The following is a 60948-nucleotide window of genomic DNA, read 5'->3' as shown; positions in this document are numbered from 1 at the left end:
ACTGGTCATCCACTGAGTGAGTATGTCTCACTGGGGAGGGCAGAAGCTGTATATTTGAATTCAGCGGTGCCCTCAGCACTTATCAATCCGAATGGCAATGTTTCCTGCTGTCCTGCAGTCCTGCTTGTCCTGGTACCTTGTAAGCTATGGAAGCTCTTTGTGTCTCCATGCCACCTGCTTTCCTGAAATGCCCCTGCTCTCAGCTCTGCAGGCTGGCTTTTGAGACGGCAGTAAAATCCCCACGTTTGCTGAGATTCAGTGAACTAGTCATTCCTTTGCACTAGTCATCATTTAATCATCATTCTGCAAAGCGGCACGGTTTGTTTTTGAGGTCCACTTAGCCCAGGCCAAGCCCTTTTCCGAATGTCCCGCAGAAGCCCAAAAGGAAGTGCAGTACACAGAAAAGTGCCGAGAATTTGAACCAAATCCCCTCGCTGAAGCTCTTTTTCACACGTTCAACACCGGGCAGACAGGTGTGCTCGGAGGGGACTGTGACCCTTACAAGTCTTTACTGGTGGCAGTCCTTACGAAGTGTGTACGTATGCAGTGCTAAATCTTCCACAGGGCAGTACCTGCGGCTCTGCAGGCGAGAAAAGGCAATCCGCACCCTGCCGGCAGCGGGCTGCTGCTCTCTTCCCTGCTGGGAGCGCTGTAGCAGCTATCGATTTTCACGTGGATTTTTCTTCGTTACACAGAAACGCGAGCTTTTGTGCCTTCCCAAACTACACGCTGCAGGCTTTTCCTCTGCCTGCTGGGGCAGAGATGCCTGCAGAAACAAGTTCCTGCCTTCACCCCAGGGAGTCGAGAAGGGAACTTCTCCCGAGGGACATCCTGCCGCAAACCACCGCACGGCAGCTGCTCGTCAGCCTCGGGGCTGTCTGGAGAGTCTTTTTCTCTGTAGTCTTGCGCTGTTTTCTAATTTCTGCGACTTCAAAGGTGTCTTTAGCGAGGGCAAACTCCTCTACCATACACACCCAAAGGGCATTTTACGTCAGCGGGGTAATTCAGGGCCACGCGCGGGTTTGCTGCAGTTTTGGGGACAGTGCTTCCATCTCCCCCCGAGGACTGTGCTGCAGCGAGTAACTTTGAGCGCCCACTGTCCTGCAAGAGGGACCAAACCGCCCCTCAGACAACGACGCGGCGCGTTCTCAGGGAACGGGAGCGGCAGCAGGGGCACGGCTCCGCCATTTTAAGCCTCCCCGCGGAACGCCGCCGCCGCGGCCGTGTTGCGCCGCCGGAGGGAGCGGCTGTGGCGGCCCGGAACCGCCGGGCACGGAGGGGAGGAGGGAGGGAAGCGCTGCCGGGGCCCATGGAGCGGCTCCGGCGGCTGTGGCGGGGCCGCACCATGACCTACGGCGTCCCCCTGTTGGTGAGCGGGGCGGGGGGCGGCGGGGAGGCGCCTGGCGGCGGGCTGCGGCCAGGCCGGGGGTGCGGGGAGGGAGGGGGCCAGGCAGGCACTGGGCGCCCTGCGCGCAGCCCCCCGCTCCGTGTCCGCATATGCGATTCTTGAAGGGTAAGCGGCGTTCAGGGTGGAAGAACATGCTGGCACGGATCTGCCAGTCCCGTCTCTGGTACTGCAGACAACTTGGTGGTACGGCACTAACGCTGCCCGGCCGCCCCGCTGCGCGCACGTGTAGCTGGAGGGCTGCCCGGAGCTGCGCTCCTTGGTGCGTAGGCTGAAATGAGTCCCCTCGTGTTTGGGTGTTCCGGTGGTGGTCTTGAGTTTAGTAACACCTTCCTGAGATGTCTCAGGTTGGATGTATTTTTAGGTCTCAGTGCTATTCTTTACCTGGTTATTACTATTTTTTTGCTACTTACCTTTCAAAATGAGGAGAACTAAGTCTGCTTAATATTCTTAATATTCTGCAGATCAATATTAACTGGGAAAAATGCTAAATGATTAAATTACAGATACTTAGAAGTGGTGCAGAAAAAAGTCACCGTAGCTTTTCAGTAAGAATACCTCTGGCTTGGTAGGTTAACAGGCGCAGTCAGCGAGGCGATGCAGCTGACGGGCGAGATCTAGGCTGACAGAACTGTCAGCATTACCTTCCCCGCGAGAAAAGGGAGAGGTACGGCAAAGATACGCTTGTTATCGTTTGTGTTCTCAAAGGATTGAAAAAAATAATTACAAAATGTAGTTATTAGTTCTCGTCCAAAGTGGGAAAGTATCCTGGGTGGGGCGGGACCCGCAGAACAAATACGGGTTGTGGAAGAAACAGAAATCTTATTAGAAGACACAGAAACAAGAGTAAAGTAAAACACTTGTTTAAAGGAAAAAAAACAGGTAGAAGAGCTTCAACAGCCACCTGTCAGCAACATCATATTTTCAGTTCTGCTCCAGTGCTGGAGCTAGGGCTTTGGCTTCCTGGGCCAAGGCAGCCCTCTGGTTGCCCTTCTGGGCCTTCTGGTGTTCCTGCGTGGTTTGCCATCAGTCATAGCAGACATTTTAGAATCTTTTTTTTTTTTTTTTGGTATTTGTACTGTTTAATTTCATTCCCCTTTCCTTACCGCAGTGATCTTTCCTCAGCAACAATGTAATATTGAGAAATATTCTGTCATATCTCTTTCCAGGGTTTCATGTCTCCATGCCTTAAAAAATTAGTCTCCCCTGTGAATATTTCAGAATGTTTCTGTGTTGCTGCCCAAAGCCTTCCCAAGGAGTAAGAAAAAGGAGAATTTTGTGCAGTTCTTTTCAGTTCCTCGGCTATCTATTGAACTCTGAAGCTGAGCAGAATATTCCTAAAAGATCAGTGACAGCAGAAAAGGTGCTGAATCTGTGCACAGTCAGAGAAGGAGCGTGCCTTGGTAACCTTTTAAATTCTGCAGAATTTGTTGATGGTACTGAAATGGAAGTTCTCCGTTAGATTCTCACATCCTGTACGTAATTTTTCACTATACAAAGATGAGACTTTATTCTTCAGTACTGCTGGGGCACACGAGCTGGACTTTTAATCAATACTATGTTGGCTTTTTTAAAATTAAAATCGATTTCATATCTTGCTTTCTTATACTGCATATTTGAATGAGAAGTCCCTGCATTACTCTTTAAAAAGGATCCAAGGTTGAAGAGATCATAATTCAAAAACAGATGAGGGTCTCACTATATACACTCATGCTTTAGTACATATTAAAAATATTTCTTTCTTTTTAGTGTTATCTTGACCCTTTTTTTTGTGTGTGTGTGTGTGTGTTCATTTGGGCTTGGGGCTGTTAGAGTATTTCTATGCAGAAGGAATTTTCTTGTTTCATCTTTAAAACATCAAAATGACAACAGCTTTCAGAGTAAGATGTGTAAATCACAGTTTTCAGTCATGCTTTTTCAGAAGATAAGACTGTTTCTTTGTGAGCACCAGGGAGACGGTAGGGGGCGGGAATTAATCTGCAGGAAACCTTGAGTTGTCAACGTTTTCTTTAACTCTTTTTTTCTGTAAACTTCTCAGGTTCTGCATGGTGTAAAACTGTATGCATGCAGGAGAGAGCAATGTAACCTGGCATGGAATATCTTAACAGCTTGAGTGCTGCAGGGTGCATAGTCATAAAGCACTGGTGAAGATAGCAACATCTGTGTAGATGTTGGGATGAGCTCAGTGACCTTACAGCTGTAGCTCTAAAATTTGCTGTTATGACAGGAGGGCCTTACTGTGGTAATTTAAACATCTTTGTCAGCTGTACTGATGTCTCTTTCCTATTGTGGTGAGTAAGTCAGGCTTCACATTAAAAGGAAAGAGCCTGCAAGTCTTTGGGATGCTTGGCTCTGTTCCACAATCAACTCTACCAGCCCCAAAGGGATGTGTCCGTCAGCGTACTGCAGCTGCTGGGATGATTCTGTAAGATGTTGAGAGAGCGAGGCTCATTGGTACGACATCAGGTGGATCCATTGTCACACCTTTCTTACAAGACACAGAACATGTTAGGGTACCTCTGGTGCAGTTTGAACATTTGAAGGTTGCTGGAAGTAATTTTTTTTTAAACAAGTGTAAGTGGTGATTCCAAATCATTGAGGTAGTGTTTGGGCTTCAAAATAGCAAAGCAGTTGCAGGTTTTAAACACATGTTAAAAAATGATATTTTGTATGCTCACAACACTTGCCAAAACTTGCATTTCTGTTTCTGTCTTTGGCTGATTCTAGACAAGGATCTTTTGTACTCTAAGCTGCAAAAGGAATGTACAGATCCAGTTCCAGTTCTGCTGTCAACATGTTACAAGGGAAAAATTAAATGCTCAGGATCTAAAGCAGCATCTTGGCAGACAGGAAATATGGTCTGTGCCTCACTTGGTGATTTTCATTGCACACCTAAAATAAATGTAATGCTCTATATATGCAGCATCACAGGTTTCAAACATTTAGCATGTAGTGACATTCTTCATATCTACAGCTGTGGATTTTGGCATCTTTTCATTTTTTTTTTTTTTTTTTTTTATCTCCTCATCCTGTAATGACCATGCTTTTACAAGTACTTTCCTTGTGTATCTCCTCTTTCCAGATCTTGTCTTTGGTATGCGTAGTGTTGCCAGAAGAGAAGATGAAGGTAGCCTGAAACTGTGAAAGTTTTTCTCTGTGAATAAACATGTTCCTAAAATATATCTCCATCAGTGTTTACGCACACAGACTGTACTACATTGCCATCTACGTTGCTGCCTTGAACAGTGCAAGTTTACTTTGATAAGCACTTCATTAAGAGACAGCGAGAGGGCCTGTCACGTACAGGAGGAGAAGAAAGGTCAGATTAGAGAGAGCTGCTACCAGAGCTGCAGCGGCGCGGTCAGCGCTCCCAGGCACCATTAGAGAATGTCAGGGGTGTCTCAGGCCTTGTTAATGAACCCATTTTCTCTCAACTTTATTGACCTCCTCTGGCAAAGAAAAGGAAAAAAAGAGGACATCAGGATATGAATTCATGTGTATGCGGATTACTTTTGTTCGCTGGTGAAGTCAGGGTCATCTAGAAGCCAAGACTGATGCTCAGAAATATTTTGTGAATTCTGAGAAGTGCCATCTTGTGCTGTGACTCACCAATATTGGAAGTTGTACTGGGCTAATGGGTAGGGAAAGGACATTTTTATCATTTAAATGTATTTAAATAACCAAATGTCCAAAGATTCCTTTAAATACAACATGCCTAATGCATTGCATAAAAAGCTGCTAAATTCTGAATCCTGGTGTAAGCTCTACACTAGGCATACTTTTCCCTGCTGATTTTGGAAGATCTAGCCATTAAAGATAATATGAACATTTCAAAAAGTGAAACATTCTTCTTGGGAGTAATCATGTTTTTGAGATCTATTGCTGCCATCAGTGTTTCTGTATAAAAACTGTTATTAAATTATCTTTTGGTATTGTATGAAAAAGAATGACTACAATTAGCATTTTTTACTTCTGGATATGTCAGTGTTATTGTTAACATCATCTACATTATCACCTTGAACAATTCATAATACTGAGTTGCAAGAGTTTTATTAGTATATATTACTTCATGCAACTTTACAATAAAATGTGACATATACAGAACAGTTCATTTAAATGTTAATATGCTTTGAGAGATGGATAGGAGTTTACATTTATCCATGATAAAAGAGTTCTGACTTCTAATTTTGTAGATAAATTGTTGTTGCCTGTAAAAGCCCACAAGTATTAAATCTGTAGCCTAGAAAAGCAATAAACACAAAACAGTTTTTAGAGTTTTAAATTGGTAGCTCCAAATCATTGAGTAGGATAGTGTCATTTTTATGCGTTAATCATTTGTATTATAAGTATTGGCTTTCTGAGATTATGGTGGGATACGTCCCTGACTTGTGCTGCACTTCTTTGCATCTCCTGTTCATCTGAGTGTGTGTTTGAATCCACAGCAGAGTGTGGAGCTGTTCCAGATAAAACCACCCCCAGAACCGTTTGTGTCGGAATGGAAGCCAGCATGTTCAAGCTGAATGGGCTTTTGCGGACTCCAGTTTGTGCAGTCTGAAATCGCTGACATCCATCTTTCACTTGACTGGCAGGTCTCAAAGTTTCTGAGCTCATCTTCTGAATCAATGCCTTAAACTTTTATTTTTGATTCTAAATCTCTGAGTAGTGTTTTCCAGATAAATGTTAGGTACGCTCTTGTACTCCAGGTTTGCCGTCTATTTCATTTTAAAACAGAGGAAGTGTGCTTACATTGTTCAATGCCATTAGGTGGACTAATCTGGCACTCAGGGATCTTCAGATCCGTGCTGAGCCTTGGAACAGCAGCACAAGTAGAGATTTGCCTGTTCTCACACTGTGTGGGTAGTCCTGCTTTAAGATTCACCTTCTTCAAGGGGTGGTGAATGTAAGTGGGTAAAATTAACTCTACTCCATTGAACTTTCAGTCCCTGTCCAGCACTGTCAGCCAGGGAAGTGTTTCCTGACTAGTAGTGCTTTGTTTTTATCTTTAATGTAGATTTCAGTTTATTTTTCATAGAGTGAACAGGTGACAAGAACCCCAGGTTGCACTAAGGTGTAAACAGTTTCTCATTATAGTGTGCTTTGGCTAGATTTGAACCTGTGAGTAATTTTAGATTTAAATTAGATTAAATTTAGATTTTAATTTTAGAATAATTTTAGTAATTTTAGCTGTAATAACAGCTGCAGCTGCTGAACTAAATTCCTGTGTCATCTGCCCAGTCCAAGCAGAGGGTGTAAAGCAAAGTGGCAATGCAGGAGCTGAAAATGCCCCTTTTTTGCTAATGCTCACATTGAGGAATGTGTGGGTTGCTGTCTGCCCTGCATTGTTTTTAGGTTGGTTTCTACTAAATACATTTTCCATGCTTTCCAACCTGCTATGAAATGGACGATTTAATGAACCATTTTTTTTTTCTTCCTAAGACACAAAATAGTAGCATTGAAAGTTTGCAGACCATTTTTATTGTGCTCTGCCTGTAGCCATTCATATTCGCAGTCTTTAAAGTCATTGCTTTGAACACACTCTATATTGAGCCAGTTCACCTGATGCAGCGGGTCCAGTTTAATGCTCTGCACGAAGTTCCACATTCTGTGAAAGCTGCACCGTGCTGCTTCGTCAGTCAGTTGAGGCTGGTCCAGCTGATACCAGTTGCTGTCCAGGTTGCCAGCATGGTATTGATATGGGCAGCTATTGGCATGTTTCATCCATGTCTGGTTGTAATGCACTTCAGACTGTGAATCCTAGTATACACGTAGGGTCGGTGCATGCTCTTACTTGGCCGTGCTTCTGAATGAAATTAAGGAACTTGATAGTTTTGTGTTTCCCCCAGAGGATGCCTCTGATCCAAACTGAAAATAATTTCCATTTGTTGCAGATGAGAAGAAAAGGCAGACCCTATTCTGCTCCCATTGAGTGAGGAGAGGTTTCAGTTTCTGAGAAGGTTCTGCACTGTTTTCATCTCTTCTCAACAATTTCTGCATTAGAGCAAAGTGCTGGAGGTGCTCTGGAAAATAAAATACTTTCGAGAGCTGGCAGAGGGGGGCGCTTCAGGTTCAGCTGAACTGCCTGGCTCTGCTGTGGGACTGGCAGCTTGAGCGCTGCTTTATTTAGGAACAAATAAGAGACTTCAGTCTTCTGCGCTGCCAAGTTGCTGTCTTTCACCAGTTCTGCACCGCATATATGACAGTTCTTTAAAAAGGAAACCCCCAAAACCTTTTGACTGTGATCACTGCAAACTAAAATAAAACTATTCACGACTGTTCTAGTTTTGAAGCTCATGATGAATAGCTGGAGGGGTTTGCTGCGGTGTTCTTAAAGAAGAGCCTAGAAAATTAGCACATTCATTCTTCAGTGATATTTATGATAACATTTCCTTCTTACTTTACGCTAGTGTGTAATATGTGTTGCCAGCACTAAATATAGTGATTTGATTAATTTAGGGGCCTACAACAACTGTGAAGTAGTTTAGTAATCTGGCTTTCACAACTGGTGCTATAGCAGGAGTGAGGTTCTCGAGCAACAGGGATGCTTAGGATGCTGCAAATTGCTGGTGCTGCCAGAGAAATTGTTTCCTGTTAGTTTGTTAACTCAGGGGACCGAAGGTTATGCAGGAGATGGTGGGATCTGCTCTTAAGTCCTAACGTCTTGTGCTGTTAGGAGTCCTCGGCGAACATCTCGCTGTTGGTGGTGACAAAAGCGAGTATTACCCATCCGTTAAGTGATCAGTCTGATGCCATCCATAACTAATTGCATAACATACTTCCCAATGGAGAAGTGAGCAAAGAGATTTTTTAAAAGAATTAGAGAGAATTTTATGTCATTTTTTTACATAAGACATGTATTGAGGTTGCTGAGTGTATGTGACAGATGGTGCTCTTATGTCACATCCTATCTTTCATTTTGTTTTGCAACATGCACGTCTTCCATGCATGCATAATTGCATTACAACATCATAGTTTGTGTACTCACTGAAACATAAAGGAATAATCCAGTGCGTAATCTTTAATGGCGGGATCGTGCTAGCTGTGCTGCTAAGCTGCTTGCACCAACATGCCTTAAGTGCTGGCTCACTGGGATGTCTCCTGATTTTGCCTTCTTAAGAGCAAACTTCAGGTGTAAAGGAAATTGTAGCATTGTTTCATTGATCTGCTGAAGGCATTCAGGTAACTAGACATGATGTTTACTGTGTAGTAAAGTTCTTGCTCCACGTTCTGATGTATTTGAAACTAATAGTTGCCTCACAATGAAGGAATGCAGGACTGCAGGTGGAACACGTGGGACTTTGCTTCTGCCCTTGGCTTGCCCTGAGCATGTTCATCCATTGTACTGCTTTTTTAACATGCAAGGAATGTGGAGATTATCTCCATCACAATTTGCAGAGCTAGAATAGTATGTGAGACATACAGAATATGCAAGGCCAATAAGCTAATGACATTGCTGGAATTTTTAACATCAATCTTGCCCCACGTCTCATTATTTTGATTGCTGAATCTTGATGTTTCATTGTTGTTTGTATGTCTGTTTTTTCCCCTTTAAATACAATTAACTTAAGGTGGTGAGGGCATCTTCCCTCATAATGCAAAAGAGAAAGGAAACACTTAAACCGAAGCTAATATTTCCATTCAACATAATGCCAGTCACCGAGTCCTTTATTACCTCTACTGCTGTTATAATTGTGTAAACTCATTGATACTTTCTCTATCCTGGCTTTTATTGGCTTTTGAACATGGTTTTAAAAATATAATTGACTGAAAAGCTGTCTGTTGCTGCTGTGGCATGTGTAGATAAAGAGAATTCATGCTCAGTGCTGTTGGCTGACTGTATTTACATGCTGTTGGCTGGTTAAATAAGTGCTGAATGTGGCTGATTTGGGTCTGTTTTTGCGATGAAGACAGCATGTTTGGTTCTTTAAAACATTGATCAAATAGAATTGTAAATATCTTCTTCATATTTTATGTATATTCAGTGCTTTTATATAACCTGAATCCTAACCTTCCGGCCTTACGCTGTGTAGTATTTCAGTGTCAGTTATAGTTCCTGACAGCATCGATGGGCTTTAACTCTGACACAGCTGAATTGATGTTTCATTGTAAGATCAATTCACCATTGCAGTATTGGAAATGTAAAGGCAACTGTGTTGGTAAGGTCTGACAGGCAAAATGTCCAACTGGCCAGGCTGGCTATACTGCTTATGCTGTATGAAGAGCAAAAGTAGATCAGAATCCAAGTGTTTTCTTTCTCTTCTTTTCCTTCCCTTTAGCAATGTAAAGGAGTTCTGAGTAAAATTACAGTTTCAAGCCAAAACTTGTCTTAAGGAGGAGAGGTGTGAGTATCAAATTTTTAACACGTATGCTGCAAACATAAAATGCAGTGTATAATGGATGTTTGCTGTCAAACAAGTGATAGAATGTGATGAGACAAAATGAGTAGCATGACTTATTTGATGCAACAGCCATCTACCTGATTTCCCCTAGCTATGACGTACATTACATAGTTTTAAATTACCAAAGCTAAAAAAAAAATATTTATTTTAGTTGGAGCATGGTTTTGTTCCTGTTGAATCTCATAACAACATACTTTATGGAAGCCTGTTGTTGGACAAATTAATTTTGAAGTGATATCATAATTTCTACTTTCTACCTACTTTAACAACTGTGCACTGAACCAGTTCTAGTGCAGCTGCTTTTGCTCCACCACAGCCCCTCACTGACAAGACAAACAGAAGCTGTCGTTTGTAACAGCCATAATCTTGTCCATACTACCACAGATTTCTGTTTGTTAGGACATGAAATTTAAATTAACTCATAGGCTGTTAATTAACAGAATACTCACTAGGACTTAAAGAATCAGCATAGGTTTTCATTAGCTGATAGGTGTCACCCATAGTAACATTCCATTAGTGTCTGATCCTCAAGACTTCCAGCATATGGTATGAAGATACCATACCTTCAGCTGACAAACCTGCTTCAACTGAATAGATCTTAATATTCACATCCTTTTTAACCAATTTGAATACTTTTATTTTTTGTTTCTTGTTATTCTTTCTTGCCAAAGTAGTTATACATGAGAAAGACATTCTTTTCCCTTTATTTTAATACTATCTTCTCTATTGTGTCTATTAATGATTCAGTATCTGCAAGAGTAACATTAATTCCTCAAACAGTGGAGGTTTGAGGTCACTCAAAGTTGCTTGCTACCGTGTGATGATTTTCTTATCATCTTTCTGAAACTAGCTTTGTAGCCTAGATGCTCATATCACAAAACTTTGGTCCATTTGTTTGTACTCATCAGCTACATTTGTAAGGCTGTCAAAAGGGCCAGGCCAGGAGGCTGGAGCCTTTACCTCCTGGCTGTTGGCGAAGCATTCATTCCCCGCACAGAGCACCTCTGCTCCCAGGAGCCCAGTCTGTAACCCATCTCTCTTCCGGAGGCATGGAGAGTACATTCACGTGCTTGTTTCTGAGTAGCTTTATCTGCCTGATGGAAAATCCCATAGTCATGCACCTTTTAGAAAGAATAAATGGAAAGAATAAACGTAGAAGGCTTTTTGGTTTGTTTTAATTGAATGCGTATGGCTTTGTGGCTTCACTGGCCTGAACTTGGGATAGCATACTCTCTGGAAAGCACATACATTTTCAACTACCTGTGCAGCATAATTATAACAATTACTGGACACAAGCCATTGCAGCAAACCTAATGTGTATCAAGAAATCAACCATCATTGTGCAGAGGATGGCTACCAGCAGCCTGTAATGAAGGACTATAACAGTTAAAAGAGTTAAAATAGGTTGGTCCTCTCCCCTTCCTTTGCTTCTGCAGCCTTCCTTAAGATGCTCATCTATAGATGCGAATGAAGCCTTTCAGCCTGAGCAGAGAACAGCAGAAAAAGTCTCAGGTCAGAGCAGCAGTGAAAAACCTGATTCTTCCACAAAGTAGAGAGATTTCTAAGCTACTTTTTAAGTCCTTCATGGTATTTGTTAACAATATTTGATCTTTTGGTTGATCTGTCCATTTTCAACGATAAAAATACATGGGCAATTTTAATGATATCCCTCTGCCGTAAGAAAGAATAATATTTTTTTTTAATGCTGCTATGATGCACTCCCCCCACTTAATTCCTGTATTACTCTATTTCATAAGCTTTGCAGGTGTGGAGGGAATTGCAAGACAACTAAGGAGGCAATAATAACGGTGCAGGTGTGCTGGATATGATTTCTTAGCTTAGTTGATAATGTATCAGTGAACCACAGTTCCAGTGAGCCGGTCTGTTTGGAAGCTTAATTAGATCTGGAACACACAGACATCAGAGCCAGTCAACGCAGTATTGTTACTTCCCCACAGAGTTTGAAAATGATGGGAACAAATGCTGTTGCGGTAACAAAACGTTCCTGTGTTGCAATTATGTCAGGAAGCCATATGGGGAGGTAAAAAAGGGGTAACAGGAGACGAAGTTCCTAGAGAATGGGAGTTGTGATGCACCTGTTTGTATATGAAGGAAGAAATTTGTGAAATCCTGGCCCAAAGAGTGGAAGAAAAATCTCTGACGTGCCACATACACCTCCTTCCCCTATACGTATGTTTCAGTTGTTTGTTTTCTTCAGTTCCTGGTGTTTCTGCTGGAAGAATAGCAGAGCGCCTTGGTAAATGAAGTGGGTCAGTACCTGAATGTGCTTTTTTTGCGTTAGTCCTAACTTGTATTTTCATTTTGTTGTTTTTCAGCTGTATCTTGTTGGGGGATCTTTTGGACTCCGTGAATTTGCTCAGATAAGATACGATGTCCACAAACTACGTGGCACGGTACTTGAAATGGTTTTCTTCTTTACTCTTCATTTCATTTTGTGTATGTGCTGACTTATAAATGATAGTTTGCTAAGACAAGTGTTAGTACTGGGACACGTTAATGCCTTTCACCATTGGGTCTTGTGCTGCGCCTGGGGTGCTTAGGCAGCGAGGCAGTGTAGATAACGAAAGAGGCTGAAATAATGACAAATCTTTTTGCTGTCTCTGGAAACTGATCAAAATAAGTAATTTGCTTCCTTATATTGATTATAAATGGCAATTCTGAGTCTGGAGAAATGAAGTATAGCACATCTTCCTATTTCTTCTCTTCTGGGGCTGTTCAGCCTGAAGAAGAGAAGGCTCAAGGGTGACATTATTGCAGCTTTTCAGTACTTAAGGGGGGCTTATGAAAAAGATGGAGAGCAACTTTTGCTTGGGCAGATAATGAAAGGACAAGGGGGAATGGTTTTAAACTAAGAGGGGAGATTTAGATTCGAGGTTAGGTTAGGAAGTTTTTATTCCTAATCTAGACTAAGAAAACTTGATATTTTAGAAGGTGCACAATAATCTTTTGGTTCTGCTTTCAAACTATTTGATGTTGAGTAAATAGTGCTAAGTTTTTGGGGAATGCTTGGCTTCAAGTTTACTGAGATAAGCAGGTATCTTTAACATTATGCTACATCCTATTCTTTAAACGGGAGCTAATCTTTACTCCCTATGGCAAAATGTACTATGTGGAAGAAGCCTTTCTTTAAACGTGCTGGAAACCTTCTGAATGAGAGAAGTGGCTTGTTTAGCAGTGCTACTTATGTCCCCAAGTGTACCATTAGTTCCAAATTATGTGTGAAATGATCTGAAAGGAGCATGCCAGTTAAGTAGGAGTAGTACTGATTTGCTGTATCTAACTTTGGAGTATGCAAGCCTGCTGTTGCGATGCGGAGAGGCTTTGTGATCTCAGTGCTGCTGACTTGCAGGTGACCTGAGGCTTTTTTAAAGACTGTGTAGCACTTTGTGTAAGAAGTGTTTGTGTAAGCTGTCCATGACAGAGTTTGTAACCTAGGAAAGAATGGGTTTACAGCGGCTTTTTACTGTGACCAAAGCTTTCAGATCTTCACCTGTTCAGGGTTTGGAGACGCCCTCGTTTTGTCTTAGACCTTGTTGTGAGCCATCTAAATTACTTCAGTTGCTCTCCATTGTTCCTTGTGTTGCATACCTGACTACGGCCTTTGAAGCACCACGCGGCCCACTTCTACTCAGTCCCGTATTGGAGGTAGCCCTTAAAACACGGGTGATCTTACAACTCTTTTCTACAGAGCTGTGTGCTGGGTAGTTATTTTCTCTCAGGCCTGGGCTTTCAGGACCAGCTGTAGCTAAGTTTTTCTCTATCCAGATGGGGATCACAGCAGAGGCAAGAATTTGCCTGTTGTTTCTGTCAGTTTCGTGGTCAGATTCATACTCGGTGATTATGGTTGGCCTCCATGATCTGGGCAATGACCACTGCCCAGAGAAAAAACAGGGTAATAGATGTGTTTGTTTGCATCTATGGGGCTCTGTGTGCCAGCATGTATAATCAGGGGAAGCATCACTGAATTAGGCAGTACATGAAAGCTCTGAGGGGAAGCTACTGCACCCTGGAGTTCCCTGAAAAGTTAAAAGAGGCCATCTGGATTCTGCTCCAGCCTGTACTAGTTAAGGCTGCAGCATCTCTTTTGCATTTTTTTCTTCCTTTCATTATGTTTTTATTTAGGAATGTGTGCAATTTAGATAAAGAACAATGCAGTATTGGCTGAGAACTACCAAGACCAACTTTGGGCTAGTTGTAGACAGACAAATTAAAGCAATGTGTTTCATTAGTTTTTGTCCATGAAGAGTTAATGCCCAGCCTATGCCCATGAAGAGTTAAGAACCATTCTAATTCACTAAGACAGCATAAGAGAGTAGAATGTAGGCTTGTTTAGAATGTCGGCTTGTTTTTCGTTTTTAGTTAAAATACTTTAAAATCTACATGAAACTCAGGAAAGGAACCTTCATCTGATTAATTTAAAAATGCTATTAAAAATTCTGACAATCATAATATGTTTGTCACTGGTGAAAAGCATGGTTTTTATGGTAGAGTAGAATGTATTTTCGTAAGTAATACACTTTTAACTAGTGTAAGCCCTTATCAGAAAGGGGACAAGTGCTCCTTTTGGGCGGTTGGGCAGTTGTATGAAAATCGCAATAGACGATAACAGAAATAGGATTATTTTTTTTTGGTTACAGTTGCTCCTTTAGAATAATAATGGTGCTTAATTAAATAACGTTTTTCCTATAAGGAGCTCAAAACACTTTCACTGAATTTAAATGAGTAAAGCTTCACAGCCTTACTGTCAGAAAAGGCAGGCTTATTATTTCCATTTTACTGCTGGAAAAAAAACTGAGGTTGCAAAAAGTTAAGCAACCATCCAGATGTAGGCTAGGATTTGTAATACCTGAGTGCCTATCTTTTTTGATTGTATATTAAGGATGTTGAAAGTACACCTCCTTTTGTGAGCATGACTGCTAAACTTGTTTCCTTGCCAATTACATTGCTAGATAGACAGGACTTAGATGCTCCTTTTGTGGTATATCTAGTACATTTAAAATGCTAAACTGTGATTCCCTTCACTTTAAAACTATTTGTCCTTTTCCCTTTTCAGTTGAATTAGTTTCTGTGTTTTAGTGGCTGAAGGGTTAACGGCTACTCTCTCTTTGTATTCCTGTAATTCAGTGAGCAAAAGCTGCATTAGTAGTATCGCCTATGTTACTAATGTCAAACTGGCTTATTGTATAAAACAATGTTTTGAAGAGCATTCCTTGATAAAGAAATTAAAATTCGAGAGAAAATGGTGGTTCGGATTTAGGGGAGAATATGGTTTGGTGATGATGCAGTGGGTTGGGAGTAGGATTAGGGTTGAGAGAGAAGCAGAGTTTAGAGCTGTAGCAGGAATGGGGCTGGAAAGGAGCTGCCAAAGGGTATGTTGCAAAAGGAGCTCTGTCCTTTTGGTCGTCTGGGCCATGCCTTGCTATCTGGGGCTAAGGCTCAGCTGATTAGAGGTTTGAGGGTTGGTACAGAGACAGACGGAGCTGCAGTTGGAGAGGGGCTGGTAGCAAGAATGGATGTTTTATCCAGTTAGAATAGCATCTCTGGATATCAGGGCATTGTTCGAATGCATCTCTTTCAAAAGCCAAAAAAAAAACAACAACAACATTTTGGGTATACCTTAATTTACTTGGGATGCCTAGATCAGCTGTATTCCCTCAGGACACTGGGTATCCTGCATTTAAAGCAAACTTGTGCTGAGGCATTATTGATGTAAATGCCTGTTTATGCCAGTCAGAATTCTCCTGAAGCTAATCAAGGACTTCTACATTATCTATTGTTGCCAAAATGTCCATTAATGGAGAAATCATTAGGTTAGGTAATTGTTTCTTTTCTGGGAAGAATTTATGCAAATTGAAATTGGGTATAGAAAACCAGGTATGCTTACGGGAAAATCACATTGGATTAATGGAGGAGAAATGAGTAGTTTTGTGTAGGCATCTTTCCAAACACCTTTATTCTCAAACAGAAAACCAGGCCCTTTCTTTGTCTTAATGTTGTGTATGTAATTGACTAGTGATTAAAGAAGTGTTTTAAAACAGAAAATGTCACTTCCATTTAATATACAGAAAATATTTCCTTTCAAGTATATAATATTTTTATTTGTTTACTGTGTGCCCACTGTTGTCATTCATGGCATGGTAGAGACTTGCTGTTTCAGATCTATTTTGGATATAAGAATCCTGGACAAGAGTAATGACTTCATGGTTTGTACCACTAGCTAATGGTTACTTTGAAGGGCCGAAAAGACACACCATTTTAACTACCTGGGGAAATGCAGGCTTTCTTCAGTCCCTCAGCAAACCCTTTTGACTAAATAATACGGAATTTTTATTTTTAAGTTGGTATGGCTTTGTTGAAGAAGGGTTATCGTGAGTCAGGTTCTCAGAGTACGAGAAGGAGGTAGGACCAAGCAAGTTCCTTCAGGGCACATCCAGCAGGAGCACTTCCAGGAAACCTAGAGTCTCTAGATCATTTTGTCAGGAAGCAAAACATCAATGGGCCTTTGAAGTCCGCAAATAGTTCCTATTGTGGAATATATAAGAGCATTACAGTACTGACTGACCTCTTCAGTGATTATAAGCTATGTAGATTCTGACTCACTTTTCCTTTTATTTTGTCCTAAACAAAGTGAGTGCACCCCTGCAGTAGAATGCTAAGAAATCCTGATGTTTTCTGTCTTATTGAGGTATTAAATGACTGTAGAAAGCAGTCACTGAATTTTACTGGGTCTCACTTTCTCTGTAAAAGGAAGATAATTAATGCTGATGTAATTTACCTAGAGAATAGGGTAGTTAATAAATTCAAATAGAATTTTTTAAATTCAAATGAGTATTTTTTTTTTTTTAAAGTACTTCCTCAGGTGAGATCCATTTGTTCAAGTGTTTTGGGTCAGGGTGAAATATTTCAGGTGGAAATGGGAGCAGAGAAATGACCTGTTTCCATGAGACCTTTATGTCAGGTGAGGTCATAACTGACGTTTGCCTCAGGAATGTCCACGAAATCAGTCCAGCATTTTCTTCTTATTTTAAGTGGATATTCAAGAAGGGGGATATGCTGATTTGAATGCATGTGTGTACGTGGTTTTTTTTTTTTCCTTTTAAATAATATATTTTATGTGAGGGGAAGATTTAAAAATAAAATTGCTTAAGACCCTGAATGGGTCTGTAGCATTTAAAATTCCAAAAGCAATGCCATTTTTTTTTTTCAAACTTACAGTTGTAGGCTGTCAACAGAATGTCCCCATCATTGAATGTATTGCTATATCTACCTGAGCTAGATAGAGCTGCTTTACCACAGCTGTATTCTTCGTCTTATTTGAGGACCTGCAGCTGTGTTAGAAAATACTATTTGCAAAGCTATCAAATATAGTAAGGATTTACTGGGATAGCAAACAGTATTGTAGCAGGATGTAAAGGTGTGATTTTCACATTTTTATCCCAAATTAGCCAGTTGACTGAAGATTGCGAGGTGTTTTTATTGCAGTTCTTAATGGATAAATATCAGTGCTTGAAATTGTATTATACCTTGGTGTTCGCAAAGATCATAAACTCTTGCCAAAACCTGACTGACTTAATGATTTCAAGGAATAATCTGGATAGGTGAAGACCTTTCTGGACTGGAGAAGCACATGGTATTGTAGTTCTAATGGTAACTAATGTGCATAACTCTATTGCTGCCAGCTCAGGTCATACCATATGCTCACTTGTCTTCTATTTTCTGCAGACTTTCTGCTTAATTTTGTTCCAAAATCATCCTATAGACATCCAGGTGTGTCAACACCCCCTTCCGGTGTTAAGGTCACAATAAGTGCTAACAGCATTCATTTAAAATAGTCTAAATGGATTATTTGTATTATTAGAGTTAAGTAAGTGAAACTAAAACATTCCGTGTCTGCTCAGCTAACTCTAAATGTGTGTTTGTGATGCAGTGCGCTGTCTGGGACTCATCTTGCTCATGTTTCCATTGTCTTGAATGAAACGCCTAGTTTGAAATAGCTATCCAGACAGCTATTTCAGATAGCTAGGTGGTTTGAGACAGAAATGCCTCCGCAATATGCTTAATTCCATTTTCAGGTAGATGCTTGAGGGAGACGTTCTGTTTTGACTGCAGGAAAAGTAGAGGGATTGAGCTCAACACTTTATTATTGCCACATTTCAGTGAGGTGAGTTGCCATCCTTTGCATGTGAATATATTTAATTTGACCAGCAAATGGTAGGTGATATAAACCTTTGCACGATTTCAGATGCAGAAGAGTTAGTTCAGTTTTTGGATGCGTATCTTAAAAGTAGCATTTATTGCCTCTAGAAATACCTATCTATCTCTATTCAGTCGACTGTAGGAGGAGTTTAAACAGAATCTTCATGCTTCAGATCAAAAGTTTAGATAGTTAGAACTAGGCTTGCCCTAAATGTTCTTTCCCTGGAGCTCCATTGGCAAACCAGTAGAGATGGGTTGAAGGTGAAGGAACTCTTGTTTCATCTGCTGATTGTCTTTGAGGTATAATGTGATTCTAGAGAGTGTCCTGCCTCTCCCATAATGCTGCTGTAGGAGGTAGCGTTAAAGAGATCCTGTTTGATGCAGTGTGAAAAAAAAAGACATAATCTCTTTAATTGATGGCTGGTGGATTTTTTTTGGATGGGGAAGGTATCTTTTCTTAACTTGTCAGCAAGGAAATACGGAATCATTTTAGCGTCCGTGTCTGTCACTGAACTTGGAGGAATAATTAAGTCTTCTCAACTAGCATTTATCTAGCATTTATTTGTTTCTAATGCACCTTCATGCATTTAATTGGTTTTGGTAAGCTAATTACACAACCACAGGGATTGATATTGGCTTTTTTTTTTTTTAATACTTAAGCAGGTCAGGGTGGCCTGAGTCACAAGTTTAATGAAGACAAACTAATTTGGCTAATTTCCTTGTGTAAGTTGATTTAGGTGATTTTCAGAGACTAAATTAATTAAAGAGCTTGGCCCTAGGTCCTCTAAAAATTAAGAAAATAAAACACTGAAGTGTTGCTTGGTTCTTCAGAGAATGCAAGGAGGCATACGTTTATGATTGCTTATAGCAGAAAAGAATCTTTGCCTGTCATTTGTCTTTATGTAATAAAGAACATTTTGCTAAATTAAAGCAGACCTTGCTTTCAAGCATGGCCTGCTGAGTGGAAGGTTTTAGAATTGGATGTTAAGTGAAGCAGCCTGGCTCCTGTTGGCAAGGGGAAATTTGGAAATTGCTACATCTTTTGACCGTGGTTCAGAATTATCCAAGGTAGTAATTTCAGTCCTACAATATGGCACAGAAATGAAGGGGTAGCAGAGCTTTTCATGCTCTGTATTGTGGTGTTACCAGATGTTCAGACATCAGTTTTCTGCTGTTTCAGTTCAGTCCAGAGGGACTGTATGGAAATAAGCTCTCTATCCATGCTGTTCTTCAAGATTTTGAGGTTCAGCTGCTAATGTTGGGCTTCATGTATTTTTCATTGATTTCAGGAAAAACTAATCCATTTTGCTTGAGCTAAGATTACTTTCCCACTTCATCTATAAACAGGTGCTTGCTGAATTTGCTGTACCAGACAGGCACGTATACTTTCATTTTTCAGACATCCTTTTGGTTTAGCATATTAACAATCCACAAGCCAAATATGTAGTCAGCCTGATGCTCAATAGCAGTTTTGTTGCTCCATTCTGAGGCTGATATTTGTGTATATGCTTTAAAATGGCTTCCAGTGATTGGATTCACCTAGTCCCACTGATTATTGTCACCACAAACAGATTAAGCACTGTAGGACAGCCTGGTGATAATGTATTGCCCACACCTGCCGTTTTCACATCACCATGGATCAAGTTGAAGAAAAATGAGAGCCAGCCCATCTAGCCTGACAAAACCAGGAGATCTGTCAATACCAGAAGACTTCTACTAATAACACAAAATAGCTATGGGTGCACAGAACCTCACAATGGTTGTTAAAAGTTGGGGAAATCTCATTACATCAGGATGTGATGATGATGATAATACAGTATTATTTGGTAATATGTGTTCACTGAGGAAGAATTAAAATGGTACTAATTTTTACATTTGAGATAACTTTTTTATTTCAATGAATATTTAGTTTCAGTCTGGTAATACTGTGCCAGCATATTTTTTGGCAATGAATGTGAAAATGTGTAGTTAATGATACTGAGTTTGGCCACAGACCCAAAATAATAATCTTCGGAGTTTCCATGATAAATTATTTCACCGAACCCTTGTCAAGCTTTTTTCATAGGTTTCTTCTGTGAAGGAAAGCCATTACCTATTAGTGTCTGTGTATGCAATGAGTACTACTAGTGTAGAAATGACAGGTTTTTTTCTACCTAGGACGCTAGGATGTCACGCTGTGTCTCATTTGTAAGGATACATTAACAGACATTATTTGAATGAGGTGGAGAGGTGTTGTGTCTTTAAATCAATTTTCCCCCTGTGCATAAAAGGTTCAAGGGCTTAGTATCTGTCTAGATCTAAAGGTTTTTTCCCTAAAACTTCCATTCCATAGCTGCCTGCGTATCACTGTTGGACTGAAGATCCATTATATCCCTAGTACTCTGCTTTTGGCCAAGCGCTCTAGTACCAGGGCTTTCACGGTGCTGGATAGCTTGGCATCTATTAAGTCTTTTAGGTTCCATTAAATATATATTCCTCAGTCTGCGTCAGTGAGATGTTATCTCCACAAAACGAGCTGGTGATTACAACCTGTGAGGCTTCATGCAAAATGACTGTAGAAGTACGGATGCTTTCTGGTACGTTCTCATTCAGTCAGAAGGCCCTTGCCCAGGATGCGGATGAGAGTTTAAAGGCACATTTCATTTCTCTGGGAAACTCTTCAGCCTTTCCTGTTGTTTGTCTGTAGTTACTGCTGCTCCAGTTGCTGCCTAGCGTGTATCCCCCTTCTAGGCATCTCAATCTCGCTGCCTTTTTATTTTATTTTATTTTATTTTTAATTTTCAAGTTTAATTCATGCTGCGGATTTTGCTGTGCAACTGGGTGCTAGGTCCCTGTAAGTCTAGTTCTGAATCGTGAGATGTGTGTAGCAGCAGTGTGCCCATTGCTGTGTTCCCTGTCTTAAACTAGTAAATACCCTGGTGGCCCCATGTGCTGTTCCAAATCTCTTGTATGTATGTGTGTGGGTGCACTTACAAGATTGCTGTAGGGTGAATGCTTCATGTGAGGGCTTGCTCATTTTTTTTGTCCAGGAAACTGAAGACAGAACTAGGATCTTATCGGGCATATCTTACTCAGGAGTACTCAGTAAACGCAGCATGCTAGGTGTGTTCTGCACAGCTGCACACAAGGTAACTCTATTTATTTGGAAGTGTGACAGTCCCAGCACAGGCACATATTCTGCAGGATTTCCAAGCATCTAGCAAACGCGTCAGAGCTACTGCATGGCTATGCTGCCCAGCATCTGGAAATTCCAGGCAAATGGCCAAATTTCTTTTTTTCTGTCTGGACAGAATTTCTGGGTGGAAAAAAAAAGGCTGCGTCTGGAGAAAGCTGGACATCTGGCAGTTTTACCTCAGATTACAGAGCTTCTCTGTGACAAAATATGAAATAGAGTGCAAGTATTCTGAGTTCCTCATTTTTAAACAGAAGCCATTTTTCCATTTCATAATTCTTTATGGTGTTTCTTTTCTGTTGTCAAGATTAGATTCAGATGAAGAGAAGGCTATTAACTGGAGAAACTCATTCTGCTGCCATTGTAAGTGGAACTAATTTCAGTTTATAAAATGTTGATAGATTTCAGATTTTTACATTTTATACAGTACCAAGAATTCTGTTTGGTTGTTTTAAATCCTGTCACATTGACAGAATTAATTACTAGTATTTCTGCCTTGCAATTGAAGTGATTACAAGTGTGTAATTTAGCTTCAGGCAGCTTTTAGCCAAAACATATTTAATATCCAGCTGTTTTTCCCCCTAACCTCCCTCAAGCACCAGAGGACAACTAGCTTTCCAGACTCCTGTTGTGAACCTGATGGCACTGGTCTCAGCAGATCAGAGCTCAAGTACCGAGGTCCCAGTCCCTAGACCAGGATTTTCTGCTGCTTTTGACTTGAAGATCTCTACGTTTTTTTACAAAGAAAGTGTTGAAAGCACTTTGCATGGGAATGAATGTTTCCATTTTAAGCGTGATCTCTGTTTGAGTACACCTTTCCTTTCTTCTCCGTTGTGTTTTGAGGCTGGAAAGTCTCAAGTCAATGGGTTCTGTTCCAAGCTACGGTTACGTGGCGGTCTGAAACAGCAGAACCCAAACTCTTGTCTGGAGTGCAATCACTAATGAGAAGGGAAAACACATAATCTGTCTCTCTTCAAGTATCTGCCACTGCACAAGGCATTTATAGTTGTGCTTGTGATTCAATGGGCGATATATTTTCCGTGGAGTCAGCGCTGAGTCTCCTGTAAGTTGTGTCAGGCAGTTCTTAACTGCCTTCTTTTGATGGGGCATAAAAATGAGACTTTGCTTTTAGAACCTTAATAAGTGCTGAAATTAATGTGGTAGCTGGTGTAAGAGTGTGTCTTGCCTCCCTGGAGGACAGCTTCACAAGGGTGGAAGGCATTTGAGTTTGTATGTTGACCCTGTGTGGGTAGATACGGCCAAGAAATTCTTGAGCTCTCTTTAACAGTCTGTCCACTTTTAAACCCTCAAATAATAGGTATGCTTTTCATACAGCCTTCCATCCTCTGTGATGATTCAGAGCAGGAGGCTAATTCAGGTATTCCCAAAGGACTCTTTCTTTCTTCATTGATTATGGAGGGAATGTAGGAATGAATACAAGCTTTGCAGATACTGCATAGAGAAGAGAGAGAATTTGCCTTATTAATATCTTAAGTGTATGAATTAAAATGTTTTTCATTCATAATTCACACTGAACTTAGGAAAAGTGTGGGTGGTTTCTTTTTTTGGGGTTGGATGTTTAGCCCTTAAAAGTACAATAATAGCCAGAGAGCTTAGGGATCTGCTTTCTGATAGCTGTTGTTGAGTCTTACAGGTTTTTTTTTTTTTTTTTTTTTTTTTTTAATACTGGAAGTATGACATGTTTCTTTTATGGTGTTTTTGTTTGTTTTCTACAAATAGATATGTTACATTTGAAACAATACCTTAAGCAACAAGATCCAATTGATCAGAACACATACTGGGAAACTGGAACTGCAGATTTTCACCTGGCATAATGAAAAAACAGTAACTTTGGTAGACACGTTTTAAGTTTAATTACCCCAGATCTTATCTTTATAACTTCCTCTAATATACCCCAGATCTTATAATGATAACATCCTCTAATATACTCATCAGAATTTCTGGGACTCTGGCAGGTAAATGTGTTATTTAAAAATAGTGGCAAAATATCTTTTTAAATAAAAGAGTACATAATGTACAAATGTGCTACAAATTCTAGTGATTTTATACATAAGTTAGTAATTGAAATATGGCTAATTTGGAAGATGAAAAGCTTTCCGTGGGTGCAAAATAGAAGAACAGGATTTTTCTTTTTACTGTAAAACTTCACTAGATGTCAGTGTGGAAAGTATTTTTACTTAAGTGCTAAGCTGTAGAGTGAGAAGCTTTCTTAAAGGCAGTAATTCCTTTAGAACATGGAGATTTAGGATGGTAGTTATTAAAACTTTTTTTTCCAAAACATAATTTATTTGCAGAGATGCAGTTTCAGGATGACCAAAGCAAATTTGCTAAGTTCACAATGAATTCTCAAAATTGTTTCTGTTAAAATTGTCATTAAAAAAAAAAAAAAAAAGTCAACATTGTTTCAGTACTTACAGCAAGTTTTGAGACTTGTATTGTCTGTGAAAGAGGCCTAAAACATAACAAAAAACAATTTTTCTGGTTAAAACCCAGCAATATATATACATATATTTATTAATATTGCTGAATGTTTTGAGTCAGCAAAAGAAAATGTGTATTTTCTTGCAATTGGTTTGTGAAAGCTTGGACTTGTTTGTATGAGGGTATCAAGTATATTTTCTCTTACATATGTTTGATTAAGGCAACCAATCTGTAAGTGTGCTTGTGCATGTGCTTAACTGTAGTATGTGTTTATATGGTTTTTGAAAGTCAACCCGCCTGTTTCCACATGGGAAAGTTTATTTATTAGTTTGTTGGGTTTTGTTTGTTTTTACTGAAACTTTGGTGCCTTTAAAGTTTCTTCTATGAGATGGTTACACTTTTTTTCTATAAATGAGCTTCTTTGCTACACAGTGCAGAAGAGGGCAGTTTGGGTATTGTGCAGTGCCTTTGGTTTGGCTATATTACTGATGAAACTGCTACCAGAACTGGGTTACCAGGACACATATACTTGAGCAGTAAGTGAAAGAAACGTACGTACGTGCATATGGGTATTTCTCCTGAAGTACTGAACTGAGGAGGACACCCTCTTCCATCCGGAAGAGCATCCGGACTGCAAGTAGATTGATTAAAAGGTTGAGACAAGAGGAACATAGACTGCTTGCATTCTGCCTTCAACTACCAGTTCACAAATTCTCTCTTGAAGTTGCTTGCTTTTAACAGAAACTTAAGGGATCTTCCTGTTTTTTAGAGTTACCACAAAGAGGCTGATTCTGTCCAAAGCTAGCATATGAGTAAGGGAGTGGGAAGGAAGATCTTAAACTGCATGTGTGTTATTTTCCCAGTTCCTTTCATATTTGTGCATTTTTTATTCAGTATGAAAGCTTTTGCTTTTGTCAGTAAAGGTACAACTCTGAATGCAAGAAAGAGATCAATGTTTTCAGGTTAGAATGGGACGTGCCTTTTGCATATGCTAGTTAATTCTCTATTATTAATAACTAACACGGTGATGAACTAACCAAAATATGCAGAAGACACACTTTAAAAAGTAAATGTCAAATTATATATTAACAGCAGAAGCATTGTAAGGAATTTTGTCAGGTTTGTTAGGATGTTGCAATGTGCCCACAGGCAAGTTAAGGTATGATGAAACCTATATTTAATGAGCTGAATTTTTTTAGTAGATTTTATGCATTTTTCATAAATTATACTCACTCTGAGGAAAATTTTTAAGTACTTTTTTTGTAGCATTTCCTTTTTCTGGACTGATACCTTAAGGGCATTTAGTTTGTGTCTTGTATTTCACAGTGTTTAAGTGGCTGTAACAGGGCAGGTATAGCATACTAAAGAGGCTTCACAAAGGCACCTTGAGAAATTATTTTAATATTTTTTGAAATAGATGCCTTACTCCTCTTACTGTTTTCCCTGACAATGCTTTGTGATAGCCGATTCAACACATTCTGCAATTCCATTCTTCCAGGTTAAAAATCTCGTGTTAGTGACCACTGGTCTGCATTTTGGCCCAGAGGCAAGGAAATGCCATTGCCTTACTTTACACCTATTTCTTTGTTAATAGATTAAAGCGTTAAATCCTTGGACAGTAAACACAGGCTGAGCCATTTTTGTCTTTCTTGCATAGTATAGTTTATGTTGGGGTCTTAAACACGGTTTTCCAATTGACCTGGAAGATTTCACACTTTTTTTTCTTGTTCTGAAGGAGCTAAAAGGGAGATTTGGGAAAAACTGCACACAATACTTGGCGAGTTCCTCCTCCTGTATTCTGGCTACAGGGGAACCAAGCCACAGCAAAGCTCAGGAGTGCCAGCCTTGAGATCCTGTACCAGAGAGATCTGTCATTCTGACCTCAGGGTGATGGCAGAGGTGGTTGGGTCTATGCCTAGGACTGATTCATCTTCACACACACAGCAAGAGGCCTGTTGTCTTGCAGGGACCTTTCACACACACACACAAAAAAAAAAAAAAAAAAAAAAATCTTGCTGTTACTTCTAGAGTTCTGGCCTTGTTTGTTTGATGAATTTCCTGTATTGGAATACTCTGTTTTATACCAGAAAGAGCGTTTTTTGCACTGAATTTTGGTGTGAAAAGAAATTTATGGTAGCATATACAGAGCCAGAGTTTAAGGCACTAATTTACATTTTATAAATCAAATAAATAAATGTGCACCTGCAAAATCAAGCAGGATGTGAAAGCATACAAGTCATTGATTAAGTGCTTGAGTACTTTTTTCTCGGAAATGAGAGCTAGAGAACCCTTGTTAATTTGATGATCTTATATGAAGAAATCTAGATATACTTAAGTGCTTGCTGATGAAGGGGATGGTTTCATCTTTGTATTAGCCTTTAACATAATAGCTTGCATTTCCCTTGGCATTATTATGTGAAGATGTGTGGTCTGGAGTTTGGGATTGTAGGTTTTTTTTAAATCCATCTGGAAGCAAGTAGAAGATTTGGATTTTGAGAGATCACTGGCACATCATGTACTATAACTGTGGGAACTGCTGCTGTAATAAGATTTTATATTGCTCCTTTGGAAATGTCTGCATCGATTCCTGTCAGAGGCTGGATGAAATATTTTTTTGTTTAACTGTCTGTGTTCTATGCAGATCTTAGGGAAGAGTCAAAGGACACAAACCTGAGTTGTAGATTTGGTCCCAGATGTCTCCCCAGTATTCAGATGTATTCCTGTCCAAGCTCATGCAGTAGCCTTATGTAAGTGTTTTTCATGTATTAAATATTAGGAATAACGTAGTTAAAGAATGCTGGCCATGAAGTTACATGTAATAGTATGTTTTGTCTTGTACTTCCCTCTTACTTATGCTTTGACCTTTGTTTTCTTAATTCATTCAGCAGAATGACACTTAGTTTAGCTTTTACGTGGCACTGCCTGAGTTGTGGGATTTATGCCTTGTCTACAGCTTCTCAGTCTGCTCATAAACCACAAGTTGGAATATTTATGACATAGACTTCTGTAACAACTTATGGGGCTCTCTTCTCAAAAAGAAGATTTAAGTTGATCCACGCAAGATTGTTGATTTTCCATTCAGAGGAGCAGCCATGTGATAAGTGTATTCAAATAAGATGTTTTATTGGGACGGCCCAAAGTGGTGGTGCTGGTTCGTGCTCAATTTAAAAATGGGTGGGGAGAACAAAATGCAGAATTTCACGTAAACAGTCATTCTGTGGACTGTCTGTGTTGTGGATACTGCAGGAGAATTGTGTCCCATCTGTTTGTGCTGGTGCGAGCAGATGGGGGGGGGAAGGGGGAGGAGGCTTAATTCACATTCATTAAAACCCATCAATTGTCCTTCCCCATTTCCCAAGTAAAAGCTGAAATCTTTTAGTGGGATATTATTTTGTGGGGGGTTAGGGTGTAAGAAAGGATACTCGCATTTTTGTAAAAATAACTTATTTGTTTTAGTGTAGAAACATCTCTACTGTCTTATGGAAATGTTTGTTAGAGGGACAGTTTTGTAAGACTTTGGTGTACAAATGTTTGGTCAGAACATGCCAGTCTCTGGACATCAGTATACAACGTACTGCACAGACTGATGTGAGAGGAGGCTGCTAAAAGCACTCCTGTCCTCATGACACAGTTGCCTCCTGACAGTTTCGTTGTGTAGCATGAGGGAACCTGTAATTTTAGGGCATGTAATATACTCATGGCTTGGTTTGTACTAAAGCCCATGGCTACAAATAGTAAGTACATACAGACAAATAAAGCATAATGGTTGTAACTGAAAGAGTGGCTGCTTGTGAAAGTGGGCTACTGAAGTTGCACACCAAAATGTACTGTGGTCACTGAAGACCAGTGCAAAATTGTTAGGCAGAGAATTTTTAGTAGCAGCACATTCAGGTTTGTAAATATACCAGAAATATTTGTGTCACAAATAAAAATTTCTCTTTACCCGAAAGAGTGAAGGGAGGCTAACAGTTCTTCGCAGCATGCTGGTCAGGGCTGCAAGCCCAAGGTATTCCTGCTTCATTCTGCAGTGATGCTCCTCTTCTGCACCCAGAGGTCTGGCTTGGAGGGAAATATGTCAGCTGGTTCTAATGGAAAAACCAGAACGTCAGCCTTAAAATGAGAAGCAATGGCCACGTTTTAAAAGGATTTAAGGTGCTTACAGCTTCAAATAGCTGCCTACTAAGATTTCTGAGAATATTTTTGGGCTTAACCCATATAACCTTTAGCTACCTAAGAATATTTTTAAAGTCATTCTGAGAATTTTGAGAACCTTTTGAAGTTTAGCAGGGGTAAGTCTGAAAGAACAGGAGACAAAAATGGGACAAAATTCTAATTTGATAACTTTTAAACTTTTTTTGAGGTTTGTGTGTGTACTTGCCCTTGCACTTCCCATTGATGTAATGTGAAGTAAGCCTGTATAGAGGAAAATATTCTGAGAACGTTTCACTCACTTTTTCTACAAGTGCTACACAACTGAAGTAGGGAGGGGACAGCCTGCCTTGGAAAATGGTATTTTCAGTATTGGTGTCCAGACCTTGCTGATGGCTTCTCATGAAAGCTGTCCAAATACTTTCATCAAGTATTCCAATAGATTTTCAGTAAGAATTTAAAGTTATGCTTAATTAAAAGAACAACATGGGTCTTTGAATTCCTTATTTAGTGACAGAGCTTGAATTTAAATGGATCTTAAAGGAGCATCTGAGATTCTGCCTGACAAGCAGTAGTCCGCTCGTGTGAAGGGACGTTTTCTTGTGCTCCTCCTGCGTCCTAAATAGTGGTGCAGGGGACAATGCTAGGCTGTGATGGCATTTGGGCTTTGTGTGCTTCCCTCATCAGCTCTCATAACAGGGATTTGTATTCACAGAATCACAGAATAGTCTAGGTTGGAAGAGACCTCCAAGATCACCGAGTCCAACCTCCTACCTAACGCTAACAAATCTTCCACTAAACCATATCCCTAAGCTCTACATCTAAACGTCTTTTAAAGACCTCCAGGGATGGTGACTCAACCACTTCCCTGGGCAGCCTATTCCAGTGACTAACAACCCGTTCAGTAAAGAAGTTCTTCCTAATATCCAACCTAAACCTCCCCTGGCGCAACTTAAGCCCATTCCCCCTCGTCCTGTCACCAGGCACGTGGGAGAACAGACCAACCCCCACCTCGCTACAGCCTCCCTTCAGGTACCTGTAGAGTGCAATAAGGTCGCCCTTGAGCCTCCTCTTCTCCAGGCTAAACAGTCCCAGCTCCCTCAGCCGCTCCTCGTAAGACTTGTTCTCCAGACCCCTCACCAGCTTCGTAGCCCTTCTCTGGACTTGCTCGAGCACCTCCATGTCCTTCTTGTAGCGAGGGGCCCAAAACTGAACGCAGTACTCGAGGTGCGGCCTCACCAGAGCCGAGTACAGGGGGAATTCATAATGTAGCTGACGATTCATTTGCCAGCACACAGCTGAATACTTTTAGCTCATTTGGCAGTCTGTGTGTTGGTGCAGCAGTCCTAGTGGAAGCAATCTGGATGTGCTTGGGTTGGGGTCTTGTGGCAGGTATGTAATATAGAGAAGTTACCCCTTTGGGACAGGCACTTCCCTGGCTCAGCCCACACTGTAAGTGTTCCCTGGTTATGATCTGGGATCATGGCTCTTAGTGATGTTCGTCTGCCTAGTCAGAATTAAGATAGGACTGTTCTCCTTTCCATTTTTTGTTCTTGTAATGTCGCAAGGATAGTGCAGCATAGCACAAACACTGTGAGAACAGAGCTTTATAACATACTTTTCATCAACTGCCGTGTTGGTTCTAAAAATGATTTGTAACCTAGATTTGTCTAGATTTGGCAACTGAAAAGCGGGGGTTTGCAACCAAGGCTTTGGAACATGCACATGACTCAGTTTCTGCACAGAGTCAAGTATGCTCAAATTATTTTCCATGGTTAAGTATGTACAGAACAGAAAAGGTAAAGACAAGAGGAAATACATATTTGCTCCATGATATTTTCGTGCAACTTGAAGCAAAATAACATGTTCTGCAGATTGGACTTAAGTCTTTTGTGTGCTTGTATAGTAAATATTAAGAGCTTGCCAACATGTGTGCATAGTTTCCCCTCAAGATAGGGTTTAACTGCTATTTTTTCAGTAAGTTAATTGTCTAGATAAAATTTGTGCTTCTAAGAAAGTACTTTATTTTCATATCTCATTTATGAGGTAACTTTTTTTTTTTTTTTTGAGAAATATAAACTAACCTCCTTCATTTCTGCATTTTTGTCAATATTACAGCTACAGCATGAAACCGCTATGAGTCCCAGGATGCTGGGTCTCAGTTTTAGCTAGTCTTCTCCCTGTATATAGTCAGGGGAGAATAGATACACGAGGACAAAAGGACTTGGAGGAGAAGTGGCAATAACTTCACTGCTTGTTTCCTTTTACCTTATACAAATGTGGCCGTGCAAATGCCACACACTAAAAATTGCTAAAATAAACCTTCATAAGGGGAATATTGAGGTGCCTTTGTAAGCTAAATTATAGCCATAGTTAATTAAGTAAAAATGGTGCTCCAACAGTGTTATCTTGGGCACTATCTTAAATGGAGAACATAGGAGGAAGTAAAACTCCCTCTCTCTTGCTTCTTTACTTGCTGGAGCATTTATTTCCCCTTCCCCACGTGTGTGTTGTGACAACACTAAGCATAACAAATAGTGCTTGCATTTAGTTCTGAATACACTGAGGTCTGTCATCACTCTTATCTTTGTGAAAGCAAGCTCCAAAGCGTGTCTGCCTGCCCGAAGAGGTCTCGTTTCTGCACGTGTGATGGATGGGTTCATTGATCTAATGAGGCATGGCTGTTGTTGGAGGTCGTGGTCACAGAAAGGGGGAGGCAACTGTCTTTAATGAAGGGCACTTCTGTGGAGCCCTTGAATACCAAGGCAGAGATGAGGCATCTCATTTTTTATTTGATGCAGGGGGCCAATATCCTGTTTTACAGTTGTTATTACAGAGGATGTGAGAGCTGCATCCTGTACAAACTTTGAATGTTTTAGATGTTTTGGCTTAGTGCCCGACTATAATGGGTTTGTAGGTTGCAGATGCATGCGTTGCTGTGGCCAGATCTCTGGTTGGATAGGGAAACTCACCCTCTGGCCATGCACGGGTGATGCAAGACTGGGCTGTCTGAGCAAGCTTGGGAACAGAGGTCTCACATGCTGCATGCCACCTAGCATCAGCAAGGGGGGCATTATGGCTCAGGGAAATTTCTCAGAGCAATACCCCTCATTGTAGATGGTACGTATGTATTTTAAGTACCACTAAGGGTCACGAGCTAAGTGACTTTTTACGTGCTTTTGTTGGGGCAGGATCTGAAGGTGGATTCTTTCGTAGCCCAGGTGAGTTCTATAATTTGTGTTCCCTCCTTTTTTCTTTTCTAAACTGCTTATAGACATTCAAAGTTGACAGTGGTGAGGACAACTGAGCACTTGTCACTCAGATCAAGAAGCAGCAAATTAAGAATAACCACTTTTGTTCACTGAGCTAGTCACAGTTGGACTAGTGAACCATAGATGTAGAACTAAATACATCACCAGTCCCCTTATATATCTGATTCATTTAGCACTGCTTGCGTTTTAAGGCCTAAAAATGAGAATGGTTTGTCATGGTAGATTTATTTGATATTTTAATTGATTAGCTTAAAGACTGTGTCTGAATACTGCATATTTGGCTGATTTCTCTTTGAGGAGAAGATGAAACACTTTCTGTGAGGATGGAGAATGCTAGTTTTTTCTCCTTTGCTTCTGCTCTAAGGCCTGTGTGAGACAGAATTAGCAAGGGGAGGGATGGCTACAGCTTCCTCCGGGCTCAATTATGTAAGATTCATCCACTGTGGTTCATTCAAATTTCCGTTCTTAGGTTTGTTCTTAGACCACCTGAAAGGTGGCAGGAATCACCAATGTTGTTGGTACAGAATCAAAACTAGGAAAGAACAGTGTGTTCACCTGAAATTTGGAAGTGTGACTTAGGTATAGACTTTGTAAAGCAAAGTGTATTGTGTGCCTACTCACTGAACATACCATTCAGGAGTAAAATATGTAATGTGATGGCAATTTTCTCTTTACTGGTTCTCTTTTGTTTGTTAGGGCTTTGACTGGTTTGAAATCGCCAAACCAAACACAGGTTTAGATATTAAATGTAATGCAAGTACAGGGCTAATTACAAATGTGTTTCCTTTTTGATTTGTTGACATGTCTCTTTTGAGCCCAATTCTTACACTGTGTTCATCATACTGGTATCTGAACAGACAGGTATATTCTTTTAGAGTAGAGGAGGATTTACATATACTGATACTTTGTTTATCTGAGGTTAAGGTTTCTTTTAGAAGTTCTTAAAAGCAAACATTTCTTGCTATATTTTTGTTTGTTTTACAGGTTGATCCTGCTTTGAAAGAAAAATTAAAACAGAACAATGTGACGCTGGAATCAGAATATGAGGTAAAATAAATCTATTGCTGGGGGCTCATAACCTTGGCTACCCTTGATTACTCTGGCCGCTGGTGGGGTGGATCTGTCCCTATCTAAAATTAGATCAGCCATCTGCCTTTGACTCACTGAAGTCCAATAAAAACAAGGTTTTATGTAAAGAAAGGTTTTTGAACATGCAGTGCTTCTTTCTGAACACAGCTTTACTTTGATGTCCAAGTGTCAAGTACAGTGGTACAAATAAATTCCACTATGTCTGTGGTTTACCTAGTCTATAAAAGTAGAGCTGATGTTGGACTTAGATGGAATATGTATATGTATGTATCAACACTTCTACCACATAGATTTTGATGATCTTTAGCTTGAAGTACAGAACAACGTACTTGATGTGCTGCCTGCTACTATTTCTCGCTTCTTAAAACTTCTGTGTAACTTTCAAACAATTGCCCTTACTTTTTCATAATTTCAGCATAAATAAATATTTCCTTTTCAACAACTTTCTTCAAAGATTACTGAGCTCTACAACAGCAATTTTGGCCAGTTTAATATCCAGAGTTTCATAAAACTTCAGGCCTGCAAAAAGCCTTGTTAGGAAAATGGAAAAAAACTCCCTATATCCAAAAAGAAAGAATTAGAGATAGTTCTGATAATTTTTAATGTTTTTAAATTACATGGATCAAATATCCAGGGAACACGTTATCTATCCTCATGGTCTTTATGTTGATCACAGATTTTTCTTTGTCTTCCCATACAACATTCCTGTCACAGGCCTTTCAAGATCTTGATTGTGATTGCATCTGTAGCTCTCATACTTAAGTGTCTAAATGGTAGTACATGGTCTTGCTGATAAAACTTTTCTTTTACGTTCCTCCTTTGTGATTTGTATGTGAAATAAAAATAAATTTTATCTCTTGCACTTTTATGTATGTAATTTTGCAGAACATCTACCTACCTACCTACCAGGTTTATGATAATGTTCTACCACTATTGCAAATAATTTTGGGCCATGCTCGCTCTGCAAAGAACTGTGTTGTATGGTGTTGGAAATACAAATATTTGATCTCTGAGTGCATGTGCGAAGCTCAACTGGAAACACATAACATACACATCCATCAAGTTCTGATTGCCTCTGCAGTTACTCTGTATCACTTTCTATATATAATGAACTATAAGGCTATTCTGATTTATTTATACGGAAGAACCACAAGCTGGAAAAAAACACAGCCCTCTGTTTAACTCTCTACCTAACCACAAAATCAACTGATCTGTATTCAGATATGGTTAGCTTTCTTTCCAGCAAGATAAGTAAATAGTTGAAGGATAATATTTAAATGACCATAATTGGATCCGCTTTATGGAGAAATCAATGGTAATAAAATACAAGTGGCATAACAACATATTACAACCCTACTTGGGTAATGAGGCTCCTTCCTGATGGACAGAAGTGACAGAAGCAATCTTACTTTTTCTTAATCTAAACCACAGAGATTTGCCAGGCTGCAACTCTTCCAAAGTAGTGCTTGGGTGTTACAGAGGGCAGACCAGTTCAAGAAAACAGATGGATTTGAATTTCCACACAACTAGAAGAGATTCAGATTATTGTTTGGACTCTAATCTCAGTGTGTACTTTACTGTGGGCACCAACTTGCAAGCACTAGGCATACTCATTTCTTGCTTTAGTGAAACTGATGGAATCAGGAGCAATTCAGCGGTCAGGCATGTACTCCACAGGCCCTGTGTGAGTCTTTGACAGGTTTAATCAATATTACCTCTCTATTCTGGTAGACAAAATCTAACCAGTCACTGCTGATATTAGGAGAGCAGTTTTCTGTGGACCTCATGTGTACCAGTATAGCAATTTTTTTTTTCCTGCCTCATCTTTATTCCTTTACTTGTCAAAAATGCAGCTCTTAAGAACATCTTATAATTCTATATTTAGGTCACAGTGGAGGATTACACTAGTGGCTGTTACTAAATATAGCATAGTAAGAGATCAAGGGCAGTTAAAAAAAAAAAAAGTTGCTGTTTTGATATGTGAAGCATTATTTTACAATATTATTAGCATTATATCTGCAGCTGTTACTGAGGATACCACGCCAGCTGCTTGGAAGCATGATTGCGTGACGCATGCAGATGTCCATTGCCTGTGCCCCCCAACTCAAGACTTTTAAAATTATCTTATTGTCCTTACAGAAATGTTTATGTTGAATAAATACTGGATTCTTTTAGAATGTCATAATTTCTGCCAGATCTTTATGGTTTATTACAAAAGCCAAAACCATTTCTCATATTTCAAACTTTAAAGTCTGTACTTGGTCTTCAGCATGATGGTGATGAACAAAGATGTAATCACAGGTATCATCAATTTACTGAGAGGAAATTAACATTAAGACATTTATACCTTCTGCTTTACTAAATACTGTTCTCTCAAATTATACAAAATTTACCTTTTTCATAGAGGTCTGTTTCCAGAAAGTATACTTGTTTTGAGCAAGAGTGAATTTGCATGTATAATACATACTGCTTTTCTTATATCTCAGATCTGTTAATAATGCTATTTATCTTGTGTCTTAGGATGTGCCAAAGGAGCAAGCTACCTTTGCATGTGTTCTGTGTTGTTTATGTATTCCTCTCACACGTTTGTGTGTCCTCATACGGCCAATTAGTCCTTGCTGCTCCCCTTTGCCTAATAAATCTCGGCTCTGTCCACTAGTGACACGGGTACTAATGGGAATGTGGTTCTGCTGCTGAGCTGTGCCTTGTAGAACACATGGTAAAAAATGTCAGGTGCTTGACCTGTGACAAAAGCCTAGAGTATTTCATCTGAAAGCACAAAAATATTGTTTGAAAGAGGGAGATAAAGGACTGATTCTTGTGGTGAGTAACAGATTTTCTCGTGGATGTCTAACAATCACAATACATTTGTTTGCATTGGTTTAAATGTGCTGTCAAATGAACATTCCCTATTCTAGCACTTCATTTCTGTACTTTTGTGAAAATAATGGTCTAGTACACTAAAAATGTGGCCTCAATCAGTTACAGCAGACCCTAAGACAAAAAATTGTTTAGGGTTTTTCAAGCAAATAAAAACAATTTCAAAAAGAATGTATTAGTAATCTACAGAATTAACATTTTACGATGGAGAGATCAGTTAGGTTTGAATCTGATATGTTTTTAACCAATGGGAATTGAAGGCAGAGGGGTAAAAAATGTAAATTATAAATGTAAAATGATTTCTATGGAAATCACAAATGAGAAGTTATAAAGTAGAGAAGATTGATAAAAGGACATCAGAGAGTTTTCTTTCAAGTAAGCTGACAAGTTGACATATCTAGGCAATATCAAGTACTTTTTTAGTGATCTGGAAGAAACTGTGAAATCATTACTAATGCACAAGTGACACAAAAGTATTGAAGTAGTTAAAAGTACAGCCAGGCAGGTGCAGAGACCTTTTAGTAGTACTTGTTAAGTAGGGCGCATTAGGTGGGCAAAGTACCTGTTAAAATAGCCAGTTATATTTATTAAAAAAATGGGAAATGTTAAAAAATTAAAAATTGAAAGATGCCAGAATGTTAAAAAAAATATGTATCTTTCCATTTTTGTTGATTTGTGTATATATACATTGTGTATATATTTTGTATATATATACATTGTGTATATATACACACCTTCATAAGAAGAAAGCACTAGCTTTTGAGGAGTTCTCTAATGCAACAAAGATATTAAAATTAGAAGTGAAGTCCATTATTAACAGAGAGGAACATCATTTGAACATAACAGCAAGAAAAAATGGGTTCTCTCTCTTACGGAATATCAGATCTGCAAAGCTTTAAAAAGTTTTCTTCAGGTGGTTGTGAGCTGTTGACCTCGGCATTGGAGAAGTGAATGAATCTGATGCTCTGTGTGTAGCCAGGCTAGAGAACCCTTCTCTTGACTTACAGTGTATGAATATGTAGCAGGTTTTGTTCCTCATCATTTGATAGATCACAAAAGGTCAACATGAGCTCTGGACAAACATGTAAATGTTTGTCCTGAGAATTACAGCAAAAGTGTTGTAATTTCAGTGTTAAAATGTTTATCCAGGACAGTTCAAAAAGTAAAAGCAGGTGTATGGAGAGGTGGTTTGGGAACATTACTCTCTTAAGAGTAAAAGAAAATAGCATTTGAATAAGCTCTACTAAAATGATTCAAAATGCTTAGTGCTTATGTGACTTGACTTGGGGGATTGCAGTCACAGCAGAACGGATGAAACATTTTTTTCATGAAGTGACAGTGTAGCGATGTAGTAATTTATAGTAATCAACAGATAGAGTATGTGGACACGAGCTAGGTATTCCGGTAGGTATTTCCTGAATACCAGTGGCTGAAATCTGCAAGCACCTTGTTACTGCCATTATCAGTACCAGAGGGTTACTGACTTTGTTGTTTTGGCATTAACAGATCGGCCTGTTGGACTGATTCACTTCTGTGTTTGAGCTAGATACTGGTGGCTAACTACCCTGAGCTGTTTGAGAGAGGTCCAGAGATGTTGGGGAATAAAATCTACCCAAAGTTGTGACACTGAATAAGGATGAGATGCTGTTCTTTCTTCCTTCAGTCACTCCGACCCTCCCCATGCTCTCTTTTTTTGTCAGCCTGTTGTTAAGAAAAGCTGTTTCCAGTCAGCCATGGGTTCTGACTGCCCTCTGGGTTGTGTCTGGGACAAGCCCAGGGTGAAGTTGTTTGCACTTTGCTTTATTCACGTATAAAATGGTCTTGAGAAGTTTTATGTCACCATAAGTCTTCATCATTTCTGTTTTTGTAGAGAGGAACAAAATGGCGTTACTTTGTCATAAACGGGGACTGCCATGGGCAAGAGAGGGAGAGGATTTTAGTTAAAATAGTTTGTGCTACTTGTTTTATTCTGGGTGGGTATATGGCGTAGGATCTTGGGAAGAGTTGTTGTGGAAGTTTCCAGGAAGCACGATGCGTAGCCTCCTGAGGGAAATTCACAGGACATCACTTCTTACCAGTCTTATTTCTGGAATTCATCTCTATTAAACAGACCTGTAAATTCTTTTCTAGTCGTGTTTCTAGCATATCTCTTTGCACAGGATTTTCTGTAGCCGTGAGCTGTTTCTTTCATGTGTGTTGCACCTGCACTTTTCTTATCCTCATAAGAAGACACCGATTTCCCATAGGTAAAAGCCAAAGCGAGGCAGCTAGGAGTGCTGGCAGGCAGCAAACATGACCGAGACAAGCAAATGCCTGTAACAAAAAATCTCTGCTCCTCACCTTCTCTCCAAAATAGACATCTTTGCAGCTGTTGCACTCATTGGATGGTTTTTTAATCCCAGAGGAACTGAGCAGCTCTTAGCATGTTAGAGCCAACCCTGTATGTTGTCTGTCTCTCTCTCTCTCTCTCTCTCTCTCTCTCTCTCTCTCACACACACACACACACACAAAGGGTTTGACTATGGAAAGTGTCATCCACACAGCACGACTGAATTCTTGCAGTTATTGTCCTGGGGATGCTGCTAGCTCCTACCAGGCAGTATTGGGAGCGTTTCCCTCTGCAGCTGACTACGTAGATGTAGATGTTAAGCACACCTGTCATGTTAATGGGCCCCTAGCGGTGAATTGTAAGATCTTTGGTATAAAATATCTGAAATACCTTTTCAGTGTATGGGAATTTAGCTGCACAGTTGAGGCTGTGTACATTCCTTGCACTGCCTGTCTCTAAAGAGGATGCAGCAAAACAAATAGTTTCTGAGGAAGCTCTTGTCTCAGCAATGAGGCAAAGCAGCTTTTAATTAGCCACTTCATATTTGTTTTGCTTAGTCCTTTTTTTTGTCCATTCTGTAAACACTATGTGAAATATTCTGTGACAGCCAGCATACTTTCTGTGATGCCCACGTAGGGACACAAGCTATATTTTGAAATACTTCAGAAGATTGTTACGCAATTCTCACATGTTCTTTACTTGCTCTCAAGTTATTGTTATCCATCTTTATTTAATGCTCAAACAGTGCTGTACAAGTGTATTCTGCAGTAGCAAGTTACTGTCAGAGAGTGGGACACTGTCTTAAGAACTGACAGGTCTTCTCCAACGAAAGACAGACCCCAGACCTTACCTTCTAAAATTTCCTCTTTGTTCTTGTAAAAATGTAGTTAGGTGCCTTGATCCTTCGCAGTACAGCACTCTTGATGATTTAATTTTGAGGACCTGTTGGTTCAGATAGAATGAAGGTAGATTTGTAGAATGAAGGTAGATTTATTTGCAAGTTACTTGTTTACTGTGCACTCAGCAGTATTGCTGAGAAGAAGCTTTACTGTCCTTGGCAATACAGTGGGGGACTAACACCTGCATTCCTGTCCTCATCAAATAGACAGGGGATGTTAGTCACAGAGAAAAAGGGAAGATTTTTTTTTTTTTCCAAAATAAATTTTCCCAGTAATAAAAATCAAAGTCACCATTGATGTCACTGAAAAAACTCTGCGGCTGAAAGGATTGAGGTGCTCTGTTAACAGCTAGCCAAAACCATAGTTTCTGCAAAGAAAAAAGGCATTCTGCTTCAGCATATAAATTGACAAGCAAGTTCTGGAAGACAGATGAGCTGAAAATCAGCAGGAAAGTCTAGATGAGAAAAAAAGTCCTAAACTACAATACCTCTGTGTGTTACCTGAGCTAATGGAGGCCAGGACAGAGGCAGCAGCGTGTGAGAGACAGAATATTTAACTCAGCTTTTCAGAAATATAGACTAGTTAATATGGTTTGCTGCTGATTTGAAGGAGTATGGTTACTTTGAAGTAGTCCTTGTGTGGCCTGGATTTAAGTTTAATTTGACATTATTATTGTAAACCTGCTCTAGTTGTTTCTTTTCTTGTGCCCACACACTTCTGTTAGGTGTTTCACAGTGGCAACTGATCATTTCTTGTTGTGGTAGTCTCTTTCCTCTGATATTCATCACAGCTTTTTTTTCCTCTCACATAAGAAACCTGTAAAAGCTTATTTTTCAGATCTTTTCAGAGGGAAAAAACACCATGCGTGACTCACAAGTCTGATATATTTTGATCCTTGTACACCTCTCTTTTTTGATTACTTGTTCAAGAGTGTATTTTTTAAATTATTTAGAAGGATGTATTGTGCCAAACTATATACACACCGTGAAAAAAACCATCCTTGCTTAAAAGCATTCAGGGAAGATGTTTGAAATAAACCTTGTGGGCTCCAGACAGGGAGCTGTAGACATCATTTCAACAAACGTTCTGTAGAAATCCATATGCTCTTCCTCCTAGCCACAGCACTGGAGGTTTCAGGTGGTGTTTGTTGCTTCTACTGTGCTCCTGCAGTGCAAAAGATCTCGCATCTCCTTCAGCCAAGCTCAGCTTTATGTAGCTAAAAAGGAACCTGCGCACATCCCAGATGTCCATCCCCGGCTGCTCCTCTACCAGATGGATCTGCTGCAGAAATGAGGACAGACCTTGGATAGCTCTTCTCATCCTGAGGGACATTAACCGTAGCTTAGTAAAACTTCCAGGTACAGGAAGCTCTGCTACGTGTATTTCATTGCTTAAAATTAAAAGTGGAATTTGCTGAATTTTGGGTGTTTGATCTTGAGGGTGTCATATTGCACTCACGCTATTCTTTCTAGGTTGAATGTTTCAGAATTTAATTTTTGCAAAGAAGATAAGCTAAAAGTAACTGACCAGTGCAATTTGAGTTTTCTTGACATTACCCATCGAGCTTGTGAATCCTTTGAATCCAGAAGTTCACCTTGGACGGTATGCAGGTGTAATGCATAAATGGTATTGGGTCACCCGCTGAGATTTAGTGCAGTTTTTAAGACTTTATCCATTTTAAGAAGGGAGGAGATAATGGAAAACCCCAATTTCTAGATAAAAATCTGTCTAATGCTGTTTTCCCTTACTTTAAAAATCCAAGGCTGTGTAACCATATGGTTATTAAGTACCTTAATTGTTTAGTTTATTAAGTAATTTGTATCACTGTAGCACCATAACACAAGGTTATGATGGCACTCTACAAACATTAATTAAACTCTATGACACCTCTGAGATGGAGGCAAGTACTGTTTTCATTCTTCAGATCGGGAAAATGATGCACAGAGAAATTGGTGGTGCAGTTCTGTGATACAAATCTTTGCAACATAGCCAGCAAAAGATGTTTGCTGTCTGTCCAGTGATTCATTCCTTCAGCTGTGCCAGTTCAGGTGTTTGCAGTCTTGCACTTAAATAGAGTTAATTCATAAGCAGTATGTATTTGTTTTCCTAATCTAGTTCACTTTCTCTGATTTGGAACATGGCCCTGCACAGTGCAGAATTGGTCTAAGGGGAAAGTAATCTAAGGAAAAAGAGTCTCTTAACTGAGTTCACCATCAATTAATTAGTTGTGCCATCGGTGAGTGGCACTGAGTCCCACTGAAGGCAGCAACAAGGACTCTGTTGGTTTCATTTAGTTTCTTTGCCAGTCTTCAGCAAAGCCAAAAAGAGAATCAAGCCTGTGGATGCTTATATGCAAAAAAAATCCTATATTTCTTCCCTTGCTGAACAAAACTAATTTATTCTGGCCACAGCATTCTATTTTGTAACTTGCTTATGTATTAATTACATAAAAACTAAGCATTCTCTAGTTGGAAAAAAATACATATTTTTAATTTGAGGAGCACTAATCACAGATAATTAAATATACAATTATGTCACATCCTATGGAAAGTGAGTGACATTAGGTTTTTATTAAGAAAATGATAGAGACATGGTCTGGGAAAGAGCTGTAAGAAGAGAATAGTGACAAGGCCAGATCATAAATGATGATAAAGTTGTGATTTGCAGTCCCTCACAAGATAGCAAATACATTGTTAGCCTTCATCCTGCACCTCTACATTCTGTGTGTCAGAACAATTTCTCGATCTATCTTTTATGGTCTTCAGGCTGTTTTGACACTCCAGCAAGAACAGCCAGCTTTAATGCACTTCTTTCATTGCCTCTCTCAGCCATGAGGATGTTCCTCCCTGACTCAGCTTTTATCTACAAATGGGGTTGCTTACTACAATAATGGGAAATAATTGTCTCTTTGAATTGGAGTCATTTCTGTCTGCGGTGCTCATTGCACAATTTATTGCATCAAGCCAGGCAGTAAACAGGATTTTCTTATTCCCTGTTTCATACGCAGGAAACAGACGAAAGCCAAACAGTTCTTGCAGGTGGGAACCTTGAATTAACTCCACCTAAGCATCAGTAGCTCAGAGAATTTCTGCAGATTTCAGTTTGTTTCTTGTGGCACGATGACTATCCTGCAAAAGTGGAAGTAAAACTCTTTCTTAAAAAAAGCATATTTTATTGTAATGCTGACAGAGGATTATGGCTTTTACTTACTAACCAGCAGGGCGTTTGAACCAGCAGTTCAGCAATGAACTTTCTCTCCTTGTTGGTGCATTTGTGCCAGGCAAGCTGTTTAACACAAGTTTTAAAAGCCAAGTGTGTGGCAAGCAGTTGAACATTCTTTTTTGTTCACTCTGCCTGCCTGCGTAGCTGCATTTTTTCCTTGAATTTACAGCTTCTGTCAGTCCTGTACTTTTAAAAGGCAGTTTAGCTGATTTAGGAAGTGAATCAGTAGATTTAATGGACTACACTGATCTTACTTTAAACAGCTAATTTTCAATATCCCTTGGGCTATTTGAGACAAGTAGAGAAAATTGTGCTGTTCTCATCTGATTGCATTTCATTGTAGTCTCCAATGATTGACTATGTAGTACATTTGAACTGGGAGGAAAAGGTTTTCACTTTTAAGATTGCCAGTTCATATGGATTTCAATTTAGTAGAAGCTGAAGTAGTTTTACCGTGTTTAAGTGATGTCTCTGTGAAACTAGGTGGGCAGAGTCCAGATGGTTAAAATAAAAAAATTAAAACAAACAAAAAATGTCCAGTCCGGTTGACTTCATTTGGAAAAAAAACCATGAAATTCTTGCCTGAATTCTCACTATACAGCATAGTTCAGTCAATATAAAGGAGCTCTGTAACTTTGCAGCATGTGCCGCACCTGATCAGTAAAGAAGATACCTTCATGATATAAATATAAGAACAAAAAGGAAAAAAATAGTTTCTTCCTGTATTCTTTAGACTCTTTAATTCTTTATATTTTAATTGACAAAAATTAGCTCTGTAAATAGATTCATCTGTTGATAGTTTGAGGCAATTCCATTTACTGTGCATAACCATGGTTGTTTTATTCTGTCATTATATCACACACAGTGTGTTTTCCAGGTACCTTTATTCTTTCAGTTGGAAGCTGCCAAAATGCTTTCTTGTCTTTGTTTAGATTGTGCAGTTTTGATTGTGCAGTTTCTGTTTTGAACAAACCTCCTCTCTGCCTCCTCTACGCCTTTGCGAAGTTTCAGGGGCAGATTAATACAAACTTTTGATAAAGACCTCCAGTATACATACCTGTTCTCGTAGACTTCTTTATGTAGTCTATCTTTGGATACTACAAGTTTTGTTATATATATTTTAAATGTTGTTTCTTGTTCAGACTTTGTGAGCTGAACACCTTTGGGAATAGTTTAGATCTTCACAGCTGCGTGGTACCTTTGTGTTTAATAAAACCAGCATGCCTTCCTTCTCTTAAAGCACAAGGTTATTTTCAGTGTGGTTTTTTTGAAGCTTCCATTTGAATCAGGTTTTAAATTCTGAATTTGCACAGTGGATATTTGCTGATGCAGGGGATGATGTGTACCTTCCCTAAACACCCTCCTTCTCCCTCCTTCTGTATCAGCTCAGATCCTTTCTAGTTGAAATCAAATACCAGCTAATCATAATATGTATAAAGTAATGAAGGCAATTCTTCAGAAAGATCTGTGCCAACTCCACTGTATGAAAAATTCAGTTGTTCCTACCTTGTGAAAGTCTCCTGTGTTTGTGCATGTGTTCTCATATATCTTCTGTAGAATGGTGCCTAATTTCTTCTGATATCTGACTAACCTCGTTGCAATTTCCGCAAGTTGTAGAAGTGACAGAAAACTTTTACATAACATGAACTAATAGTAGCGGGTCTGTTATAGCTGCTGAATTATTCTGTGGCTATTATTCAAGTCCCTCGGTATTTGCCATTTGTTTGGGTGACTGATAGCAGGCAAATTAGATCACAAGTTCAGGCCAGGGTTAGGTATTTTCTGGTGTTTTTTTACAGCACTTGCTGAGATGAAACCCTAATGACAAATCAGAGGTTTAAAGCCCACTGCAGTATGTCTTATTACTGGTACGCAATATTGCCCCATTCACTAGCATGCGGAATAGCCCCGGTTCCCGCAGAGGTGTACAACCCCTCCTCGTTCTCCTGTCTGATGCAGCATCCCATGCTGCAGGCTGGTACGCAAGATTTGAGGTCTCTGCCTGCTGGGAAGAGGTTTTAGCCTCTCTGCTGGTAGGACTGTGGAGGTGAAGCGTAAATTTGTCTTCCTCAACAGCAGCACTTGGTAGGTGAAGTCAGGATGGCTCCTGTTCCTCCTTTTTGTGCAACTCTAAGGCTAGATAAAGACTCCAGTCACTGCCCCTGCTGATCAAGGATGGTAGGAATAGGCAAGGATTTAATTTAAAATCTAGCGAGTTTTTAAGTATCAGACAGCTTGGCCAGTTAGCATATCCCATGTATGACCTATCTCTGACAGTTGCTTCCCACATTAAACTAGACAGCAGAAAGCATCCCATACCTGTCTCAATGTAAAACCATATGGGTTGGAGGGGACTGCACTGTTACCGCCCTCGTGGTACTAGATGATTCCTCTTTTCCGGTGTGCTTTGTATCTGTGCTGACGGAAACTTCAGGTCACTAATAATAATCTTCTGTTTGAGCTGTGCCAATGCTTTTCAATCCTACCTCAGTAGTAGGCAGACTTGCAGATGAATAACTGATCTGGAAAACAAGGTGAGAGTCAAAAGAAAGAATGAATAAAAATACCTCCTTCAGTCAAGTTCAGATGCTGTACTTATTCCTGTTCTATGTGTTCCATGTCTGTTGATAAGCAGTAATGCCTACCTTAGTCATTTATGTCGCTGTGTGGATATTTCATGATTTTTTTCCTTGTTGAAGAACTTTTGGAGGGTGGATGAAAGTTTATCAGCCCTATGGTGATGCTGTTTCTTGTGCAAAAAGAACACAATGTAGAATAATACATATTTTAAATCATGGGGCTGTCAAGGAGACACTTATTTTTTATGTTTACCTGCAGAAACTGGAAAAATCTGACTTGGATAACTGGGAGAACATCAGAGGACCCCAGCTGTGGGAAGATTCCAGGGCTGTTCAGCAGCAACGGCGGGAGGCTGCCCATCTCAAGACAGAGTGACTGAGCAAGCCTACTTTGCTGCCCGCAGAAAAAACGTCTCAGGCTGGACTATCTTATTTTTTATTCCGCTGTCAGGAGCAGACATGGGAGGACAGTATTGCTCTGAGCAATTCATGCCAGTGTGTGTAACTGTGAGAGCAACCCGAAAGGCACCATGTTGTACGAAGCTCTTTGTTTGCATCTGTTTGCACAGTTCCACAGGCTGTACGTGAGAGTTCTCAATAAAAACACACAAAAAAAGCCATCTGATCATTTTACTGAGTATATCAGAGTTTTGTTTTTCCATTTCAACAATTATTGTTTAAAACTGAGGTGCTTCAGCAAGAGATATCATTTCAAGAGTCACTTCTCAGTACCACGAGAACAGCACTGCTGTCATCTGGATGTGTGTGACCAGACAAATGTCGCTTCAGAGAGCCCCTGCATGACTTCAAGCTCTTAAGCTTGGAAGGGACTCCGCAGGCATATCAACTGTTCAGGAACAGCGAGCCCATTCGGGCTAAATAATATTCTTGTGTTTCATTTCCAGGAGCTCGTTTGTGCAGAGGTATGTGCAGAGTGTCAGCTGGAAATTGGTCAAATAATATTTTTTAAGCTATGGGCAGGATTTTTGACTGGTTTATTGATGCTTTTGTGCAGGCAGGACGTTTGCATTGGAGCTTCTCAGCCTAACTTGCAAAACTCCTTTTCAGGGGAGCAGAGCAGTAGAGCACAGATGAACAGATTGTAGTTTCAGAGCATTCAGTGACACCTCTGTAAATCCCTTGGGAATTCACAGAGGTATGGTCTTATTTGTCTCTGCAAGATATATGTCACCTGCAGTCTAAATGCTATAAAGAAATGGTTAAAAATCTAGAATATAGGGGCATTAAGCTCTGCTAGAACTAGAAAAGAAGGAAATTAATTTCATCGTTTTGTTACTCTTTTTTTACCTAAAAGGTAAAATAACATTCTTGGGCAAATAAGATATAAAATAGGACAGGTAAGGAGCAGCTGAAACTACCTGCCTTGTTAAGCAACGTTACAACTCTTAAATTCAAATTCTGATGCAGTTCTACTGGCAGCAGCGAGATTGATTGCTCAAAGGACGTGAGTGCATTAAGTACAGTGACAGAGTCTTTTCTGAGCTAGGGCTCCTGCTGATGCTAGCATCACGGCTGCTGTTCAGGTACTAACTGGACCACTGGAAACATTTCTTCATGTTCCTGGGCATAGATCTTATGATGATTCTGCAAATTCGTTAACTGTTTCCCAGAGGATACACATCTTCCTTTTCCCAGCCTCGACCGAAGTTGCCATTGTTAGGCATATGGAGAGGCATGATTAGCTCCCAGTCTTGCAATACTGGCTCACAGGGTGGACCAACACTACCCTGAAATAGGCATATGGCTTTCTAGGAACGGTGTGTAGGAGAAGTTACCCCTTCCCCAGGGGAAGAAGAAAAGATATTTCTCTCTCATGAAGCCCTTAAACTTACCACTTTTCTTGATGGACAAAACACTTGCTGTCAATACACAAATCCGGTGTATTTTTACAAATTTGATACCCCACAAAGAGTATTTGGGGGACAGTAGACTTATTTCAACAGTTTTGGAATGTGGTTGCAAGTAATTGCTTCTTTGTAGAACACTTTTTATATTTTAATTTAGGACTCAGTTTTGACTTTTGATATTTCTTAGATGGTTGCTCACTAGTAGAGGGGGCCCCCCAGCTCTCTTTTTCACAGGTACTAAGTTTCCTATAGTTTCCATGAGCATATTTGTAACTACCTTTGAAATGGCATCTCTGGAAAGTGATGGAATTATTTCAGCATCTCTGAGCAGAAGTGACATGCATTTGAAAAACGTTTTAACTTGCCCCTTCTCTTCAAGTTATATATGAAGACATAGTCCCAGTTAGAATATTTACTGATAGTCCAATAAAAAAAAAAAATCCAATCCCATTTTTTTTCAATGTTGTTGAATCATTCATGAATTTTAACCAAAACAAACAAACAAAAAACTTTTGGCAGGTACAGGAGCTGTACTGCTGTACTCTTCATTAAATGGAGAGAGCTGCTTCAGGGATTTCTCTTTATTGCCATGCAGTTGGACAACAGCTTCATGTTTTATATTGTGCTTTTTGCAGCCACAGAATTTGAAGTAACACATATGAAGGGGCCATGTTGAGAGAGTCGATTAAAGTCACTTAAGTTACCACGCATCCCAAAGTAGAAGGCACTCCAGAAATGTAGAGAGTTACCATTCATAAGGAGAAAGAGAGAGGCAAACATCAGTTGGTTTATGATTCATGTTTAGTTTGGCTGCTTATTTTTGAGGTATCCTTTTGAAAGCCATGTTATAGTATTTCTGATGATCTTCAAGGCACCTGGGGATAACCCCGTTAAGTTCCTGAATCATTACTCTCAGCCTCCAGAGCATGTGGCTGAGGGGCCAGAGGTAATGAAACAGGCTTGAATTCTCTTTTGTAACTGGCATATGCTGGTCTGAGCGGAATGAAGACAAGACTTCAGTGGGAGGTGTGAAGTATTAAAGGGGTAAAAGAGAGCACTTTATGAAGCCAGGTCTCCTAGTCAGCTTTGCTGAAATAGGAAATAAAAGACTAAGAAGACTAAGAAGACTAAAGAAGACTAAGAAGACTAAAAGACTAAGGCTGGGTGTCCGTGGGTATAAGGACTGAAAAAAAGAAAAAAAAAGCATTTACTTCTCAAAGAAATTGTGACGAGGTTGGTCTTTGGGGTCTTCCATAACAAGAACATGAGTGGGGCACAGAAGTGCTACGGTGTATGTGGGAATCTGGGGCACCGTCTCCGGGAATGGGGAGAGTTCAGCATAGCACCAGTGGGCACCCAGCTGGATGGTTCCCAGCTGCAGCCCAAAGTGCTAACCAAACCTTTGCATGAGATCAGCCCTGTGGATTCTGCTGAGTTTGTTTCTCTCCTGGCACTTTGTGTTTGCAGACTCATGGATGACCCCTAAGATAAAATGTAAAGTACCTTAATTCAGCTGTAACGCAGATGTAGAAGCTTAGCAAATGCTGTAGCTACTGTGATCTAAAAAGGTTTCAAAACCAGCTCAATAGTATAGCAGTTCAAATTTCAAAGCTTCTGAAATATATTTGGACGACTAGATGGTATTAAAAATTTTAGAATCATGCAGAAGACAGTCTTGCCAGTATTGATCCTCCAAGATCCTGAAAATAGCTCCAGCTACCCTAAAAAAGATTGTGCCATAATGAGGGAGGAGTGATGGGACTTTTAGACCAGAGTATAGAATGCAGAAACTTCTGAAAAACTTCTTGTACATACCCCATCAGCAGCTGGGGAGCAAGCCCAAAAAGCAGAGGGTTGCTAACACTGATGGGTGTGTGAGGATATGTGTCCACACTGCTGAGCGCTCAGAGCAGGAGAAACCCATTTCTTCACAGAGGAGCAGCATCTTGGAGTGATTTGAAGGTTTTTCTGTTCATTGGATGTTTTACATCAACAGTTTTTGCTTAACTGTATGTACATGTCTATAGGCGAAAATTAAAGCAACAGGTTTCACCTTCAGAAATACCTGTGTAGATCCTTGTACTTCGTGATGATCTTGCATTTGGTCTAAGCTGCTGTGTTTGAATTTCCATCAAAAGCCTGGGACAAGTTTCATTTTGATTTCATGTGTTTTCCAGAGGCTTTTCTTTCTGTAAGAACTGGGAAAGCCTAAACATTATCCTTTGCTACTATGTGTGTTATGTCCACTGGAAAAAAGTAAGAGTAAAGAAATGAGAGAGAAGAAGGGGCTGATCTAAAGTCTCAGCGAAAGCAGAATAACCATTTTGACATGAAGATGGTCACAGAATTTTTCCATAAACTTACTTTTAGAAAGACTGCTTTTTCCTCAGTGTTTTCAGTGGAAAGCTTCTTTTCATCCTTCAGAGGAGTAAGGGTCACAAAGAATTCTGCTGTTTTAGATGAGCTAACTACAAGTCTGTAATCAAAGGAAGGTAATTGTACATTGTTAGGCCTTCTTTTCCTACGAGGACTTGCAGCCAGACTCATCCAATGCACAAATTGTCTCTAAACTTAGAAACAAAAACTACATACAGATGTTTTTCTTAAACTCTTCCTTACCCCAGGAGACCGAAGCAGTCTTTCCTACCACTGGCATCAGACTGGCCATATTTTCTTGCTGAACATGAGCAGTTAAAGTCTTACTTAGCGCAGACAGGTAATTAAAGTTTCATCCTCGCCATCTCTATCCTGCTTGGGAGGTGTGTTAAAATTAAATTCAACCAAAGCAGCAGCTGTTAGTGCCGCAGAAAGGACGTGTAAAATATGGTTATACATTGCTAATGGGAAGAGTTGAATGTGTCATAGTCACAGTCATTTGAGGGAAAAAAAAACAAACCAGAAATAAGGGAGCGCTGCGTGTGTATTACTGTGCCTCCATAGAAGAAATGTATCTGCTTTCACCCAGTGTACCTGGGGTCTGCCTTGGTGTGCTTCAGTTGATGGAAAAACGGCCATACTTCATCTGACGTACCTCCTTCAAGGTTGCTGATGGGATCCTCGGTGTTCAGTACCAACTCCACTGCACATATTCAGTACCAAATCCATGATGTTTTCGGCCTCAAGGAGGCCCCGTGGCTCCCAGGAGTTGTGCTTAATCCCAGGAAGAATCAGGCAGAACCCCATCTGGCTGCCCTGTAAATCCATTCTCTTCTTTCCCTCCTGTCTCCCAGTGTTCTTCCTAAAAAGTAACAGCTTAGTCTCTGAGCTGCTTATTTCGAACAGCACTGACTGCAAAATGTCCCTCGCTTTTTTTTTTTTTTTTTTTTTTTTTTTTAGTGTTCATTCTCTACTGAGAATTGAAGAATAGTGGTTTCTAAATTAATTTGAAGGTGTTCTGTAAAATGTAAGCTCTGAAACACAGACCCAGTATTATATCCCCTTAAGTATGGCACCCTGCATACACCGGGTCTCTTTTTATCTTTAGATACACAATGCTGTGCTCTCTATTTTATGTTACAAAGGAAATTAAATGTACTTTTTTCTTTAAAAGATGAGATCTTCATCCATCACCAGCTGTCAGTTCCTAATAATGTTGCCCAGAGAAGTGTTATCTGTGATTTAGTGGCTTTAGTGGACTATCTTTTGTTGAACAGAGGACAGCAGAATAAAATTTCAGCTTAATATAGCTCTTTTCATACTCCTTCTGAATAACAGAGGAATAGAGGAGAGCAAGAGCAAAGAATGTTGGCTTCCAGGCTCAAGTTTCCTCCCTGTTTTGTAGTGCATAGGGCATTTTAAGAAAGAAAAGGAAAGAAAATGAAAGTGAAAAAAAAAAGGAAATAAGAGAAAATAATAAAAAAAAAGTGGAAAGAAAAAAGCTTAGGGACAAAAATAGTAATAGAAAACAGAGTGTTCTTTCTGACTGGTCCCTCTGGATGGAGTAGGAAGGAAAATTGTTTCTGTCTCAGGAAAAACTTCTGGGCTTAAAAATGCTCTTGTCTGAAGTCAGAACAAAAAGTCAAGTAGAATATTTTGCAAGGTAATAGTTTTAGAAATTTTTGTTTGGGTGAACTGCGATGTTTTATTTTCCTTTTCATGTTTTTCTCTTCTTGATTCTTTTTTTTCTCAGGCAGCTTAACTTTGGGAATGAAAAGCCACAACGGATCTTTAAAGTGTGTTTTTCATTCAAAAGGCTGTCAACACCAAATGCTTCAGCAGTTTCCAAAACTTTTCACAAAAAATATTCTCAGTAATTTGCCAAAATAAATCCCTCTCAGTGAACAGGTTGCAAAATGTCAATCAACCAGATAGAAAATGCTTTAAAAACATTTTTTTAACCAGCTATCCCAGTCAATTCCTTAGCCAATTGGTGAACCCGCATCCTACGTGCTGCTGCGTGTGTCACTGCACACCTCTGTGGCTGTGTACACAAGCATTACCCCCAGCAGACAAGCACACCTGCATTAGGTAAGTTGTATGCTTGCAGTTCACAGATTTCACGACCTGTTTGGCTATTCATAAAAGAAAAGATCTGCCCCTTACTGCCTCCAACATGCTGCTACCCTGGCCGATGACATTGTCACTTTCACGTTAACTGATCAAGTTGCCTCTGGAAACAAGTCCTCCTTTCTCCCTGCTTTCACTAATAATACAACCTGAATTGATTTCTGTTTATTTCATCTTAAATTGTCATTTTGTATTAAGCATTCAAAGAGAATTCTCATGTACCATAATACAATAAGAAGAAAACCAACATTTCTCCCAGTCTACAAAGGGCCCTGCCCCTGTTTAAATGATAGTTGTAGGCTTTCCATCATTTTAAGTTGCCTGTCTAGCAACAAATTGGCAATCAAAGATGGAAAGACTCCAGTCCTACTCACATTCATATATATTTGAAGTGACCGTAGTCCGTCCAATTCTGGGGTCATGTCTTACTGTCATTTGGCTCTCCACCCCCCTGGTGATGCTTTTTACCATGCAAACGTGTTTTCAGTACAGAAGTCTGTGATTGCACATTTCTCATAACAGGCCTTTTGGTCTGTGAGCTCCCTGAGAAGTGCAAGCATCCTGATCGGTCACGCTAGAATAATAAACAGCAAAATCATTTTTATTTTTTAGCAGCCTTTAAGAGCAGATGAACTTGAACGTAATTTGATAAGTCTGTAAAAGTTCACCTTTTACAAATGACAGGAGGGGTTGGAAGGTTTAAAAGTGAATTACAACACTGTTTTTTTAACTTCACTTAGGGTAGTAATTGCAATGGAGCAGCTGGGATTGTTCACAGTATATTTCAGCTTAGCTAAAAAGACCAATATTTGCAAATATCCAGAAATTTAAATTTGTCTTAAGTACTTACTTGAACACTGTTCCTCAACAGCCAACACAGATTATGCACTTTTTTGTTACCTGGGGTGAGGTTTCTGACTAACCCAGGATATTCAGACTTTGCAAGGAAAAGCTGGATATGGGATCCTATACTTTCTGTGGACAAACTTGGTTTTCTAGTCAGTGATCTGGAGCACATACAGGAGGAGGAGACCTCATCTTTCATGTATTCAAGATTTCTTAGCCACATAATGAATTATTCACAACAGAAATTAAAATTTGAGCTGTCTTTGTCCCTTGAAGCTACACTGGGATGTGCGATGTTATCTGACAGGAGTGTTCTTCTAACCCATACTGCACATTATCTTAATAATGCAGATATGATAATTTCCAGGTGAAGCCAGATATGTACATTACTACCTTCAACGAACCTCAAGGACTCAGCTAATTTGATGGTATCTTCTACATATATCATATGGAATGTGGGGTTCTCAGTTATTAATCCCTGAGGTGTCTACTGTTCCACTCCTTGCTCCCCTTTGCTAGCAGCAGAAGGATGCACAGGGTTTTCTGCAGCTCTCTAGGGTTAAAACATCAAAATTTCTTCTCCCCAAAAGGATATTTCCTTTTATATATACATATATACATATATATAAATTATGTTGCTGGCACTGTCCGCTTTAACTGCCACATATTCTATACAGTTTTTGCATCTCCCTTTCTGTGTGTTTAGGTAATGCCAAGAACCTACTGAGAGAAGAGGTGTTAGTTGTCTTTTACACTCCCAGTACAGCGAGAGCGTGATCCAGGAGCTCCCGAAGTAGCGGACCAAGACATTTCTGTGCGTTGTCCTTTTCTCCTTGGAAAAGTTTCTTTTGCCTTTGGAGGATTCACCACTCTCTGTTTTACCTTGTGCAAAGAGGTGTAGCTGGAAATCTGAAATTTAAGAAATGTAGGATACCTTAATGAAATTTTAATGAAATATAAAAAAAGGTAGAGTACCTTAATGTCCCTAGTGTGTTGTTATATGACTTTATCAAATAGCTAGATATAGATATGCATATGTATATAGACAGTCCCAAAGACTACATTTGCCTGTCCAAGAAGTCTCCTCATTTAATTGGCAGTCTGGGGAGCTCCACTTTTGGCTTTAATGGAAAGTAAAGACAAAACCTTCACACGGGTTCTTGGAAAAAAAGTGAGGGCATGTGCTCTGCTGCTGGTGCTCTCTCCCCAAGCCCTCTGGGACAGGGTTATGGACCCTGAACAAAATCTGTAAATCAGATCATCTCTGATATTGACATCCTTTTAAAATTTATTGTTCCTTCTTCCTTTTGAAAAGCTTCTGAGTTTCTTGGCAACTTAATGATTATCTCAGTAAATTATTTTTTTAAAGATCAGCAGAAATTTTACACGGTAACACCGGTGTTTAGATATAATTGCAATCCCAGCATTGCTTACTACAGAGACAGCGTATCTAAGCTGTCTTTCTGAGGAGGGGAATCATGTCACAGAGGAGGGGAAATCATAAACTTGTTTGAGCAGGACTGAGCACTGTCCTGTCTGCTGGATGAAACAGGCTGAGGCATCTTTCCTAATTTGAAAGCAAGTTTTGCTTGGACCGTCCTTCAGCCAGAGCACAAGTTGCATGGACAATAAGGTCAGAGGATCTATAGTCTCCTCCAAGTCAGCAGGGAGCAATAAAAAGATATTTTCTGCCATTAAAGATAACCTTGTGTACAGCAAAGGCATGAACAGTGTGTCAGCAAACCGGCCCTTTGAGACCACTTTATTGATTCAGGTTTCTTGTAACATGCAAAACAGCATTATTATTACAGCAGAAAACTGGGCACAGACCTTTCAGGATTATGTATTAAGAAGAGCAGATCAAATACCATCCACCCAACTTGATAAATTCTAAGTATTATTCCAAAGTGGTTTGCTCGGGATCTACTTGGCAGAGTGCATGGGGGCAGCCACCAGTCACTTTTATCCTCAGTCCCCTTCCTATTATCACTTCTTGGCCTTTTGGCTAAGATCAAGTGTAGTATCAGCGTAAGGCTCAGCGTGTCCTTGGCGTGTCTCTTTGGAGAATCCATCCTGCCCTTGCAGCAGGCTGGATTCAGTGACCTACCAGCTCTTTTCCATCTGTAACTACTGTCATTCCTGCTCTTTAAGAGACCTGACAGCTTTTAGAAGTCAAGTCACCTTTAGAGTGCCTTGCAAGTACAGCTGATCTGCATTGGCCTGAATTACTGCTGTTCCAGAAGGTGTGCCTCTGCTTGCTATAGTGGGAGAAATTATAAAGCAGCTGGAGGCATCACTTCCTTTCTTGTGAAGGCCAACAAAAAGATTGTTTGTCTGTAAGAACAGACTCTTTTCTTTTTTAGTCTCTTTAGTGCTTAGAGGAAATATGCAAACCTTTTTTTTGGAAGAAGACAGCACAGGTAAGTCCTATGAGAGTTTTTCACCCCTATATTTGTAAGGTTCTGGGACCAGGAAAAAGCCTGGAAATCCTTAAAATATTATGATTATAATATATTGATAATACTTCCATATTTCTTTCTGGTTTTGGTAGTTCCTAAACTTCCTAAATCCAAACCGAAGTATCCACAGGGGGCGCTGTAATTGCCAGCCAGACTTAGTGCCTGAAAGCCTTTTCCAGCCCGGGCTTTTCTACGCAGATCTGTTAACTTGAAATGAAAAAGAGGCAGCCAGAACAGGGGGAAGGTTCTGACATCCTACATAAAGAACGCTGAATGCTGTTTTGTCTGGGATTTTGTTGGGACACTGAGGTTTTCTGTGTCTTGCTCTCCTGAGCTCTGACCCGTTCTAGGTAGTGTGACCGGAGATGGGTGCCTCTGTTGCAGGCTGTGGTATCATGCTGGGGGGGGGCATGGCCTTTCCTTCCCGGTTTGTTTTTCATCCCGCTGCAGCTGCAACAGTCTGACCTCCAGAGGAGGTCTCCACCAGCAGACTTCAGCCAGAGATCTGTGCACCCTTTTCCTAGTGAATTTGCTCAGAGTGGTCCTTGGTTTGCTTACTGTATGGGACCCGCCTTAGAGTTTTATGTAATTACACAACGCAGGGTGTTTAGTTTTGCCTAAGTAATCCCTCAGTCATTCGTGGAACAGGAAGTCATATATATTAGCATTGGAAGAGACCAAAGAATGGTATAGTATGGCCTTTTGTATAACTCAAAGGAATTTCACTCCAGCATTCCTACAGTAACTGCAGGCTATCTTACAGTCTGTGTGTTGGGGGAGACTGCCTGAAAACTCCACTCTTGTCTCTGCAGCTACCCTTTGCAGAGAAGGGATGTGGAGGATGCTGTGAATTTACCTTCCACCAAGGGAGGACTGGCCAAAACCCTCCAAAAAGAGTCGGGGGGCAGCACCAGCCAGCTCAGCATCCTGTGGCATAGGGAGGGAGGTAAGAGGCTTCTGCTGCAGAAAGCCCCGGCTGGCTTTTGTGGGAAGGCAGCAATGTCTTTCTTAGCCTTAGTCTCCCAGCTGATTTAATCTCAAAGATCTGTCTGGTCTGATGACACAACTTGTGGGAGGCCAGGTTTTGTTAACTGTCTCTTCCTGCTATTTTCAGGATGCGATTTTTCTATTTTGGTTGGCTGGGGGTGGAGGGAGTGTTGCTACACTTTAGGGAACACTGCAATTAGATTCAATCAAAACAATCATGATTAATAATCATGACCATTTTGTTACTAAAAAAAAAAAAAAAGGAAAAGTGGAGACAAATAATAAACCATGGTTACATTGAAGGCGATCTGTCTTCCTTTTTGAAGAGGTTTGAGCAGAGCTGGGAGGATTGGGCTATCCTCAAGGGGCAGACCAAGCCCCCTCTCCACACGTGGCAGCGAGCCCTGCTGCAGTGTAAGCAAGCCGGTGAGTTCACTGTCAGAAGCACGGTGTTCACCAGTCAGTGAATTGTGGTTGGTAAATCACAGATAACTGCAGCAGCTGGGCAATTCTCAATTGTGTGCCAAATAATTAGCAGGAGTATTTAAATCAATAATGGCAAGGGAAGCCACTGAAACAGCTTTGCTGAATCAAATCAGTGAAAAAGGACAGAATTTTTTCAGTCCAAGTGAAATCTGTTTACCAAAGATAGCTTCTTTCTCCCTGTGAGTGCATGGCCTCGGGGCTGTGATGCTCAGCAGAAGCTGTTACTACCTGGAGCTGCACTTCATTATCCCATTAGTACGACTAGGAAATTTCTTGCTAGCTGCTGGCCCTCTTTGCCTGCTCCTCCCTGTGTCGCGGTCTGGGGATGCCTTTGTGTCAGGAAGCGGTGCCAAACTGGAAAGCCACCACGTTGCACCGCCTGCTGCAGGCCTGGGATGAGGAGCGGCTGGCTGGAGAGCTTCCTGCGTGGAGCTGTGAGCCTGGGCGCTGGGAGGGCAGGGCGCTGCTGGTTGCTCAGGGGAATAAAAACATTCATTTATTTATTTTTCCCAAGATTCTGTAAAAATGGACCATAGGGTGCAGTTGAGGGCCTGGCTGGCTTCACCGGGCAGCGTCGCTGCCAGTCTTTCATGAGTGGGTGCCACAGCTCAGTGGCTTGGGCCTAGGGGGTCTCCATGCCCACACCATGAGACGTGGAGAGGGCAGGCTGCCCCGGCAGCTGTGGCTCCTCACAGCGTCTCTGGAGCTTCTCGAAGCTCGCAGTGCTTTTACATAGATATTCATTTCACTCTTGCCTGTGTTTCAAAGGAGCTGGAAGACTGCTTCAGCTAGTTCAAGCACATATGAAAGTGTCTAGTTAATCTTTTAAAATTAATGAATTCTTAGCTTCTGTAATTGAACCAGTCATTCAGAAGGCCATCTTCCCCTTTCTTAATTTTTGTGGAGAGGTAGCTCGTGTTTCTGGGTTTACAGAGGAACTCGCTTCCGTGTTCCCAAAGGATTAATTCATTATCTCTTAATACAAATTTTATACTCAAATGATCTCTGATCAGTAACTAGAACATAAAGTGCACATGCTATTTTTGTACAGAAAGATGTCCTCTTTGTCTAACTTCATTATCAAGCTGTTATGTGAGGCTTGTGTGCTGCTACAAAACATCCACCTCAAAAGGGTTTTCTGAGGTATAAAAATAAACGTATGATTTTAAGCAAGTAAAAAACTTGGGGACAGCAAAAGATGTGGTTAAAATGCTTTCAACCATTATTTTTTTCTATGTAATATTGAAAGGGAAATTTTGGAGTGCTCATTAAAAGAAGTATCTTTCAATAGTCTAGCACTTGTGCATAAAAATCAGAGGCACAAGGGGTATTTTCTTCTGAAAGAATGATGAAAAGCCAATGTCAGTACCTGAGTTTTGTGACACTGACAATGATCCTAAAGAGAAATGTTTGTATTTTATTAATTTTCCTAAGATGTAACTGTTTTGCATAGTTTGTTGCTTGAGGTAAAATTCTCCAAACAACTGAGGTCTAGTACCAGACTAACGTGCCCTGTTTTTTAGATTAAAAACAGCCATGTTGCTGGTTTTCATTCCCTTTTGATCCTCTGTTGTTGAGATTTATTGCCTGCCATTTATAGCATTTCCAACTTGTAATTAAGGTTTCTATTTTGAATACCTAACACACAAGCAGGAATTACTGTAACTTAGTATTAGGATATGTCTTTCAAACCACAGCAGAAAATGTTTCATATGTGAGGTAAAAGCATTTAAAGCTAAAGAAAGCTTACAGCAACCTGAAGTTATATGAAAAAAAATGTAATTTTATTAACTTATTTCCATCATTTTGAACAGCTCACCTGCATTTGCATCATCCGTAGACTGAATCCATAGCAGTATTGCAAGTACATTGAGCATTTTCAGCAAGAAAAGCCGAAGATTTTTATAATTAAATCTGTTATCTAAAATCTCCTGTATTTAATTGCCAGCCATTCACTGGTTCCCGGCGGCCTCTTTCCCCAGGCAGCTGGCAGGGCCTTCATGGTGTGTATGCACTGGAGGCTTGAATTCTGGGGGAGCAGCAGGCTGTTGCGTGTGATGAAACCCACCTCTGTGTGTCTGCTATAAACTCAGCCCTTTCCTTGCCATAAGATTATGGTGGCCTCAAAGCGTAGCTAAAATGGCCAATGGCATGGGAAATTTGAGTGCTACCAGCCTTGATCTGTAACCATGCAGAAGGGCGTGGTTAAGATTGAAGGACGGGTGAAAGAATGGGACCCCTTTCTGTTGGTGGGGCTGGGGAGGGCTGACAGCCATCCAAACAACTAGACTGGGCTCTAAGTTTGAGTCTTGGTTGTTAGTGTCCTGTAAAGGAAGGAGATAATGAAAAAAAAAAAAAAAAAAAAAAAGAATGCTCTTGGCCCCCAGAACGCCTTTCAGATTAAATCACTGTTTGATGGCTAACACGAAAGCTAGAAATTTTGTTCCCCGTCCCCGGTAGGAGTGGAATGAAAGCCCATGTGTATTTTTAGCATCGCTTGTAATCATGTCACCTTTTGAAATGAAAGCATCAGTGCATTAGAGCGGAGGAATTGGGGAGAGGACACGTTCTACCAAGAGAAATGTCATGCCCAGAGTGGATTGACTGAGTCACACGCAAGCTGGGCACAGCGATATTAGCGCTGGCCAGGGCAGATAGTCTCCTCCCTGCTGCATGCTTCCTCCCTCTCCCAGCTCCTCAGCTTCATTTGTTGTCCTCGCTTGTGCATCTCTGCTGGTAGTTTCCTCACGTCTCTTCCCAGGTGGTTGTACACTCCAAATGGTACCCAACCAGAAAGAAATCTGCCACATGCAAGATGCTTTGGGCTGTTCACCCAGTGTAAGTCCCTGTCCTGCCCAGAGAGTAGGCAGCACTGGCAAAGTGACATAGCATACCTTAATGGAAGCTACTTAGCAATATCTATTTCTTTTAAATATATTTTTTTCCCTAAGAAGAAAGCAGATCTAGCACGAGGAAGAGAGGAGGGTATCTGTTCAACAACAAATGTTTATTTGCTGTTCACCTCTAAAATGCCAATGAGCATTTGTGCTGTCTAGTTTGAACTGACTGTTGACCTTGGAGAAATTACTGACTGCTGCTCTTGAAAGAAATCGTGCCCTACTTTCTAAGGAGGTAGGAAAGAGGCAGAGAAGGTTTGTCACAGTCTCCCTTTGTAATTGTGGATAAATAGCATCATTTCTCTGCTGCATCTATGAAAAGGGAATAATTCCACTATATTCCCACCCTTGACCAGCCTTCGCAGTCTGGTTAAGAGGGTAAAAACTAGTTTCTGTGTGGTTACACAATGCCCAGAGCCTTGATCTTCTGCATTGGATAAATCCCTTGGTGTTGTTATCATGCGGCTCAAACCATTAGTAGTCCTTTGTAGCTGATAATAAAGCAGGGGTCACTACAATCACAACACAGGAGTCTTCCTGACAGCACTGTGGTCTTCCTTAGGTGCGGAAGATGCATTCATGCGCTGGGCCATTCGCTGCAGATCTCTGTGCCTTGATAAAGGTGCCATCTGTGGCCTTTGCCTTGGCTCAGGTGACCTTCCTTACCAAGCAAGATGGATGTGAAATCAGTGCTGTAATGTTTTAAAAACAATTCCTGTTGTTCAGGAGCCTCCTTTGTGTCGGAGAGCAGGAGACAACTCTCACCTCTCTTCCTCCCTCTGCTTCCTCCCCTGAGCGTTGTATTAAATCCATTCTCCATTGTATTGGCACCAGCTGAAGTGTGATGTTTCTTCAGTGTGCTGTCTTCAGTTGCGTGTTTACACTACCTCCTGCTGTATGGCAGCCACCAGTAAGATTAATTAAGCCACAATGATTTATTTTTTATTTTTTATTTTTTGTGGAAGAGCTAATGATCCAAGGTACTTTTCACAAGCTGCTGAGACTCTAAGGCTTGAGGTATACATGATAAAAAGTGAAATAAGTGGCAGTTTTTTTTATTTTTTATTTTTTAATCTAAGCTGTAAAATGTAGCTTTAATAGATCTTTATTTTTCACTCAACAAACCCATCAAAAGCCTCAGCACAGGTCTTCCCCCCCACTTCTTTTTTCATCTTACCTGGCTGTTAATGACAACAATTTCTGTTTGCACAGCACCCATCAAAGGATCTCCAGATATTTTCTAAAGGTGGATGTCTATTTTTAGCCTCATTTTCTAGATGGTGAAACTAAGCAGGCAGGTTTGCGCTAGGAACTCCTTCCAGCACAGCTGTGCACCGGGGTGAGCAGAGGTGAGCTGGCTGCCTGCTGGAGCTGTGCTGGCAGATGGAGAGGTGCAGGGCTCCTGGGCAGGCTCGGGGGCTGCCTGGTGCAGTGCATAGCCAGATCGGGCTGCATCTGCCCCACATCCACCCTTCTTATAGCAGAAGAGGGTTTTTATCACCCAGACTTGCTCTCTTGGTGGCTTGGGGTTGTCACACAAGTCTGGGGCATGGCTTTATAGCCCACTTGCCTAAGCATGGATGTGGTGCCTTGCTGAAGCCTCCCCAGTGCAGCCAGAGCAAGACCTCTCAGATCCCCAGGGAGCCCTGCAGGAGTCAGGGAGTAGCCCTGTGTACACATAAGTACTTGCTCTAGGGGCTTACCCATCAGTTAAAATGGGATTACATGCTTAACTTACTAAATGACTCTAGGCTTCACTTAAGTATGTAATTAAGAATTATGTACTCAAAGATAACCATTTGTAGGGCTGGGGCTTGCTGTGCCGCTTCCACTTCCCTAACAATGCAGGCAAATTGCTTGTGCTCTCGTGTTGTTCTGCCTGGGTAATGTTTGGGCTCTGGGACCAGCAGGTAACAGACAGGAGGGGAGTTCCAGGAGAGTACGGAGTGGTGCCAACACCCGACTGCTCAGGGAAGTCATCTCAAAACCTGGGAGCATTTCAGAGGTCCAAGCAGAGCTGGGGAGGCTTGTTGAAATATCACAGGGATACAAATCCTGGATGTCCTCCAAATCCAAGCCTTTCTTCAAGGCACCGTTCCCCCTCTGGGCTTGTTGGGAAGAAGCTGGCCACAGCTGTCCTCAGTCCAGCTTTTGGTGGGGCTGTTCCAGTGTCACCGCCCCACCAAGGACAATTTGATGTTTAGCAAGCTCAGCTTTGCAGAGTGAAGCTCTCACATGCCTCCCCTGCTAGTGGTTTCTCCAAATTGCTATCAGTGTCCCAGAAGGACGGCACTGGGGGAATGCAAGCTGCCACTCCCTTATGGTAAACCAGTACTGAAGGCTACAGAGGGCTGACTGGCTGCTGTAACCACAGCCCTTGCACTGGAGACACCCATCAGTGAACTGGGGCCAGAAGGATCATTGTGGCCAAATATGCAGACTGCTGGACCAGCCACGTCAGCCTGCAATGTCCCTGTCCATCCATCAGGTCCTGGTTGTCGGTGCCTCCCAAATAGCACTTTCCAGAGGGAGAGGTCCCCTGCCACCCATGGGACCATGGCAATTTTTGGCTGAGGCGTGACAGCAGGCCAGGTGAAAGACGTATTGCCTCGTAAAGGAGGGATTGCTAAGATGGGGGGGGGGGGGGGGGGTTGCCCACTGTGGCCTCTTCTTGTCAACCTGGTGCCTGTGTTGTTGTGTCCCCATGACCCATGTTTATGAAGATGGGGAATGCAAGTTGAGAAGCTAAAAGCCTGTCAGCATTTGTGCAATTTTAAATAAATGAGACAGGTTTAGGGACACTCTATCCTTTATTCTTATGACTCACACTTCCTTTTCAGTGCCAATT

The 60948-nt window shown here is 40.6% G+C and overlaps 1 protein-coding gene and 1 pseudogene across 5 annotated transcripts; both read left to right on the top strand.

The window, feature by feature from the left end:
- Positions 1–1146: 1146 nt before the first annotated feature.
- On the top strand, positions 1147–44677 carry LOC118168685 (cytochrome c oxidase assembly protein COX16 homolog, mitochondrial). Of its 5 annotated transcripts, XM_035329254.1 has the most exons (7): positions 1161–1369; positions 3444–3528; positions 4133–4263; positions 12138–12215; positions 21503–21553; positions 32038–32100; positions 44311–44677. In XM_035329254.1, the coding sequence occupies exons 3-7, from the start codon at positions 4261–4263 to the stop codon at positions 44425–44427; spliced, it is 312 nt and encodes a 103-aa protein (XP_035185145.1). In that variant the 5' UTR covers positions 1161–1369; positions 3444–3528; positions 4133–4260; the 3' UTR covers positions 44428–44677. The 5 variants fall into 5 exon arrangements, with proteins under 5 accessions (XP_035185142.1, XP_035185144.1, XP_035185145.1 ...); XM_035329251.1 differs by lacking the exons at positions 3444–3528; positions 4133–4263 and having other exon boundaries at positions 1147–1369; XM_035329253.1 differs by lacking the exons at positions 3444–3528; positions 4133–4263; positions 21503–21553 and having other exon boundaries at positions 1154–1369.
- Positions 44678–53256: 8579 nt separating this feature from the next.
- Positions 53257–53379, top strand: LOC118168722 (annotated as a pseudogene).
- Positions 53380–60948: the final 7569 nt, after the last annotated feature.

Source organism: Oxyura jamaicensis, chromosome 5 (assembly GCF_011077185.1).
Source record: "Oxyura jamaicensis isolate SHBP4307 breed ruddy duck chromosome 5, BPBGC_Ojam_1.0, whole genome shotgun sequence".
Classification (NCBI taxonomy): Eukaryota; Metazoa; Chordata; class Aves; order Anseriformes; family Anatidae; genus Oxyura; species Oxyura jamaicensis.
Note: the sequence above shows the minus strand (reverse complement) of the source record. Positions and strands in the feature narration are given on the sequence as shown.

Coding starts and splice junctions, on each gene's coding strand:
- LOC118168685 (XM_035329251.1), top strand. CDS start 1,310: ATGGAGCGGCTCCGGCGGCTGTGGCGGGGCCGCACCATGACCTACGGC. Junction 1,370..12,137: donor CCTACGGCGTCCCCCTGTTG/GTGAGCGGGGCG, acceptor GTTGTTTTTCAG/CTGTATCTTGTTGGGGGATC. Junction 12,216..21,502: donor TCCACAAACTACGTGGCACG/GTACTTGAAATG, acceptor TGTCAAGATTAG/ATTCAGATGAAGAGAAGGCT.